This window comes from Periplaneta americana, chromosome 13 (assembly GCF_040183065.1).
Source record: "Periplaneta americana isolate PAMFEO1 chromosome 13, P.americana_PAMFEO1_priV1, whole genome shotgun sequence".
In the NCBI taxonomy this organism is placed as follows: Eukaryota; Metazoa; Arthropoda; class Insecta; order Blattodea; family Blattidae; genus Periplaneta; species Periplaneta americana.
In genome coordinates, this window is record NC_091129.1 from 135,041,736 (window position 1) to 135,113,824 (window position 72,089).

The following is a 72,089-nucleotide window of genomic DNA, read 5'->3' on the forward strand; positions in this document are numbered from 1 at the left end:
CCAGTCACCGGCAATAAACCCAATTCAGTTACTCTGCAAAGCAGCTGTAAAAGCAGTGGTGTTAACTTCATGAACCTTAATTAAGGGTGGCCCGCTAGAACCAAATAAGTAGAAATACTCTAGAGTCTTGTAAGCGGTTTTGTATGAAAAGAAACCTAGACCTTACTCTATTTAAGTGAAATGTATTCACAGTGAATGTCGTCTTTGTTTCAGGCTACAAACAATGCGTCGTGTCGGCATACTAAACAGACTGCTCATCCACTACTCCCAAATGGCTCGCCACATTGAGTCAGAAGACAGGAAGCTCTCCGTCGAACTACGAGACATAGCTCCTACGTTAATCATACTGGCTTCTGGTTTAGGGTTCTCATTATTTGTCTGTGTCGTGGAGATGTTTGTGCGTAAATGATTGTCATCTCTTGCTAACAGTTGTAATATACAGAATGGAAGTGAAATAATCCTGCAGATTGAAAGAAACGATAGGATACACTTAAATGAATATAAAACCTGTATTACGTTTGTGATTAAATGCACGGTTAATTATAAAATTGAGTTGGAAGATTCAGCAGTGTGGCAACATTGTCGACTCTTTCTTCTCGTAATACAGGTGCAAGAGATCAACGAACTCAGGTCTGTCTACCTTAGTGAACTACAGAGACAATTTTATGACGTGAGGCGACAAAACGGCGGGTTACTGGCGGTCCGCTCCCTGCGCGGGGTGTTAGAGGTGCAGCGTAGTAGATTCTCAGTCGCCATATCGCATTCGCTGTAGTCACAAGTCGTGTACAAAGTTAGTGTATAAAGTTTAGTGATTGTTGTGTATTTAGGTAATGCCTACCAACAAATTCTCATCGCGTGAAAGTGTGTATATGGAGGACTATAATATGTACATAAAAACCAGAAGGTCGTGTGCGAAAACAAGACGTAAATTTTGAGACTAATAAGTGATAATTTGTGGGCTCCACGAAGCACAGATCTAACATCCTGTGATTTTTATTCTTATTTATGGGAAACACTAAAAGGCAGGGTTTATAGGAAAAATGCTCATTCTATAAAAGAACTGAAAGATTATATACGAGGCTATCAATGATATGGAACTTCAGATTGTTGTTCATTCCTTTATCAGAAGATGTCAGTTGTATGTGGCGGCAAATGGGGGCCATTTTCAGCAACGATTGTGAGCATGGTCGGTTCAAATTATTGAACATTTATTGTTATAGGTATCCTACAAGCAAAACTCAGCTCGAACTCCTCGCGGCGCGCATGCTATACCCCTCTTATCTCCCTGCAGTAGGCGTGAGAGCATGCTGGGAACGGGAGGATACGTCATCTACGCGAGACAGTCACGCCCGTTGATTTCTGCGCACTGAGTTTTCCTTGTTGAATGCCTAATGTCTATAGAACTTTTATGTAATGTAGAAATGCCGGAGAAATGGTTACGCGATCGTCGCAAACCACGCTAGCAGTGAGTCACGAGTCACCCGGCGTTTTCTCGCCTCACATCATAATAATGTCTCTGTACTGCTCATCTCCCTTTCTGACTACAATGTTGCAAGCTGGTCGTATCGGTCAGTGTCTTCAAATTAGTGGTTTTTAAATTAAATTTGTACGAAAACCATCCACGCTATTGAAATACGCTAAATTAATAAATGATTATTTATTTGATTTCCTATCCACATGGACAAAAATCATGATCCTACTCGGAATAGTTACCGAATAAAGAGTGCCAAACATTTGGGGGGAGGGACATTTTTTTCCTGAGAAAACTATACATTTTCCATCAATATCGTATTACACTTTTTTGTTACATACAACATAAACTATTCGCTCTGAAAATCTGCAGGGTTATTTCACTTCCACCCTGTATGTAGGCTACTCTCAATTGAAGACCTCTCAGAAATAAGGATGTAACCAACAAACCTGTTATTCATATTTCAGGAGAAAAGAAAATAATTTCAGGATCATGTTCCATTAGGTCTATACTTATATCATAGCCATTTGAGTAAACAAGGAAACAAGTTTATTCAGCCATTGAATAATAATTTAAATGCTTTAAAATTACTTTTTCCACCTACATCACATATTTCAAGAATCTGACGTTACGTCCTTCTCCCGAAGAGGCCTTCAATTTATTCTTGTCTGCTTAAATATACAACGACATCATACACAGAGACATTGTATTATGAAATGTTTTGTCTGAGAGAAAGATCGAATAAAATAATTGAAAAAATATCGAAGTACATTCCCTTCTTATTTGCGTACAAAGATGTTCTCGTATATCGCCCTACTGTGAAATAATTACAAACACTGGTTAAGGATGAATAATTTCGAGGGAATAATTGTTCCGGGGCCGGGCATCGAACCCGGGACCTTTGGTTTAACGTACGTTAAGGATATCATAATAATTACTAATAATTAGACCTACATTAAAAACGTCGCTATAGCCTGGGCTTAAACCCAAACAATTAAGTGCCGGTATTAAATGCAATAATTAGGCCTACGGCCTTACAAAAAAATTGGTATAGCCTAAGCCTAAACCCCAACAATTAGGTATTAAACGCAATTTGTACAAGATACAAAATATAACAACCAAAACGTTGGATACAAAGGGCTTTCTGAGAAAGAATTACTTCATCCATTCAACAATATAATTCATTAGTTCATTACAGAGTAGTGATTCACATAATACAAAGCCTATATTTTATCCGGGTTCGAACGTCAGAAAATGTACGAATAGGCCTACATCTGAATCTATAATTTCAATTAAGATCTTCATCGTAGCATAGTTCACCATTGTGAAATGAAGTAGTATCTTGTATAAGGATTTATATCCTCGAGTGTAGTCGGCTTTCACTTTCCGAAACAGACTTTTAATCGTATACTGAACTAGTCTAACCTCAAAATTAACGAGCAGATTTCTTATTAATAATAATAATAATAATAATAATAATAATAATAATAATACACGTCTTTGTTGTCGATACCATTTCCCTCAGTTCGTCATGTGATTACCAGATAAATGATGTAGACTAGATATTATTGGAATAAAAAGGAGTGTCAACAACGTATTTTCACCGAAGATATATTCCACTACACATATTAATCATTCACTTCCGGACCGATAGCGAGAGTGCGTCCAAGTATTGATATAGCAAGAGTCGTCGACCAAAACCTTTCAAGTCAACTGCATTCGGGAATATAAATTCTATATATGCCATATCTATCCTTCACAACAACATCTACTGAATACGAGGGCTAACATTCAAGTTAATGTTCTGACTGACAGACCAGGCGTGTTTCTGAAAGTAAACAAATTGAGACCTCATCTACTGCAGATATAGTAGAATTTATATACAGGTAGAAGTGAAATAATCCTTCAGATTGAAAGGTACGACAGGGTACATTTAAATGAACAGAAAACATATATTACGTTCTGTGGTTAACTGCACGGTTAATTAGAAAATTAAGTTGAAAGTTCCAGCAGTCCGACAATCTCGCCGCTATCTCCTTTCGTATCGTAATACAGATGTAAGGAGTCAACGAACTCAGCGTACATAAACTGCCTTGCGCCTCCTTCTCTAGCTACAACGTTGCGATGTGGTTGCATCGTTCAGGAATTTGAAATTAGTAACTTTTAAAAACCGTCCACGCTATTGAAATACGGCAGAGGGATAAATTATTTTTATCGAAATGGACAAAAATCTCTTCTCTACCTTTGATAGACTGTCTGATAAAAAAAATTCAATATGATTTTAGATTTGTTTAACAATATTATCTAAAAAAAACATGTCAAACTGTCTTATACAAAATAAAATTATTTTAGAAAGTCACAGTCAAATTTTTTCAAAATTATAAATTACAACTTGAAATATATAATATAAAACAAACATAATGATAATCTGTTGAAATTATGGCATCTCAATCTTTAAGATCCAAACAATCACTCACAGAAGATCTTATGAAATGACCATCAAATGTCCCATGTGACCAACAAGCAGGCTGTGTTCGTCTTATCTCTTCTTTGTGCAGTCTTCAATCCTACGGGGCTTCGTACTTCACCCTTGTCTTGCTTTCAGATATTCAAATGAAGAAAATCTCATCCAGAGAATTGGCGTCTGGAAAGGCTCCCAAAATGCTGGCTGCGTTTCCACGTTGGATCGCTATTCCTATTCGTTGTCATAGGTAATTGGTGCAGTGAGGGTCTCCAGTAACAGTCACCAAACTTCTGCCAATTTCGGAAACTAGGCCTTTTACTTCTTTACACCAGGAGCCTATTGTTTCCACAGCAAAGACGATGAAGATGTAATTGTCTACTACATGTACGTATTTACGACGTTTACTGCGTACGGCAGATTCTGCTGCAGAGCTTGCGAGTTTAGAAGCTGATGGCAAGTGGGATGGAGCTAAGGTATCCACACATGTCGTATCCCACATTAATGATTTTCCTCTGCTCATGGGACCAATTCATTTAAAAAATGGTCAAATATCGGTATTTTCTTCTAACACAAATAAAAAAAAATATTATTTATTAAGGAATGTAGTTGAAAGAGCATAATATTATAAACATGAGTTTCAGCAATAAAATAAAAGAGAGAGAACATGAAAAAGTTAACAAGTTTATGAGTTATGAGGGAAATGCTTCATCACTGTTTTATACATACCAATTTTCATTATTGTACAAGATACAGTAATGAAGGAAACAAATCTATACTAATAATAAATCTGTAGCCGAAATTTTTCTGGTAATTTTCGATTTTTCAAAAATAATTGGTCCTAACATATATAATTAACCGCCCTGAAACCGAAAATCGTTTTTTTTTTTTTTTTTTTAATTTTTGTTTGTATGACTGTCTGTCTGTCTGTCTGGATGTTTGTTACCTTTTCACGTGATAATGGCTGAACCGATTTATATGAAAATTGGAATATAAATTAAGTTCGTTGTAACTTAGATTATAGGCTATATGGCATTCAAAATACATTATTTAAAAGGGGGGTTATAAGGGGGTCTGAATTAAATAAATCGAAATATCTCGCTTATTATTGATTTTTGTGAAAAATGTTACATAACAAAAATTTCTTTAAAAATCATTTCCGATAAGTTTTATTCTTTGAACAATTTTGATAGGACTCATATTTAATGAGATAAATGAGTTTCAAAATTAAAATAACTGCCATCTAAGGCGGTGTAATGAAATAAACAAATGAATTCGTCTATAAGGGGCCTTGGTCAACAACAATCGAAAGCTATGAATCATAGCCTACAGAGAATGTTTCTGTGTTTGTATGAAGTAATATCGGAAGCTAAATTAACCGATTTGTGTAATTAATTATTATTTCACCATTGGAAAGTGTAGTTTCTCTATATGGACATAAAGCTATAATGTTATTACAGTAACTTCGGAGTGAATTGAGGACAGGTAAGATTAAAATAGCTTCTTATGCACAAACAACTTGATAGGCTATTCTGTGTATTCGTTTCCTGTATTTCTTAAAATAATGTTTATCTCAGAGAATTAACGAACCACAAGAGTATTGATTTAGTATGCAGTAATAATATGTTCGCTTAGCATTCCATTATTTTATAATCCAAATTTTAACTATGCTCAATTGAATCGTGTTAAAATACATAAAATACATATGCATTAAATGCAATGCAAAAAAATTGGGTAATGAGCCAAGCAGATTATGTTGCTGTGTTGTAAAATAAAATTTGTTCCTCCTGAGATTCAAGAGCCCCCATAACAAATTAAAAACTTACTTATCGGTATACATCCATTATCAACACATTTTTTACATAATACAATATACTAATATAATATAAGTTATTTAAGTTATTTGAAGGGTTCACAACCATAGTGGCCCAAGCGCCATTTACTGAATACGTAGAAAACAAGGGTTAAAATTAAGTTATTCTCATAATTCAATGGAAACATATAGCAAGTAAAATAAAGTATACACATTAAATCTAAATGATATGTCAGTCTTCATTAAAGTATGGATGCATGTAATAAAAATTAAGAAACATGTTAAAGGAATTGTCATTGCACCAAATGAGTGTCTCTGGATCAAAATGATCGCATTTTAATTATTTAAATACAATTTAAATTAAGTAACATATTAAACGATTTATCCTTCTACCAAACACGAATCTTCCCTGGATCAAATGTCCTATTTTAATTATGTAATTACTTTATATTTATTTCTAATGGGTGCAGCAGAGCGCACGGGTACGGCTAGTGTTGAATATTTCTAAAAATTTTACTGCTGCAAGCTGTACCTAATCCCTTAACGGCTGTGGTGCCATGGATTATTATTATTATTATTATTATTATTATTATTATTATTATTATTATTATTATTATCATAGTCAACTCTGGATATAGTGACCTCGGTTATAGTGAACATTCGGCTATAGTGAACCTAAATTGTTGGTCCTGACCCACATACATTAAAAAATACATTAACATTTCTGTTTATAGTGAACCCTCCCTTTAGTTATAGTGAACTTAAAAATTGAAGTTACAAGAGTTGTATCCTGGCAAATTCTTATTTGAAGTCAGACCTTGTATAAAATTGAAAGAATGTGTTGAGAACAACATTCTAAGTTTCTTACTCTTTAGTCAAAGGCCAAAGGTAGGATTAGTGATTCCTAGACAATAAGCTGTACTGTAAATCCAGGCAAAGCGTGATAACCTTGCCTCATTTCACTGCCGAAAGGTTGCCTTCTGTTCTCAGCCACACTACTCCACTGTTATTTATAATCCTTCACAGTCAAAGGGTTGCCTTTTGTTCTCAGAAACATTTCCATTATGACGGATAACATCGGAACAACGGAAAATGAAATTGTCTGCATTTATTAAAAGGGGGCAGACATTATGTCCAGAGCATAAATGAAGGTAAGACTCCAATGACTTTCAAACTCCATCAACCCCCTCCCAGTTTCCATTAAGTGATCTGGGAAATTCGAAAGCTGAGTATGCAGTCACACCATAACAGCATTTGTCATTTCTATCTGATCAGTCTGTTTCTAGTGTTCGAACAGTGAATGTACTGTAGAAAAATGTCGAAGCATAAAGTGTTTTCTTCGAATGATAAGGCAAATATTATATGACACATTGAAGTGGTCTTTCGCAAGCGGACATGGGTTGACAGCATAGTTTAAGTAAATCCACTGTGAGTAACAATATACAGTGAAATCCAGTCCACAAAAATGAAATATTTTAATAACTATATAGTATTTTTAACTCACACATGTAAGGTCAATTAAACAGTGTTCATGGGTTAGATAATAAACATACAATATATATAAAACACAGTTGTATGAACACTTTACAAATGATGATAATTAAGACTGGTAACATTCAGACATGTTTCGGAGAGTGCCCCTCCATCTTCAGTGACATTACCACGACTCTGGTTCAGGTGTTCGACCGCGATGTATCGTGGCTTAAAGGAGACATCGCGGTCGAACACCTGGACCAGCGTCGTGGTAATGTCACTGAAGATGTTAAAAAAAAAAAATGTTAGTTTTATTTAACGACGCTCGCAACTGCAGAGGTTATATCAGCGTCGCCAGATGTGCCGGAATTTTGTCCCGCAGGAGTTCTTTTACATGCCAGTAAATCTACTGACATGAGCCTGTCGCATTTAAGCACACTTAAATGCCATCGACCTGGCCCGGGATCGAACCCGCAACCTTGGGCATAGAAGGCCAGCGCTATACCAACGTGCCAACCAGGTCGACTCACTGAAGATGGAGGGGCACTCTCCGAAACATGTCTGAATTTTACCAATCTTAATTATCATCATTTGTAAAGTGTTCATACAACTGTGTTTTATATATATTGTATGTTTATTATATAGTATTTTATTTTCTTTTTCACAATTTCATTCATTCCTATCATTTAAAGTTAGGGGAGAGACACTTCGGATATAGTGAACGAAATATGCAAGTCTGCAGAGGTTCACTATATTCGAAGTTGACTGTAACTGGAGAGTGGTATAGTGAAGGGTATCTCTTTTTTTTTATTTTAGTAGGTTATTTTACGACGCTTTATCAACATCTCAGGTTATTTAGCGTCTGAATGAGATGAAGGTGATAATGCCGGTGAAATGAGTCCGGGGTCCAGCACCTAAAGTTACCCAGCATTTGCTCATACCTCAACCAGGTAACTTGCCCCGACCGGGAATCGAACCCGGGCCACCTGGTTTCGCGGCCAGACGCGCTAGCCGTTACTCCACAGGTGTGGACAAGGGTATCTCGCATACAAATATTAAAGGTGAAGGGTGCAGAAACAAAGGGTTCCCATCTGCTTCATTCAAGACTTTTTCATCCAAGTGCAACTAGGTAATGCCGCTTTCGACAAGTGATAGCTAAATGAAGAAACTCGAGACAAAGAAAAACAAGGCCAAAATACAAAACCACACATGATGGAAACCAAGTTATCTTTATTTGTATACAATACATCCTCTATTATGAAACATCAGAATGTTTTCAATATATTTCTAAAAAAACTTCTAATGAACTGCAAGTAACTCAGATGAACTTGAACCGTCTGTCCTTGTAAGCAACTTGGCCAGTTCGATACTTGTGCTCTTCCTTTTCCTGTACAAAAGAAAGCATATTTATAATCACATAAATGTACAGATTCACGATTATTCAACATTGCTCAGGATATATGTGGACTATGTGGATCAAAAGAAGTTAAATGAACATTAAGCAACTTGCAATAGTATCGTATTTGCTCGCGTAATTTGCGCACTTTTTAATTAACTTTGGCCACTGAAAAATTGGGGTGCGTAAAATATGCGGATTTTTCAAATAAGAGGTCCTGTTCTGAGTTTATCTCAATTAGTATATGTATAGGTAAGTATTTACGGTAGGGCTAATTTTCTATACCGGTCACTTGTCTCTACCAAGGACAAGCATTGTTAAAGTAGTGGGACTTTGGGGTTTCTTTCTGAAGCAGGTACTTCAGTTGCTGGTGAATGACCTACGATGGACTGTAGGGACGGAAAATCCCTACTACACTGAAAAAAATATGTACATAAAATGTGTGCGCAAAATACACGGAGCAAAAATAAAGTTCAAAATAATCCTTTAAAAATTAGGGTGCGCAAAATACGCGGGGGCGCAAATTACGCGAGCAAATACGGTATGTGATTTATTTGTAAAAATGTATTCTGTCATATTTTGGACAAGGTTTGTAGTTTTTTATGAAAGAATGTTCTTAACAATGCACATGCCTCAACATGAAATGTAGGAAAAGTTAGGCAAATGGTTAACTCCTGTGTAGCAAGAATCTCGAAGTGGGAAAACTTTTTTAATGTGTCTTAAAAAATGGCGGTTCACTAGTGCTTTCATTAGTAAAGGCCAAGTACAGAATTTTGCTTGCACTTGTAAACACTGGTAATTCCCCTTCATTCTGCCTCTGACTTTCCAATTTCTTTATTCTCAAACAGTTGTTTGTATCTTTTTAAGTATTAACAACAGGACCCACATTCAAGTGACATTTTGTCCAAAGAATTGAATTTCTGCTATTGAATCGTCGTGAATGACCCTGCATACATCATCATATGTTTCATGCAATAAATTTTAAAATGTTTGTTTTACAAGAACTTTATGTCCTGCCATCTCACTGAAACTTACAGCTTCTGCCTGAAAATACCATTACTTTCTCATTACACTAAGTAAAAAGAGAAAATATGACTAAGATTTTCAAAGACATAGCTACACATTTTCAACATCTCTGTTATCGGAAGAATTACTTTAATATAAATGCATTCTTGTTCACCATAACTTGTCATGGATAAAACATTAGGTAAAATTGAAATTGTAATTTATATACCACGCAAATATTACTCGAAATTAACACTTTTATAAATTTCTTTTCCTTAGATTAAGTAAAGTGCTATAAGAAATGCTTCAACATGCATTATGTTCTCAAAAACATTTGTCACAGAAATTAATTATTATATACATAATTTTACCGCCAGTCAAAAACTTCTTAAAATGTTTTGTTATTTAAAGACATCTTACTTACTTACTGGCTTTTAAGGAACCCGGAGGTTCATTGCCGTCCTCACATTAGCCCGCCATAGGTCCCTATTCTGAGCAAGACCAATCCAGTTTCTATCATCATATCCCACCTCCCTCAAATCCATTTTAATATTATCCTCCCATCTACGTCTCGACCTCCCCAAAGGTCTTTTTCCCTCCGGCCCCCCAACTAACACTCTATATGCAGTTCTGGATTTGCCCATACGTGCTACGTGCCCTGCCCATCTCAAACGTCTGGATTTAATGTTCCTAATTATGTCTGGTGGGGAATACAATGCGTGCAGTTATGTGTTGTGTAACTTTCTCCATTCTCCTGTAACTTCATCCCTCTTAGCCCCAAATATTTTCCTAAGAACCTTATCCTCAAACATCCTTAATCTCTGTTTTTCTCTCAAAGTGAGAGTCCAAGTTTCACAACCATACAGAACAACCGGTAATATAACTGTTTTATACAGGGTGCGGCATTTAACGTTTCCCATTTTAAGTTGGCGATTCTGTTCACATTGTTGGTAAAACATGTTTGCAACACAGGGATTCGGTGTAGCAAAGCCTTGGATTTAGTTAGCCACATCCCAACACAGGGATTCGGTGTAACAAAGCCTTTAGTTAACCATGGAACGTTGGCCGGTGCAACAGCGCATTTTCTGTGTTGAACAGTTTGTTTCAACCAAGTCAATTGTTGCTGTCCAGCACGAGTTTAGGCGGATTTTTGGTGATAATCAACGTGGAGTTGCACCATCACGAAAAATAATCAGTGTGTGGGTGCGTCAGTGGCGTGAAACGGGATAGGTCGAGGGAGGGAAGCGAGAACGATAATAGTGCTGCGGTGACTGTGAACTCTGAGAGTTACAACATAATGTTGACAACTTTTTTCCTGCCTGAGTTGAGACACCGTAACTGGAACATTCAGCGCCTGTGGTTTCAACAGGATGGAGCCACATCCCATACAGCACGTGTTTCAATGAACACACTTCGTGCTGCTTTCCCTGGGCGACTTCTCTCCAGATTAGGTGACATTCAGTGGCCCTCTGTTTCCCCTGATCTCACTGCACCAGACTTCTTTTTGTGGGAGTATCTTAAGAGTAGGTCTACAGTCGTATCCTTCATGACATCGAGGACCTTAAAACCGCGATTCGTGAAGAAATTGCTGGTGTTACACCTGAAACATTGCGGCGAGTAATGGCCGGTGTGCAGGGAAGATTGCAACAATGCATTGACGCCAATGGAGGACATCTTAAAGACATTATTTTCAAAACATAAGATGTACTGTAATTCCAAGATTATAATGGTTGTAAACTGATTAATTTCTTGTAATTTACTTGTAAACTAAATAAGTTATGGGGGTTTGAAAATAGGAAACGTTAAATGCCGCACCCTGTATATTCTAACTTTCAGATTTTTTGACAGCAGACTGGATGATAAAAGCTTCTCAACCGAATAATAACAGGCATTTCCCATATTTATTCTGGGTTTAATTTCCTCCCGAGTGTCATTTATATATGTTATAATTTAAAAATTGATGTATTCTTACAGAAATAGAGTAAAAAGAGACTAACTTACTTTGTAAATAAAATAACTACAAAAGTATGCCCCTCATTGAAAACTAAACAATCGTACAGCTTATTGACACAAATTACTTGATAAAGTACAGAAAAAAAAGCACAATAAAAAAAAGACCATTTTCCACTGAAAACTTTACTGATCTTAAGACAAAGTCACAAATACATCATCAGAAAATGGTATAATGTAACAAACAATCTAACAATCGGGTAGAAATGTAGTAATATATTAGTGATTATATAATCATTATAGGAAATATAACATGCATTACGTTACATTAATGTGAAGATCAGTTTTGTAAAATAATGTACTAGTATCCACGTGATATATTCTCAAGCCTGTACAAGTAAGAAATACTGTACATGTTCTCCTTTAGCTCCTATTAAGTTATATATTATAGTCAATTTATACATGGAACATTTCGAAAATTCGGTTATTAGTAAAGCTCAATATAAACCCAGTTGCTGGTTTCGATATGTTGATAACATATTCATAGTTTGGCTACACAGTTTTCAGAAAGTTATTTTACAATCACATCAATAGCTAGTCAGCATCAGGATATTCAATTCACCATGGAAACAGACTCACAAGCACACTTACTTGTCTTGGATATTTGGATACTGATATACAGAGATATATAGGACATAAGGTTTACCGGAAAACTACAAACACTAACCTACTGATAGCTAAGAAGTGATACATCGTATCTGTAAATTTGCAAGTGAATAAAAAAATGTTTTAAAAATTGGATACTTTAAAGTAGTAAGGTGCAAAGTGCCAAAATCATAGAAAACGAAATTATTATGCAGAAAAGTGCAATGTGCCTAGGAGGATGATGTACGGAAGAGGCTACATCCACTTGTGTTTCTTAAGCGAGATATTTAGATGTTACGTTGCCAGCACCATTCAGTTTCAGATGGTAAGCGCCCTATTGAGCTGCATCATAGAATGCAATTGATATTCAACAGGTCTTGTTTGTGCCCAAACTTACACACAGCAAAATGTTTTACAGATGTCAGCTTTCACGTTATAACTTTGGAGTTTGTGCATGTGATACAATGCAGTCTTATATGTGTATGTGGGATCAGGGGCGGATGCAAGGGGGGGGGATTAAGGGGATATATCCCCTCCCGAAATTTTGAGAAAAATACGAAACAAGAAACAAAAATAATATTAATTTTAATTTGTGAATGTACATAGGAATTAGAGAGTTTTCCACGTAAATTCTCTTTGCTAAAATGTTAAATTCCAAGAACTGCAGGAAGACAAACACAGCGTTCTTAGTTCAAGACAGAGAGTCATGAAGAGTATTTTAGGCTTTTAATTTTCCTTCTCTTCTTAGACTATTTCATTAGTCAGCTCAAGGATAGGTTTTTAAATCATAAGGGAATCCTAAAGTCCATACAAACTTTTCTGCCTAAAAACATAGTGCGCGTATCAGATGAAGATTTAGAAACTGCTGTTCAGGCTATAGTAAATCAGTGGCCCAATGATGTTGATGCATCACCAGTCTTTCTTCAATGAATTGAAGATGTAGAGAAGAAATTTCCTTGATCAGAAAAATCTTCACCTAATACCTACTGCTTTTATATCATCTTTGAACAGGTGCAATGAAATTATTTTTCCCTGCACTCACAAGACACTGAAACTTTTCTGCACGTTGCCTGTAACTACAGCAACACCAGAATGGTCATTCTCAACATTGCGGTATTTGAAGACTTACTTGAGGAGCAGTCAGATTAAATGCACTGGCCTTAATGTATATACATAAAAATGTAGAAGCAAAAGCTCATGAAGTACTGGATGAAATGTCTAAGAAGCCTCGTCGCCTTCTTCTGTAAATGTCATTGTTTTTTGTATTGCAGTCATTGTAAATGTTAAAATAAAAAAAATTATGGTTTATTTAACAACGCTTGCAATTGCCGAGGTTATATTAGCGTCGGTGGTGTGCTGGAATTTTTTCCCTCAGGACTTCTTCTACATGCCAGTAAATCGACTGATACAAGGCCTGTCGCATTTAAACACACTTAAATGCCATCGAGCTGGGTTGGGGTAGAACCCACAACTTCGAGCACAGAAGCTATACCGACTACGCTACTCAGGCCAACTTGTAAATGTTTGTGAAACAAATTGTGAGTATATAAACTTATTTCTCATTACTCCATTTTTACTATCTCCTCAAATCCCTCCCCGAAAAAAAATCCTGCATCCGCCCCTGTGTGGGATGAAAGCATAGCAAGTAGAGGTACCAATGAGATTGCCTCATGTGTACTAAAACTGATGAATATGGACATAACAAACAAGAAGGATCTGATAACTGTGCAGCTGAAAACAAAAATCGTGTAATGGTTTTCATGTGTCTCTTTTTAGTTGCCATTGGTTTATTTGAGCACATAGAACGTTTCCTTCTCAGTGGCCACAGTTTCTTGCAATGTGGTTCTGATTTCACTTTGATTGAAAAACGACAGAAAGTGACAAAAGCCTTCAATCCTAGTGACCTGCTTAAAATCGTACAAGACTCTAAAGTTGTAAAACCATCTCCAACCGCTAGAGTCATATTTCCTTAATATGCAAGATGTTGCTGATCAACTAATTTCCATCAAGAACTTGAATATTTCTAAGGCATGTTGCATTCAGTATGATGTTAGTAAAGCAGGTAGTGTTTCTGTGAAATAGTCCCATGATAATGAAGCAGTGCATACCATTAAAGTCCTTAAAAAGGAAAAAAAAAAAAAAAAAACATGAAAGATGTGCAGTCAGCATTGTTTCAAGTTAAAGCATAAAATAGGGAAATTACTAAAGAAAAGAAGGGGGATCTAGTAGCAATGACTCCCTATCTTCCAAATGAGGAGCATTGGCAGTTCTACAGACAGATCTGTGAGTAAAAATTGCTCCAGAATAGGAAAAAATAGGTATTGGACTTTGCACCATTCTACTGTAACTGTTCGCATTACTTAACCCTTTTCACAATCTGTGTTATATAATTAAATATGGAGAATTCTATCAGTAAAAAAAAACATGACACAAATATGTGTAAAATTATTCTTACAGCTACATTTTTTTACCTCATCTCCAATGTTTCATTTTGGCACTTTGCACCCTTCTACTTTAAAGTATCCAATTAATTTTTTGCAAAACAAACTTTTTATATACCGTATTAACGCATCGAATCTAATGCACACCCTAAATTTGAAACTTAAAATCATGAAAAAAGAATTTGTTTTGAATGTAATGCGCATCAATGGCAGGATATAGCCTACAGTATTTATTTAAATTTATATTTAATACAACAATGGATCTGTACATAAACTATCAGAACACAGAATTTATACAATTGAACTATTGTTACATGATATATGGTAAGTAAACATTTGACTTACCACTATTCACTAATATTTTCATCACTGGAATCCTTGGAGATGTCTACGTCAGTAGATTCATTTCCTCTTTCCCCATCATCTTCATCATTTCAGAGCACGTCATCTTCGCTGCCATTCAAAGCATTTGAAATGCTGCATTTCTTGAATGCTTTTACAATCATTCAAATGCTCTACGCAATAATAGGCCAGCGAATAAATACCGATAAATAAATGACTGTAACGAAATCGAGAATTGCAGCAATGCATTATGACGTAACAAACGATAAAATATTTGAATGGCGAACTACATACGGAACAGATTTGCACTAGAATCTAATGCGCACTCCAATTTTGAATACTACATTTGGACATAAAAGGTCCGCATTAGATTTGCGTAAATACGGTATGTTTCTGCTTTGCAAGATCTGCTACTCGAGGACAAAACTATTCAATTTTGTGAACATAATAAAGAAGTTACTCTAAATAATAATGTAGTTAACCTAAATGACCATTTTTGTAGATACGAGGTACATCACTTTTTCACTATCGACATATTTGAATGCCTTATTATATTACAATCTGTCTAAGAAACAAGCAGTTCTTTCCTCACTGGTAAATAGGGCAAGAATGGTATGTGATGAAGACAGTAGGCCTATTAATTCCAAACTTCTATTTCTGAATGGAGTCTTCAGTGAAAACAGTATAATAATAATAATAATAATAATAATAATAATAATAATAATAATATTATTATTATTATTATTATTTTCTCTGGCAGAGTAGAGTTATGAAAGCATTAAGTATGTCGAATTGAATTAGCAGAAAGTTAGACATAGCCAACATAAGCCTCTTAAAAAAATCAGTAACTTTCTAGGATTCAGAATTCCGAGAATTTGCCAAATTCCATATGAATATGGGGGATTTTACACAGGTCAAAGAGGGCATAGCATTTTTTTTTTTTCGTTGTTGGTAACTCTATAGCATCTATTAGATGCTTTATGGTTGTGCTAACAGATGGAGTTACTTGTCAACATGTGACGCTGAAATGTGTGTTCAGGTTATTGCCCAGCGACAGTCCTGATGTATTTTTATATTTGTAATGACTGGTTAATATTAACCCGGCACACTCACATTCACACTTTCCAGACTCTAGACACCCAAGGAACTCTTCTTCTTCAAGAAAAATTCAACGAGAGCCGAGCCCGGGAATCGAACCCGGGACCTCCTGATCAGTAAGCCAGCATGCTGACCAACAGACAACGGAGGCAGTTAAAGGGCATAGTATTGAAACACAAAAACCATAACAATGTCATACATTAGATTATATTATGAATCGGACAAGTCTGCAATAACCAAGCATTGCATCAATCATGGATACAAGGTTTTGTTTGATAAGACCAGTATCCTAGCTACAAAATCAGGCTATGGGGAACACGTAATTAGAGAGACCATAGAAATCGACATTGTTACAATACATTATGGATTCATATTAAGGAAGACACGGAAACCAATTTTACATCTTCTTAAAACACAGAGGAGAAAAATCTAATATATATTCCATACAATTACATGCAAAATCCTATACATTTTATCACATGATAGGCCCTTAGCTTAACCAAACTCCTTAACTTTCATCCAGCGACGGATTTTCACGGGAGGCAAGGGAGGCCATGCCTCCCCTAATATTTTACCAGAACACAATATAGCAGTAATAATTCCAGCTGAATTAAGATCACAGACAAGTTACAGCAAATGACGAACATTTTTCCTTTTATATTAATTTTACTATTCACTACGACTAAGTTGTACAATAAGTTACGTAAAGTCGACCACATCCAGTTGGTGATGCCCGCTCGCTATACTGTAGATAGTACAAATAATTCGTACTGAAAAATAACAGATAGCGCTGTAATCTGTATAGTCGACATCAAGCAGCCTGCTGTGTCTATGCGAGAGCGGGAGAGAGGAGTCGGCTACATGACGCTACTCCCCGGTAACCATGACAACAGCAGTTCCACCAATAAGATAGCTGGTTAGAAGAGTGTTTAAACTTGATAGAACGCGCGAGGGGAGCCGATTTGGAGACGTCCTACCCACTGCTGACAACTGTACTGCTTATAGTCGTGGCTGGTTTCGGCTGTATTGGGAAGCTCTCTCTTTTTCTCTCTTCTTGGTTTTAGAAAATTGAGTCACGTGTTGTTAGTTTTCTCACCCTGCGTAAAAGTTTTCATTTATGTTGTTAGAATTTCTCTTGTTTGCGGGTGTTCTTATTATTTTATTCTTTTGTGTTACGAGATGTATTTACTTATACAGTATTTTAAATATATCGAGAGTTTAGAAACAAATGCAGATTTGTCTCTAGCTTTTTCTAGTAGTAGTTATTCAGTATGCTGTCACCTACTTGATCGGTTTGCGAAGAAAGAGGAATGTCGAGTTAATTTGCTGTAAAATTAGACTATGTAATAGTAATGAGCAAGCTCCGGATTCTTAGGTTCGAATCAATTTTGTTGCTATCTCCTTACTCTCGAAATATTGCTTTTCTTATTCGTTTTATGTAGCAAAGCGTAACATTCTTAAATCCAATATGACCTAAGAAGACCTAATTCGTAGGTTAGGGCTTGAAGTGTCCTGAAGAGAGGCAATCTTTACCAAGCCGTTGTAATATATTAATAATGTGTTGTTTATTTCCCCCCCCCCCCCCGTAAAATCATATAAATTTCTAAATATAAGATTTAAAATCATAAAACATAAATTGAAAAACCTAATTTTAATTTCTTAAAAACCTATAACTTCTGTGCTTGGTAATGAGGTACTTCACAGACCTTATATTTTTATATTCTCATCATTCACGTCTTGGCCTCCCCAACTTTCAAACCCACCGTCCGCTACTGCTTTCATCACTTACAAGCATGTCTGTTAACATAATACTACAACATAAATGATTGTAAAAGTGATAAATAGCGTGAAAATTGCTAGAAACGTAAAATACTTACATGAAATGCAGCCCATATTGGCAGTGCACAGGCCATCCTTTTCAGAGGCTGTTATGTTCTAGTACCAGACTACTGACCAAAATGTGTATATGCAAGCCTGAACTAACCAAACCTAATCTGTCACCGATCGACACGAAACTCCTTACAGTTTCATTTATGGAATTGAGGACAAAGTTTACACAGTAGAAAGTGAGTTTTCATAAGGTTGAGTTTTAGTGACAGGTCAGGTTTGGTTAGCTCAGGCTTTTGGTATGCATTCATATACGCATTTTGGTCGGTGGATGAGTGCTAAAACATAAAAGTCTTTGAATCAAGTAGTATTCCAGTTGCGCTGTCCACCATGCTTCACCATAAGGCTGGCCCATGCACTGCCAAACTGCCGATACGGGATGCATTTTACGCAAGTATTTTACACTTTCCAGTAATGCTCACACTTTTACCACATTTACAATAATTTTTATGTTCCTTGGGGTGCAATAATATTTAGGCAGTCTTAAGTTGTTCCAATTATACCGGATGACGATGTAATCAGTAGGCTAGGTTTTTTTTATTAACCATTCACTCTAGTTTCTTCATAGCGATAGATAATCAATAAAAAGGGGGACAAAACCAACTGTGGTGACTTTCGAGGAATATCACTTTTGTTGACGTCGTACAAAATTTTGTCCAATATTCTTTTGAGAAGATTAACTCCGCACGTAGATGAAATTATTGGGGATCATCAGTGCGGTTTTCGGCGTAATAGATCGACTATTGATCAGATTTTTTGTATTCGACAGATAATGGAGAAAAAATGGGAGTATAAGGGTACAGTACATCAGTTGTTCATAGATTTCAAAAAGGCATATGACTTGGTTAAGAGGGAAGTATTATATGATATTCTTATTGAATCTGGTATTCCCAAGAAACTAGTTCGATTAATTAAAATGTGTCTCAGTGAAACATACAGCAGAGTCCGTATAGGTCAGTTTCTATCTGATCCTTTTCCAATTCATTGCGGGCTAAAGCAGGGAGATGCACTATCACCTTTACTTTTTAACTTCGCTTTAGAATATGCCATTAGGAAAGTTCAGGATAACAAGCAGGGTTTGGAATTGAACGGGTTACATCAGCTTCTTGTCTATGCAGATGATGTGAATATGTTAGGAGAAAATACACAAACGGTTAGGGAAAACACGGAAATTTTACTTGAAGCAAGTAAAGCGATCGGTTTGGAAGTAAATCCCGAAAAGACAAAGTATATGATTATGTCTCGTGACGGGAATATTGTACGAAATGGAAATATAAATATTGGAGATTTATCCTTCGAAGAGGTGGAAAAATTCAAATATCTTGGAGCAACAGTAACAAACATGAATGACACTCGGGAGGAAATGAAACGCAGAATAAATATGGGAAATGCGTGTTATTATTCGGTTGAGAAGCTCTTATCATCCAGTCTGCTGTCCAAAAATCTGAAAGTTAGAATTTATAAAACAGTTACATTACCGGTTCTTCTATATGGCTGTGAAACTTGGACTCTCACTCTGAGAGAGGAACATAGGTTAAGGGTGTTTGAAAATAAGGTGCTTAGGAAAATATTTGGGGCTAAGCGGGATGAAGTTACAGGAGAATGGAGAAAGTTACACAACACAGAACTGCACGCATTGTATTCTTCACCTGACATAATTAGGAACTTGAAATCCAGACGTATGAGATGGGCAGGGCATGTAGCACGTATGGGCGAATCCAGAAATGCATATAAAGTGTTAGTTGGGAGACCGGAGGAAAAAGACCTTTAGGGAGGCCGAGACATAGATGGGAGGATAATATTAAAATGGATTTGAGGGAGGTGGGGTATGATGATAGAGACTGGCTTAATCTTGCACAGGATTGGGACCGATGGCGGGCTTATGTGAGGGCGGCAATGAACCTTCGGGTTCCTTAAAAGCCATTTGTAAGTAAGTAAGATAGATAATCAAAAGTTTTAATACATAGTTATCTGACTTAGTATAAAAAAATAACAAAAAATTAAAGGGCACGCTTCTGAACAGGGGCAGCGGCATTTCCTCTAAGGTTAGAGCGCTGTTTAGGTGTGTGTGTATTAATCGAAAAAAATGTCATATGGACATGCGTCCTATTCTCAATATTTTCTAGCCTCTAACTTTTTATTAATACACATACACCTAAACTGGACTCTAACCTAGAGGAAATACCGCTGCCCCTGTTCGGAAGCGCACCCAAAAGTAAATCCTATGTTTAAAGGTTGAGTCCATGATGTAAGACTGGATATCAGTACTCAAAATTTAAGTAGTACTGAAGAGAGAAAGTTAAATGTGATAAAATCCTATTAGTCATCAAAACTGTAATAGCGTGTAATTATTAATCTTCTAATCTAAAATTAATTTGTTTTTAATATTGTAGACAGACTCTGCAGTGACTGAGTGGTCAGACCATTAGCCTGTAATGCAGGTGGCCCAGATTCGATTGCCGGTCTGAAAAATCCATAGTGACACTTGTGGCGGACAAGGTCGCAGTTGGGGTTTTTCTCGGGGTTCTCCCGTTTTTCCCCATATTAGGCATTTACATCATTCCGTCACCATTTCTTTATCATTTCATAGCATTCCCTGATCACCGGTTGGCAATGCATTGAGAGTGCTGGTCTAGGGACGAGTGGGGTTGCCTGCTCGAAACCTGGGTACACAGAGAACCTTAGTGTGGTCAGCCAGTGTGGGTTTGGGAATGTGCCACTAGAGGGTTAACGTAATAGATCTAAATAGGTCGCAGTGCTGGGCCATAGTGCCCCCTTCCGTAAATTTCATTCCATTCCAATATTGTAGACAACTTTTCAAAATAAAAAAGGGTCAATGTAGAGTATCCACCGCCCACCGAACGAATATTTGTTAAACGAGCGTTGAGCGACTTCCGCCGATTTTGGAATAGACACCGACGCACTTAGGTTAGGTTAGATTAGGTTAGGTTAGTTTAGGCTTTTATTATCCTGTCAAGATGAAGGTGAAAGCGATTGAGTGTGATTTTTTGTTTTCTATGTTGGCAATTCAAGTGCGTCGGTGTCTATTCCAAAATCGGCGGAAGTCGCTCAACGCTCGTTTCACCCGAATATTTCACACTTTTATTACTGCCAATGTTGCGCTATAAACTAATTTTCGCAAATCTAATATAAAAGACTGCCTACACAAGCAACAAGTTATACTAAATGTTTAGGATTAGTGTAAAACTGGCCTATGTCTCCTATAGTGGGCGGGACATAAGTAACATTCACCTAAAAAAGGAAACACAATGTGCATAATTTTTTCATGAGCTTCCTTTCCTGACCATTTCGGCAGTAGAAAAAAATATGTACAACAATTTCCAAAGTACTTCCTAATTTTCTGTCCTCATATGCTGAATATTTATACCGATAATCATTTAACTTAGTATCTAATTTAATTTTTGTTCCTACTATAAACATTTCTGTCAGTCTAAATAACATAAGAAAATTCACAAACAATAATTATATCAAATTTTTCCATTCTGTTCTGATGGGTCATCAAACAATAATTCTTGTAACTTATTTAGACAATTTAATATCAAATAGGCCTAATACTAATATAGGGTACCTAAAAATTTAATTAACCTTATTCCAATTTATATCCCATTCTCCATAAAACTATATCCATCTGTTATGACTACTAATCCCTTTACCAACAAATGTTACCTTTCACTCTTTCTTTAATAACTCGGAAATGATAAAAACAACTTCCTCACTTCCTGATACAATATACATAAATAAGAATAATTTTAAAGGGAAAAATTGTTCCGGGGCCGGGCATCGAACCCGGGACCTTTGGTTTAACGTACCAACGCTCTACCAATTGAGCTACCCGGGAACTCTACCCAACACCGATCCAATTTTTCCCTCTACATCCACAGACCTCAAAGTGGGCTGACAACAGTCAAGCAACCAACTTCGAGTGCACACTAACTCCGCGTGACTTTAATTGTGGTTTTCTGTTAACAAACAGTGACGTGTATTATGCAAATCAAGATTTCAGGTATAACTCCCTGTAAAGTTGATTTGAATAATTTTCAAGGGAAAAACTGTTCCGGGGCCAGGCATCGAACCCGGGACCTTTGGTTTAACGTACCAACGCTCTACCAACTGAGCTACCCGGGAACTCTACCCGACACCGATCCAATTTTTCCCTCTATATCCACAGACCTCAAAGTGGGCTGACAACCGTCAAGCAACCAACTTCGAGTGCACACTAACTCCGTGTGACTTTAATTGTGGTTTTCTGGATCGGTGTCGGGTAGAGTTCCCGGGTAGCTCAGTTGGTAGAGCGTTGGTACGTTAAACCAAAGGTCCCGGGTTCAATGCCTGGCCCCGATACAATTTTTCCCTTGAAAATTATTCAAATCAATTTTACAGGGAGTTATACCTGAAATCTTGATTTGCATAATACACGTCACTGTTCGTTAACAGAAAACCACAATTAAAGTCACATGGAGTTAGTGTGCACTCGAAGTTGGTTGCTTGACAGTTGTCAGCCCACTTTGAGGTCTGTGGATATAGAGGGAAAAATTGGATCGGTGTCGGGTAGAGTTTCCGAGTAGCTCAGTTGGTAGAGCATTGGTACGTTAAACCAAAGGTCCCGGGTTCGATGCCCGGCCCCGGAACAATTTTTCCCTTGAAAATTATTCAAATCAACTTTACAGGGAGTTATACCTGAAATCTTGATTTGTACATAAATAAGACTTTCAACCATCCTAATAGGCTGAAATCTCATTATGAATATCTTACCTTCCAACTTTTCAACATATATGCATATACAGCAATAGGAATTACAACTAATCCCAGACCAAATAACGAAGATTTTGGAGATGGCTTGAAATGGTCGAACTCTGTGGCTCTCATTGCCATGAATCTCTGGACACCAACATCAAACTGAAAACAAGAAAAGAAAAATGATACTATTTTGACAAATCTTCGATATAGCCCCACGCACGGAACTAACGTCTGAATTAAGTTTCATTATGGGTTAAATGAGTTAAATGAGGGGATAGTTAAGTGACAAGGTTAGTGGGTTAGTTGAGCGGATTATTTAAGTGATATGAAGCCGAGGAATTGTGAAGTGTGGAAAGATATTGAATTTTCACCACAATTTTTATTAAAGCATTCTCTTTTCTATTTATGACCATCTTATGAAAATTTTATTTCTTATCTATGACTACTCGGGACAATTTTCTTTATTCATAAACCTACACTATTGCAAAAAATTCTACCACAAAAAGTAGTTAAATACAGGCTATTATCTGTTAGTGGGATATAATATGTTCTCGGCCAAGTATCTTTCAATTTTATCCTTTCACAGCAGTTTTTAATGGGTTATTTCACGACGCTTTATAACCTATTATGGTTATCTAACATCTGCGTGAGATGAAGTTGATAATGTTAGTGAGGTGAGTCCAGATTCCAGCGCCGAAAATTACCCAGCATTGTTCTTAATGGATTGAGGGAAAACCCCAGAAAAAACCTCAACTAGATAACGTGTTCCAACTAGGATTTTAAACCGGACCCACTAGTTTCACGGTCGAACATGCTAACCATTACTCTACAGTGGTGAAGTCAGCAAGGAAAGTAGCAAGCTGCAAGGTAGGTGCGGTGGGGGTAGAGGGGAAGGTAGGATACCGTGTTCTGGAGTTTATCCCACTACAGCAGCGTGAACCTATAGCTCTGAGCAGAATAGGCCTATTTTGACTACTAATTCGTATTTCAAAAGTTTTTCCTGTTACGTACCTAATACGAATATGTCCAATGAAAAGCGAAAACATGCATAATTTGAATTTTATGTCAGTGTACATACTGTCTTAAGATCAGTGGTTTACTAATTCTGTAATGCTAGCTTTTTTTTTTTTTTTTTTTTTTTTAACGAAGACTATTCTCGTCGTTTTTAATTTACTGACTATAAATGTAGTAACATTGTTTTCCCTAGAGATTGAGCCCCACAGGAGAAAGAAGAGCCTGTGCATTCAATTAATATATTATCCCTCTACTTATCAATCATTTATATGCACAAAAAAATATGATACTGGAGAACTCAGCTAAGCCTATGTTGGAAAAATCACTCTAATATCACAACATTCCTTACCACAGTGCCTCCCTCTCCTGTGCCATGTCTATGGGGATTTGTAATTTGTTTGATATATTCATGGCGTAAAGCTGCTCGCCTCTTCGCATATTCGTCTACAAGTCTTTTCTCAGACGTAGAAACGTCGTACGTCCGATCCGCCATATTTTAGTCAGGATGGCTAGGCTCAGTGTCGCCAACTGAACTTCAGTTACTGAAGTGAACAGAAAGTCGTTAGATTCCTTATTGTCAGTAGAAATTTTTATTTTTGTTGCTAGAGTGTGCTGAAAAGTCACTAAATCCCTACTTAATATGAAAGCCCTGATCACATATATATATAATAGAGGCTCAGACCTTGAAGGTAACAAATTTTATCAATTTCACTATACTGCCATCTAGCGGTCATTCCCAATCGACCTCGGCAGGGATCGAACCCGCAATCTCGAGCACAGAAGGCCAGCGCTATGAAGACTGCAACCCAGGCAGACTCCTCTCTTCTTTCCCCCTCCCCTCCCACCAGAATCATGAATGGAGTTTGCATTAATTTTATCAATATACAGGTTTCGAATATTCGTTTATTACCATTCATACAGGTTTTCCCACAATAAACAAATATTGGTGTGTAAAATTCAAAAGCTAAACTTCAAATAGCATAGGCTAATTTGTCTTTCAATTCAATCTCGGTTTGTTATACTGAAGTTTTAAAAATATTTTTAAATGCACTCTGTTGTAAATGGAAGCAATAGTAGATTATTCAGAAGATGTATAGTTTGGGCTTATTTTCATTGCTGGTAATGAATATAGGAAACTCACAGCATTTCAAAGTTTGGCTCCATCTTCACCATAACCATCATCAGTAGATGTTTCCACTCGGTTGAGGGTCGTCTCAGGTGAAAAAAGGGGAGGTGGAGGATATACTGCTCTCAAGGGTTATGTATGATTAATGTTACTATCATTTTCATTTATATTTTTTAAACTTGTCAGTCAAATGGATTCAGGCATTTATGATGATGCCAAAGGGGTATATGCTTCAGGTTATCTTTCCCTCATAGTTTAGCTGAAGATGAAATTGAAGAATGTTGTGAGGTATCAGTAGCCTGTTCATTACCAGCAGTGAAAAAAATTCAAGCTACAAATCTTCTGCATATAAACTTTGCTTAATTTTACTTTCCCATTGTAAAGGGTATAAAGAAATTGATTTCTAAACATTCTTGGGTTTATGCATTTCCATAATTTATATTATCAAATTATCTGTTATCTAATGCTGGACTTTGGCAACGAAGCCATTTAGCACTCATGAGTCAGTTTGTCAGGAAATTATGCACATGATATACCAGGTCTATTACATAAAATTAAGGCTCTTTGGTACCGTATATATCAAAATTACGATCCATTAGTAATTGGATCTATTTATTTTCTTTCAATTTTTAAATAAAAATATAAATGAAAACAATGAATGCCAATGCATAAACGTGGATAAAAATGATTCAGTAGTTTTGACTTCTTTCAACTACATTAATTTTTTGGTGGGTTAGCCAATTAAAACAGTGACAGTCATTTATTTCCAAACACATTTTAATTAAGAAAAATACAAACACATTTTAACTTCAAAAAATAAGATTAAACATTCAGAATTGATGAACACATGTCAAGAGTATTACAAAAAGGCCATTAAAAAAGGCATAGCAAGCTGCTTTTAACACTCAAATCAGCTGCAAGTTCAAAAGTTACTTCTACTGCACTGGGACCAATAAGGGTGAAATGGATCGAAGAAGATTGTGAACTCTTTCAACTGCAGGGATGGGATGCTTATGAATTTCAGAACACAAAACACTCCAATATGAATTAATTTGAAACATTTTTACTTAGTACCAGTTTCATTACACTGTAAAATATATAACAATGTATTTGCCAATTTCATGGCACCATTTACTTATTGCTGAAATTGGTGACCTATTTTTTAAATTATCATTTTGTAAGTACAAAGCTAGAAGAAAAAGATTATCAGTAGAGCCTGGATTTACGTGCATTGTAAGCTAAAAATGACATTCAATATATTTGGGTAGGAGTGGTATACATTTACGAAAAACGTAGTTTACAATGTTATGAGTTTTAAATCTTTCAGTACTGGTATTTATCTAATAATACACTTAAAGAAGGCAAGGAACCACCTATTGAACATATGCCAAGCATAATACAAGTGTAAGTTACCATTACAGTGGTTTTTCAAGTCACAATGAGCTTAAACTTGTTTTTTTTTCTTCTTTAAAGGCTTCTGTGATGGACATAATATCCATTGCTTCTTACACCATGGCTAAGTATCGAAAAATATCTGACATCAGACGCATATGGAGGCATGCTTAAGTTTATATGAAGTAACAATACTACTTTATAATGCATATAAATCCAGGCTTTAATTATCAGTTAGTGCAGAACTGATTATTCTTACTTACAAACGGCTTTTAAAGGACTTCTAACTTACCATACATGTGTGTGTCAGATAGAAATATTGTTAAAGTAAAAACTCGTTTCAAAACCATTTAATTCAAAAGTAACAAGTAACTGGAACTGTTCATTATTTCACAGTTTAAAACTTCATGGTGTTTCATACAATTGAAGTATGTTTAATGTGTAACATTATTTTGTATTTCGAAGACAGATATCGGTTACTAGCTTACTAGCTCTGCGGAAATTTCTTCTGGAAGCACAACGTAAACCTTGAAGATATTTATCCATAGAACACAAAACTTTAATGTCAGGATTTCTCCCTAAAACAGTGCACAATTTACTACTTAATTTTTCTGCATACTCTAAAGGAGCACTCTGAAGTTTACTCTGAAACTCCTCAAAATTTTGCTCAACAACATATTTAGACGTGGAAAGGTCCTTCCCAGCATACAAACTTATGTTAAATGATAAACATCATAAACTTACCCCTGAGCATTTGAAGAAAATAATCATTGTGTACTGTAAATCAAATTACAATGACCGGATTGATGTCTAAGGAAGAATGTAAATACTAAATGCATAAGCCTAAAATTAAAATTTTTAGTGCATATTTTCGAAATGTTAGAGCATATTTTGAAAGCATAAATGCATGCATAGTTTAGATGTCTAATAATGACATATCCTTTGTGTAACTCTATTAGTTCTGTTAACATTACTTCTGTAATATTAGATTGGATTTATTGTGAAATGTAAAACATATTATTTCATATTTTCAACATAATATTGTAATATTCACTTTTGCAGAACTTTTTTTGTTCAGTTACTTAATTTTTATAAAAAGCACTATGATACTTTCCCCATTTGTATTAGGGATTTAATTCAACCATTTTGTTGTTGCAATTTAGATTATAGCATTAAAGAAAAATTAATAATGCAATTAACTTTTGAAGAAGAAAAAAAATGTAATGCAAAAATGTAGTAAAATGTTCCAAGGTTGTATTATAAAAAATTTTGTAAAGTTTAAAATGCAAATAATATCACGAGACAAAATGCTCAAGCAAAACTCAATAAGTTGAGCTTAATAACGTATTTTCAGTAGCGCAGTCTTTTTTGACAACATGCGCCTCCTCATGTTATAACGCATCTGTGCCTTCTTCCGGGTTAAGTCGAAATAAAAAGTTTTTTTTATCCCAGCTACTTCGAATTAAAGAGTTTTTAAGTATATACTTACTCAGTGCACTTAATGGTGCTATACTGAACATACATTTGTGCAATGTGCAATGTACAACTTTTGTCATTTTGTATTTGTATCACACTACTTTACATGACATACTAAGTGAAATAGCTCATAATCTGTTGTAATGCGACATACATTCAATGAGAAAGAGATGAACATTCAATGACATGTAATTATTGAAATTCTTGCCTTATATGCAGTAAACTCATTTCAAGTAAAAATGTGTCAGCAGTTATACAATGTGCAAATATGTGCATTATATTATGTTTATACTTAAGCTGTAAACAGTACAGAAAGAAATGTACATGATAAACATCATGGTAAATAATAAATTGAATTAAATGTATATGTTATTCCAGTTACCGGTACATGTATTTATTAAATTTCAAATATGAAATTGTACAAGTCAGGGAACATCCTTAATTCATTCATACATTAGAGAGAATACATTCCTTCAATCATCAAAAGATTCTGAAAATGCATGTACAAGATCTGTCACAGAAGTAATGCGAATTACCTACCTATATTATAGTTTGACAATTTCAAGTGAAACCCCGTAAAACACGCCAACTTCTGGAATCTCTTTCTTTCTTCTCTCTCCCTCGCTCCTCGTCATTCAGTCACCAATCACCACGTAAATATCTGAGAGGGTGTTTGTGGGCATCGCGACCAATAGAAGAACCACTCTCCAGTATTACCACAATAACAGATTCTTCATTTTTGCCTCGACTGTCGGCTAGGAAGGTTCCATTATGCTAGCATTGCAGGCAACTAGTCAACCTTTTAATGCTTTTGTTAGCAGGTTTGACAAACTGTGAGTGGACCTGCAAGTACATAGTGCTCTCTTCCTTCCCCCCGTGCTTTCTCACTTGCTCCTCCCCAAGACAACCAGTGCTCAGCAAAATCAAAAGGAGTAGGCTACGGTTAGTTTCAGCCAAACAGGAAGTAAATCAAACTATCGATAAAGGAAATATAAAAAAAATTATTCATATATAAACCTGGAAATCATAAAACTTTATTAGTAACTCGGTCAGGGTTTCAGTTGGATTTGTCAATCTATACTTTGTTTTAAGTGACAACACTTCAGCATTACAATAGCTATTATCATGTAAGTGAAGAACTTTGCTAAATAAGCATAATAATTTCGAGTCTTTTCAATGAAGGTACTGCCATCAGAATGATTGCAGATAAGACGGAAATTAATAAAAATTAAGGTTTGCTGTAACAGAGATGTTGGGCATAATGAGAATTTATGTAAAGACTGCGCCAAAAACGTCCTGATGAAGAAATAGAAGATTATCTTTATCTATCCAATAGGTTGAAAATGTTGAATCAAACGAAAAAAACTTTATGGACAAACTAATAACAGGATGTAAAAATTAAAAAATTCAAATTATAGTTTATTTAATGATGCTCGCAACTGCAGAGGCTATATCAGTGTCGCCGGTGTGCTGAAATTTTGTCCCGCAAGAGTTCTTTTACATGCCAGTAAATGTATTGACATGAACCTGTCGCATTTAAGCACACTTAAATGCTATCGATCTGGGCCGGGATCGAACGCACAACCTCGAGCACAGAAGGCCAGCGCTATACCGACTATGCTACTGAAGCCGACAACAGAATGTGAATCATGAGTATGTTTGGCAAAATGTCTTTCACTACCGGGTTAACATAATATATTAAAGCAGAGGTGTTCAAAACTGTAGCTTTAACTCAACCCCTGGAAAGAGGAGAAAGGAGTATACTACATACTACTGATGAGCGTGACTAGACTACTCGAGACAGTGGTGGCATTTAGCTTACTGTTGTTAGCAATGTCTGTGTCGAAGGGTGTTCTTAATCTCTCTGATCAGCAAAACACTATAATCCGGCGCTGCTACAGTTCTTTCTTGAAATTGCCTCCCATCCTACAAGCACATAACCTGTGTGTTGCGGGATGCATTTCTTTGAATTACCCCAGCTTACCATTTTGAGCATGTCTGTATTAAAGTTATGTAGAATAAGTGCCCATTTTGGCTTTTTTTTTTCTTTTTTTTTTTTTTTGTCTTTTAAAAAGAAACTGAAAGATTAATTTAATATTTTAAGTTATGTTAACAATCAACATTTTATTGCCTTCAATTTATCCTTCTCATGTGCAGATTTAATGTTGGCTATCTAACAGAGTAACTCTTTATAGAACTTATTTCATCCAAAGAAAAGTGAAGAACGAACATTAGCATACAACAACATAGTGCAAATATACAATAGCTTAAAAAGAGGACTTCCAGAATTTTTAGCAATAATGAAAGAACAGCTGAAACCATTGTGTGTGTTCCTAAGAAGCATATTTCAAAGAACTGCACATTCAATTAATTGTATGTTCAATTTAAAAAAAAAATAAATTCTCACTACTTCTGAGGCAAACTTTGTATAATGCTTAACATATGTGAAACATTACAAAACATGAATATGTATACGTTCATTAATAATGAAACTTACCCTACAGCGCACATATAAATGGATTTCTCAATCCATATATACGATGATGTGTAACATTTTTCAAATCATGATGACAATTTTATTTAGAGGTTCACAAACATATTAACACACATTACATTAGTTTTCCACTGACTGCAGCCATAAATGCGTAGTTAATAAAGTGGCCTTGCACTTTTATCCATATTTCAGTCTTTTTTCTTCGGTTTCTTTGGGTTCCTGCTACGGGATTTGGCCTTGCACAATGGACAGATTGGTGCATTTCGGTGAATTTGTTGATGGCAGCTCAAACACGATTTCATTGGTGGTGGTTGTTGCCTGTAACACAAAAACATTTGCATTTAAGGACAAAGTTTACCTTGATCTGTGATGACACATTAAGATGCACAATGGCAATTCAATTTTTCTTCTCCTGCATATCTTGATAATCTGGCAATACTTAAGAAATGAATGAGCTCTGTCACTGGGAAGATTTCACAATCATATCTGAAGTAGTAACCATAAACAATCTGTGATCAATAGATCACCAGGAAGAACGATATACCTCCAGACTCCTCTGCAAAATACTTCTCCTCTTGCTGAAGGTACTCATTCTGTCTGCATAGCCCCAGGTACATTTATTTCAGTTAGAAAACAATGAAGGAAGTATTTATCTCAAAATTTGGAAGAAATTATTATGCCACAGCTAAATGTTCTCACTCCATCAGTCTGGCCTTTTGTGCTTTGTGGACTCTGCTGAGATTATGGTTTGCTACGTAGAAGAGAACATATTAGTTAAAAACTCATTTTACGATTCTCAGTAATGTACCTTTCAAGGTCGGAAACTCGTTGAAACAATGCCACATCACCTAAAAGTGATGGGATAACGGATTGTGGTAACAAAGACTTAAAGATCCTTCTGGACAGTGAAGACACATATACAATAGATCATATCTGGAAGAATGTGGGAAGTGTTCCAACTGTAACTGGACAGATCAGCATTATGGTATCCCAGAGAAAGATAAAAAAAAATGGAATTCGACCCTGCTATACTATCACGAATTCAAAAAGACTTGTAATTTAGTTTACCACATTTGGAAATCAAAGTAATAATATTGTACAGTATTAAAATAATTATTCTTTACTTAAATTACTTATTTACAAATGGCTTTTAGAGAACCTAGAAGTTCATTGCCGCCCTCACATAAGCCTGCCATCGGTCCCTATCCTAAGCAAGATAAATCCAGTCCCTACCATCATATCCCACTTCCTTCAAAGCCATTTTAATATTATTCTCCCATCTATATCTGTCTCCCAGTTTTTTACTGTCCGGCCTCCCAACTAACACTCTATATACATTTCTGGATTCACCCGTATGTGCTACATGTCCTGCCCATCTCAAACATCAGGATTTAATGATCCTAATTATGTCAGGTGAAGAATACAAGTGTGCAGAAAGAGGAAAAGGAATTGGTTGGGTCACTGGCTGAGAAGAAACTGCCTACTAATGTATGCAGTGAAAGGAATGGTGAAAGGGAGAAGAGTTCGAGGCACAAGAAGATATCAAATGATAGACGACATTAAGATATATGAATCATATGCGGAGACTAAGAGGAAGGTAGAAAATAGGAAAGATTGGAGAATGCTGGGTTTGTAGTGAAAGACCTGCTTGGGCAGAACACATATGTATGTATGTAATAATTAAAAATTATAAACATGTATTCATGCATAACGTGCAAACTGATATGAATATATTTATGACTGTGATATTTTAAATAAAATAAATGATATTAAGTTCTTACTGAGTAACATAGGCCCTATATATCAATATTGTTGAACAGCAATTTCGTATGTAAAAAAAAAACGAAATGAGATTTCACTTTATCCCTACAAAAAGACTTCCCGAATCTTCTGTAAACACATCTTATGTCTAGGCATGGATACAAACTTTACAAGAAGATATTTAAATATTTTTTCGCTCTCATGTAAAATTGAATATTATGACATATGAAATTGCTGTTAAATACCATCAATATTGTTTTGTGTATTTTTATATCCTAACAGTAAATACTATTTCATTCTGATATCACAACTCCAAAAATCTTAGTTACTGGAAAAAAAATAATAAATTCCAAAACAGCAGCATTGTTTTCTTTATACGATATCAATATTTATTGTTAAAAGAAATCACATCTCTCATATAAGCAGAAAAAGCTTGAAGTGTGTAATTCTCACTTGCTGAAAATTTCATTTTAGCTTCATTTTCTTACCTAAATGTTGGAGCAGGACCTGGTGCTGGTGGCATAGGACGTTGTTCAGGCTTATTTGAGCTCGCAACCAATTGCAATGGAGGTTGTGTGGGAGCAAGAAATGCTGAAGCAGCTCCCTGATGAGCTAATGCTAAAGAAGTAAGTGTAGTAGCTTCCTCCCGCATTTCTGGACGCCAGTCTGATTTAAAGTGCTTCTCAAAGTAGCTGTAAAGTTCATTAATCAATTCAGGAAACACAGTGATTTCCTAACCTTCGTTATCTAGCAAACTACATCAATACAAGTTTTCAGGCTTTCACAGTAAATGTTCTCAAAAGCAGACTTTTGTGTCATAATGGTGGAATCGAAAAATCGAAAGAGAATTGGGATGACAAATTTAAAAGGTACGCAAAATGCGTCCTTGCAAGGGGTTTGGGGCTGTACAAAACTAAATATGTGAGCTCCAAGCCTGTTGGCCACTAGTCTCACTCCGGGTTACGCTGCTCCACTGAAGGAACTCTAGAAAATTTTGAAGGGAAAGCCGAAATTGGACGTAACCTCTTAGGTACCACATACGCGAGGGGGACTGAGATTTGATCAAGTGATCACGGAACGGGAAGAGGAAGAGCTGGCTGGTGTTTGCCGTTAGGATGGCAAGACGCTGTCATCTGTTGTTCGATGACAAAGCATGTGAAGGCTGTCGGAAGAAGCGCCGTGAAATCTAAATCTGCAATTTGAGAGGTCTCTGTCCTTTCAATTTGCGACTAATTGAGTGACCTCGTATATTTAATAGACACTTTATAGGTTCTGAACTAGGGCATACGTCGTTTATAATAAAGGGGAATATATATGGGGAAAGGCATATAGGTCCGTGGCCCATTTCTTATAGGGCTCATCCCGACATTTGTCTTACACCTGAGGAAAACCACGGAATACCTTGGGCAGGATGAGTTGTCTCATATAAGAGACTAGCCAATTTGGCTATTATGTAGGAGGTGATTGTTGTCATGAGCCTTATCATAATGGTGGAATACCCAAAAGTCCACTTATAAACTAATCAAAGGAAGGTGAACTACCAAGATAATAAAGATGAGAGAAATTTGTTTAAAACTATAACTTATCAGCAGGGAACGGATTTATATGGACTAAAAATATATGAAATATGTAAATATATATGTAGTTATTTTTACCAAAATATGGAATTAAATATGGATTTTTACCAAAATATGGAATTAAATATGGACTTAAAATTATAAAAAAATGACTATGTACGTTAAATATTGGTACATTTTAATCAAACTAAACAAAAAATATAATGGACGTACCTTATCTTCCAATGTAGTTTCAACAAAACACAATTTTTATTGTCTGTTACCATAACAATAGGTTACAAACATTTCTTTCAAGTGCTGAAAAGTGAATCTTCTTCTATTGTCTCTGAGGATAGATTTATACTGACTAAAAGAGCGTTCGACGTCACAAGAAGTAACTGGTACATAATTCAATTTCACAATGTCTGCTGGGGATAAGTCCAAGTTAATCTTCACTGTTGATTCACCACTCATCACAGCAACAACCTTTTGTAGTTCTTCATATCCAGGGTTTTTTGAAAGTACAGTGTCCACCTTAGCTCTTACTGCATCTGCAACTTTACCTCTACCACGATTCAGTTGTTCCACAGTACTATTTATAATTTCAAAACTTTCAGATAGTGAAAGGTGCCTATTTTGGAGACTTTTGAGCGTTTTTATGATGCATGAAAATGTATGCTGAATGTGAGCTAAGTCATTCTTCACACTTATGTCACAGGTAACTGTTTTCGCAGTATCAATTGAGACTGCATCTTCAGAGTCCAATGCAAGGAGAACATTGTTAATAGAGTCTATATGTTCGGCATAATATTCAACTGCTTCTAGCCATGTACCCCATCTAGTTAAAATTGGCTTTGGTGGCAGTGGAATTTCGGGGTACATTTCTTTCAACACGTTAACTCTACTGGGAGCTTTGAGAAATACTTTTTTCACTGATGAAATCAACAAATCTACTTTAGGGAAATTGTCTCTGACCACTTCTGCCACACGATGAAATGCATGCGCCACACAAGTAAAATGAGTCAATTTAGGATATACAACAGATAATGCTTGTCCAGCTTTGACCATATAAGGGGCAGCATCGCTAATAAAGAATAACACATTATCGTACATAATACCCTTTGGCCACAGGATACCCATAGCTTCGTTGAACAGTTTAACTATAGTTTTGTTATTGCACTTTTCTAGAACATCACAATGTAAAAGAATTCGTTCAGAATATTGTTCACTTAACAAACCGATAACTACATTACCAACAAGTCTACCTTCTTTGTCGGGAGTCTCATCAATGGAAACCCAAATTGAACTATCTTTAATTTCATCTCTTATCTTCTGTATTGTCTCATCGTAGATGGATGGAGCATACGTCTTCCTAAGTGTTGACTCATCCGGGATTGTATGTTGAGTATATTTTTCAAGGAATTCCCTGAAGACCTTATTCTTTAGTTTGTAGAGAGGAATATCAGCAGAGATGAGAGAACGGCACAGGTCGATGTTAAACTCAGATCTTACATTCGATGTTGTTGGTTGTGTTAAAAACAATTGTCTCTGCTTGGAATTTAGTTGTTTGTTGGCCTGATGTTTACTAGTTGTAATGTGTTGTTGCACCAGGAACTTTTGTGTAGATGATACTGCACACTGACACAAATTACAAAATAATATTTTATTGTCAGTTGATAAACCATCTTCTTTAAATTCTGAAATGTAACTTGTTAGTTTTGATTTTAAATTGACTGAATGACGTACTTTTGGCATATTTACCGTCTTTATAGTATGATTTACAAAACTGAACCTATGTGTACTCTGACTGGCATTTAACTGTTGAGCTGCACAACTGAAGTCTGTTAAAAATTTTAAATTAAATTAATACAGTCTTGTAACTTACTTTCCCATTGTTGATAGGACTGCTAATTTTCAAATAACTCTGATGTTAAAGGGATTACTGAACATGTGTTTAAATCTCTATTGTTGAAATGTATTTTTAAAAGTTAATGGAATTTTGTTTTGTTTTATTGTTAAACCTAATATAATATGGACTGTTTTATATGAAATATGGAAAATATATGGAAATTAACGAAAATATGTACTAAACTCTAAAATATGGAAAAATATGGAAAATAAAAGTAGGATTTTTCAACCCTACACATTGTGAAACATAAAGATAATGCAAAATATAAATTATATTAGCTTTATAAGTAAATATGTATTTACATATAAATCCTTTCCCTGCTTATCAGTATCACACACATGCAACAAGATTTTTATTTTGGAAAATTAGATGTATGAAAACAAATAGTTACAAATTGTACGATGAATATGACTGACATTTTAAGCTACATTATAATCAATGTCAATATTCTCAACTCACCAAGAATCTACAAAGGTCATACTGAAAGTCTTGTGAGCAACAATTTTTTATAAATCAGGCTAATTTATTTTTGGAAAAACAAATACATCATCTCATTTTTCAGACTTTTCTTTATTTTTGCACATGTTGTTTTCTAATGTCAGGCATTTGACAATAAAGTCATTTGACCTCTTGCACTCCAATATTTTTCAAAGATATTATCATGGTCAGCCACTGAAGCACAGATTTTTTGGTGTTCCGAATCCATTTCTTGGTTTGAGTTGCACAATGGGCAGTTAGGGGACTGATATATTCCAATTCTATGCAGGTGCTTGGCCAAACAGTCATGGCCATTTGTTGCCAATCTAAATGCAGCTATAGACGATTTCCATGGTAAATCGGGAATTAACTGTGGATTATGATGCAGAGAGTTCCATTTTTTCTCTTGAGATTGTGTTATCAAATTTTGTTTGTTGAAATCTAAGTATGTAGATTTAATAAATCTTTTCACAGAGTAATACGTAGATTTAGTAACAGGTCTGTAAGTAGCAGTGCTGCCCTTATTTGCTAAAACATTCTCGTTTCCCAGGATTCCATAATGGGATGGTACCCATTGGAATACAATTCTTTTGGAGTGGTTAAATGGCAAGTTGTAGCTGATTTAAGTAAACACCATATTTTAACGTTTTGGTGGCTACTTCATCCACACACAACCCCCAGAATGTCTGGAGGACCACACCTGCTATTGTTCAACTGGTCTACTAGATAGACCTAGTTGGGAGATCTTGTTGATCACCAGCTTTCCCTCCTTAAGACACTGGAGGACGATTTTAGTGCCATAGCAGATCAGCACTAGGAACAGAAAAGTAGAAAGGGTAGGAAGGAAAGTGAAATGAACCTCTAGGCCTTGAATGCTCTAATACCATCAGGGTCGAAGAAAGTAAGAGTTCAGTCAGAGAACTGGATAGGAAAGGGTAAAGAGGGAATTAGGTGTTGAATAGAGGAAAATTATACCAAATTCAGTCATTAACTCATCAAGCTGACCAGTGCTAATTGATGAGTAGCCCCTCCCTTTAGTTCAGCTTGTAAAATCATGCTTACTAACAGCTGCACCACGGGAAGGTAGGGATGGGACATTGGGTATTTGTCCAGGTTGGTTCCTTGAAGCCTTCAATGGGAAGGATTAATGGCTCTCCCCCCTGAATTCGACAAATACCCTTTTGCAGCCATTTTTGCACACAGTCTTCATTTTTTGGATACATTTTTCCTAACATTGCGAGAGCTTGAAAACTCCCTTACAATAAAACTCTGTTCCAGTACTGTGAAAATACTGATGCACTGCTTTCTTGATGTCCATCATTTCGTTGCTTTGACTTCACATGCCTTCCTTTAGTGTCAAAAAGATGATAATTGGAGAGTGCCAAGTCGGGCTGTAGGTGGAATGCAGAAGAACTTCCCATCTCATTTTCCCAATTTCCTCCAGGGTGTAACGAGGAGTGTAGGGCCTTGTGTTGTTTCTGTAGGATGATCTTCTTCTCAGGATGCACTACCTACCTAGCTTATGGAATGTTGTGACATACCGAGCAGCATCAAGGGTTTGCCCAATTCAAGAAATTCCACCAGAATCATCCTATCTGCATCCCAGAAAACGGAGCCCATAAGTCTTCCAACTGGTAGCAGTGTCTTGGTCTTCTTTTTGTTGGGGAATTGAGGTGGTGCCATTCTCACACTGTTGGCACCCATGTACACATCTCCATGTGCACGTTGAAGTCTCTGGTGAATTTCTATAGCAGAGATTACCTTGTTAACGAGAAATTCAATCACATGCTGATGGAACGAATATCAGCTACAGCCATTTTGTATCAGCTGTCTGTGGTTACGTGATGAAAGGTAATGACGTCATAACTTATGATGCTGTCTATAGTATTAGATTATGAAGTTTGGTTTTTTCGTAATTAATAGATTGTGATTTATACAAAAATTGTTGCTCATGACTTACAGTATGACCCTCGTATATATGAGTTTCGTTTTCTGGGATGCAGACTGAGTGATTATGGTGGAATTTCTTGAATTGCTCAGTACGTCAACGAGACTTCATAAGTTCGTCAAGCATTGCGTGATTAATGTCCTGGAAAGAAGATTATCCTGCAGCATGACAACACAATGGTCATCACACCATGAAGGAAATTAAGAAAATGGGATGGGAAGTTCTTCTGCATCCTGCCTACAGCCAAGGCTTAGCACACTTCATTTACCATCTTTTTGGTGCTGTAAAGAAAGGTATGCAAAGTCAGAGCTACGAAATGATGAAGGACATCAAGAAAATGCATCAGCATTTTCACAGTACCGGAACAGAATTCTATCATAAGGGAATTTTCAAGCTCCAACAATATTGTGAAAAATGTATCGAAATGGAGATTATGTGCAAAAATAAAGAAAAGTCTGAAAAATAAGGTGATGTATTTGATTTTCAAAAAATTAATTAATTTGGTTTATAAAAAATTGTTGCTCATGATTTTCAGTATGATCTTCGTATTTGAAAATGGTGTGATGATTAATTCCATAAGAGGGTGTGTGTGACAGTGAAGGTAAGGGTAGCACAGACACAGAAGCTCATATATTTTATCTAACAAATATTCAAATCTTACTCTGGTGTTATCAAATCGCCTTCTTCTTCATGAAGTTCTGGAAGTCTCTCTAATCCCAAGTATTCACGTCTCATACGATCAATATCTAATTTGAGAGGCCGATACTCCTCATGTATACGCTTGGCTGTGTCAAGTGCTCTGTTACGTGATTCTTCTGCTTGCTTTATAACATTCTCCATCTGCAAAAGTTATAATTTTAAGACAAAGATATTTCACTTCAAACTATGGGTTCTGGAACAGTTGCGAAGTGGAGTATCTGGAAAATAATATATTTATTTACTACAAACAAACTGAAGTAATACTGTACTGTCATCAAAGTGTCATCTCCTTCATCAATTTTCCAGATAACTAGAATACAATTTCTTACCTGTTTTCAGAAAACCTCCAGTTTTTATCTTTCAGATCAGCTCCTTTTATATGCAAATATCTACGCTTGATTATGTTACTTGGCAGCATCATTTATTGGTAATACTTTTTTAGTTAGTTAGTGGAGTTTAAAAAGGGCGCATCAGCTACTATGGCTATTTGCGCCCTTATCTAAAATCCTTCACAAAACAAACACAATACAATAATCAGAATGCTTAAAAGAACTAAAAAACGTTGTCACGGTTAAAACGAGGTAATACTTTTTTATATAGTTATATCTTTTTTTTTATTTTAGTTGGTTATTTAACGACAATGTATCAACTACTAGGTTGTTTAGCGTCGATGACATTGGTGACAGCGAGATGATATTTGGCAAGATGAGGCCAAGGATTCATAATAGATTACCTTGCATTCACATTACGTTTGGGGAAAACCTCGGAAAAAACCCAACCAGGTAATCAGCCCAAGTGGGGATCGAACCCACGCCCAAACGCAACTTCAGACCGGCAGGCAAGCGCCTTAACCGACTGAGCCACACTGGTGGCTGTTTATGTATATCTGATTTATACATTCAGAAATGAAAACATTCCACTGATTTCTGATGACGCCACTTTTACCTTATTATTAAGTTCCTATGTATATAGAAATCTGCTTTGTATGCAGTGTGGCATTGTATGGGCAGAAACATGGACATTACGGTGAAGTGAAGAGAAGCAATTAGAAGCATTTGAAATGTGGATATGGAGAAGAATGGAACGTGTGAAGAAAGAATGATGCCGAAACTGATCAGGAAGAGGAAAAGGAATTGGTTGAGAAGATACTACCTACTGAAGGATTCACTGGAAGGAATAATAAATGGAAGAAGAGTTCGGGACAGAAGAAGATATTGGTTCTTGCAAATCTGACTTTCAGGTATAGCTCCCCGTGATGCAGACTTGAATAATTTCAAGGGAAAAATTGTTCTGGGATTGGGTATCGAATGTCGTGACCTCTCAATATACAATGCAAAACTACACGCTTCAATAAAAGCACAGTTTAACAACCTCTCATGATGGGTTATTACTCTACAAAGTACTTAAAAGTTGTGCTGAAGTGGGCAGCATTCTCGAGGAATGTCTGTCCTCTAAACAGAACCTGTTGGCAGTGGGACATCAAGGAAATAGTAACATTCTGTAAACAATAATACTACTATAGGCTATATCCAGAGTTACAGTTTTTACCTAGTTTTATCACAAGTTCTGTCACAACATTAAAAGAGGATCAGCAGAACAAAAAATTGCAACATATGAAAGAACTCATCAGTCTATTTATTACCAAGAATATTAAGGATACACTAAACACACAATTATTATTCAAAATAGTCTCCTTTAGTTTTCATACAAACCTTCAAACATCTTGGCCAAATGCTAATAATGTCATGTGTTGATACTTACATATAAATTGCTTACTGCTCATTTCAATGCACGTATTGGACTCTTCAGGTTTCTGTGTCGTGAACAGGAAAGTGAACCATATTATTTAAGCAAGCAGATTGAAATTTGAATTTGAAAAGGCCTATCTTTGTGCAAAATAAACTACAGAACATTGTCCTTATGTCACTTTTGCATATGACAAGCCCTATAAACAACTGATGTTGATTCTTGAACATTGTCTTGTAGAGAAACTTCACAACTTTGTCTAAAATTATTTTCATAACACTTCATCCATTTTCACACTCTTTCCACAAATATACACCTCTGTTACACCAAGATACGACACTCCCAACCAAACCATCACAAATGTTGGCAATGGCGAGGCATAATTGTTTCAGATTTGGAAACAAACACTGCAAGCTTAACCCTCTACATACTACCTTTAGAAGGATAATTTATCTAGGGACAATTCGTCTTTCGAGACATAAAGGTACTTTTAAGTCTCTAAATTAACTATTACACCTGGAAAATGTATAAATATTATCTACTCTCTGTCTCAAGTAAGTTGAAAAGAATTTATAACATAAATATCACTCCCCCCACCACAACTGAGGGTGGTTTACATCACCTCTCAATTTAACTGAGATCAATTATAGTATATTATACTTTACCTGGCTCAGGAATCAAATTACATCATCATCATCATCATCATCATCATCATCATCATCATCATCATCATCATCATCATCATCACCACCACCAATGGCACGACAGCCCTTCAAGGGCCTGGCCTTCTTCAGAAGTTTTTGCCATTCCTCCCTATCCAATGCCAAACTTCTCCAATTTCTAACACCCAAAGTCTTGATGTCATCCATCACACAGTCTTCCCATCTCAATCTCGGTCTCCCAACCTTCTTTCTTTCCATCGGAATAAATTTAAAAACTCTCTTCGCAACCCTATCATCTTGCATTCTCACAACATGCCCGGCCCAATCCAATCTTCTTATTTTTATAAATTTAACAATGTCCGGCTCATTATATAATCTGTACAGTTCGAAATTATATCTTCTTCTCCATGTTCCGTTTTCTCTAACTGGTCCAAAGATTTGCCTAAGAATCTTTCTTTCAAATGTACATAATAATGTCGCATCTGACTTCGACAATGGCCAAGTCTCAGATGCGTAAGATAGTACAGACCTTATAAGAATTTTATACATCATTATTTTTGTATTCCTAAATATAATTTGAGATTTCATATGGAATCAAATTACAGCTGTTGTTTATGTTTGGATTGCCATGAAAGAGATGTGATGTCACAGATTTGTTTATATTCTTGCAGAGGGTGACTGATTGTTGATGCATCCTCGACCTTAGCGTTGTTCATCAACTGTTACTACACTGACACAATCACAGCCTAATAATGTAATTTCTTGTACGAATATGAGAGTTAGATGCGTTGATTTTTTAGGATACACATCAATGACATTGTCGTAAAATGTAATTTCTAATTTTAATGTTAAAAGCAACACATTTTTCAGTGGAGGGCAGCGACAGAATGATGGTCTGTTTTTACTGTGTGAATTGCATACCGGTAAATGGGTCTTCATTCTCTTTAAGGCCAAAAAGTATTTTCCACTTGACGTACTAGTAGCAGGAATCAATCTTATTAATGTATCCAGCTGTTTGCTGACAATATAAAGTCCACTATAGTCCATTCAGTTGTTGTTTTTCACGAGAAATGAGGGGTATTTTGATCGGTGTTCATTATAGATGCCTGTTGCTAGTAGCCAGAGTTGGGGTGTAGTCAATATATACTGCAGGGCTGTGTCTTCTGCAACTGTTACTGACGATTTTAATTTACTTCTTTTGTGGTTTATGGATGGACAGTATAGAAGAATGTGTTCCAGATCTTCATCATGATTACTGCACCACAGACAAGTAGGATTATCAGAAATGTGAAATCGGTGTAGGTACAATTGAGTGACAATGTGACCTGTTCTGGCTCTTGTTAAAAATGTTTGGACATGTCTGGGAAAGTTTTTGTACATTTCCAGGTCATTTGGTTTCTCTTGTACAGATTGTAAAATTTTTCCTTTGTCAGAAGAGAGCCAATTGTTGATCCATAGGTTTGTAAAATGAGACTTTACTGAAGCAAAAGCATTGGATAGAGATATCACTTGAAGAGGTCTTGGTTGCAAATATGTTGCCTGTTTTGCAATATTATCGACTTTCTAGTTTCCAGATATACCACGATGACTAGGTATCCACTAGTAGCAGGAATAGTCACCATAAAAATTCATATCACTCAAATGTGCCACACACAATTAGGCCTATTTCAGTAAATCATAAATACTATTCTTGCGAAACTCTTCATATCAATAAATCACCAAACGATCACTTTTCTGTCGTGTAAATTAAAAATGATATCAGCAACATGCCTTCAGATGAGAAGACGACTCTTCTGGGATTTTGGATGAATGCTCTGTAAGCTATTTTGAGTCTCAAGAGCAATGAAAGTTGTGAAACATTCTAAAATCTTTGCTTTATTTTAGCTCTACATTATCAATGATCTCATAATAGAGTCTTCTGTATGAACATTTCTTGTCAATTAAGAGTATTTTATTATGATGTTGATGCTCATCACTGAAATCTGATAAATTTTCTATCAACTTCAAACCAAAAAACTGATCAAAGTTATTTTTCAAAAGATCTAGATGTTGATGAAAGTCATCAATGTGATTCATGCAGTATCCTATGTCAGTTATCTTTTCCTATAAAACTTCGAAAACTAGATCTGCCTGAGAGAGGACCAAATTGAACAAATGAAGCATCAATCAATCTTCTTAATGTATCCAGCTGTTTGCTGACAACATAAAGTCCACTATAGTCCACTGTAGTCTATTCAGTTGTTGTTTTTCACGAGAAATGAGGGGTATTTTGAACGGTGTTCATTATAGATGCCTGTTGTTAGTAGCCAGAGTTGGGGCGTAGTCAATATATTATACTGCAGGGCTGTGTCTTCTGCAACTGGTACCGATGATTTTAATTTTGTGGTTTATGGATGGACAGTATAGAAGAATGTGTTCCAGATCTTCATCATGATTATTACACCACAGACAAGTAGGATTATAAGAAATGTGAAATCGGTGTAGGTAAAATTGAGTGTACAATGTGACCTGTTCTGGCTCTTGTTAAAAATGTTTGAACCTGTCTGGGCAAGTTTTTGTACATTTCCAGGTCATTTGAAGGGTATACGGGAAAAACGATCAAGGTCCATCAAAAATCGAAATTGAGTTAATAATGCTACCTTATAGTGGAAAGGAAGTACTATCATGTGGTCTAGCTAGTAATGCGAAATCATCGTTCTTGACATTCCACTACGTCAATTTCTATTAAATACACACATAAGAAAGTATTAAGTGCTTAAACTCTAAAATTCGTTTTTCTCGAAACTTTCTAAAATGGACCTTGATCGTTATTCCCGTGTACCCTTCATTTGGTTTCTTTTGTACAGACTGTAAAATTTTTCCTTTGTCGGAAGAGAGCCAATTGTTGATCCATAGGTTTGTAAAATGAGACTTTACTGAACAAATGAAGTAGCTTGAAGAGCAGCTGGAAGCCCTATGCACTATTATAAGTTCCAATGTCTCACGTATCCATATGTTAGATCTTCAGTTCAAACAGCTGCATAAGATCATCCTCGTATTTCACTACTGTAGCCACTGATCTGTTGTTACAGCTCCATCCTTGTTGGCACTACAGATGGGAATCTTTCTTTATTTCTTGATCAAGAGTATTTGTTCATTTAGCTAATTTTGAAACATATAAAAGCACAGATAATGTTGAAAGAATTATTTTATATTGTTTAATGTGATCTACACTAATCTTTAAAGCCAAGATCATTGTCGTGTATAACAATGCACAAACAAGTCTTGCTTACACTTCGATTTTAGCTGGGCCCTGACATTGTTGCAGTTTCATCATTATGTTTGTGCCACCAACTTGTTTGCACAATTTAGGCAATCCAGTTCGATTTTTGAAGACATGTTGTGATAACGGAATTGCTGTTTGATCACTACTAAAATCATCAAAACCAAAAAATAACTTTCCTTTCTTCATTTACATAATACATATCATCATCATCATCCTTCATGAATTAGGCCTCTGTAGACCTGTTTCGGCCCCATCTAGCAGTCTTCTAAAAGGTCTTCCTGATCGACAATGTCCTCTAGGTTTATACTGCATCATAATTTTTGGGATTCTTGAATTTTCCATTCTTCTTACATGATCTAGCCAATTTAATTTGTATCTGCTGATTTTTTCTTCTACTGACCCTAATTACTTCTAATTGAGGGGCGTTTTCACAAAACTCGTTATCTACATTTTTTTCGATTTTGAGTGTTTTAGCGTATCCTTATGTTTTTGGGTCAGGAGAATCGAATGGTGTTATCAGAATTAAGCTAAAGTTGGTAAGTATATCAGTAAATTGATCTTGAAGTAAAAGAGATTTTTCAAAACTCGGTATCTACAGTTGTGTATTTTAGAAAAGAGTTGTCTTGAAAAAAAGAAGATTTTGTAGATAACGAGTTTTGTGAAAACACCCCTCAATTGTTCTAAAATTTCTTCATTCCTTTATCCGTCTAAAAGAGTATATCCTGCTGTCCTGAAAAATTTCTTTTCCGTTGCTTTGATTCTGTTCATGTCTTTTTTCTTTAATGTCCAAATCTGGCTTCCGTATAGAAGGGAGGGTAATGATAGTGTATTATATATTTTTATTTTTGTAGATTTTTGTACTAATTTAGCTCTTAATGTATTGTTTACTATTCCTAGAATTTGTGTAAATTTGGTAATTTTCTTGTTCACATCTTTTTCATTTTGATAAGATATTTCACAACCCAGATAATTGAAAACATATAACTGTGAAAAATCTTGACACTTATTATTTCACAAAGTACTGCAACGAATGAAACATAATTTATTTCTCGTTGTTAGTGGTTTTAACAGCTTAAATATTGTGCTTGCATTTATGCAGTGCAATAACTGCCACTCTATGTTACTACTTTACTGAATGCTGACAGATAATATTGTTTAATATTCTCCAATAGCCTCTCTCAACTTATGACATGCAGCAAACCACGAACCACAGGATGTGCTTTGTTGTATAATCAGCGATTTGAACATGTGACAGAACTCACGATAAGACTTGCTATAAGAGATGTATTTTACGAACATATAGAGAATTACGAGTACAACACAAAATGACAATCTGAACATTACGTAATTCCATTACTCACTGCATTTATATCTGCATGAATTTGCCTCAGTTCTTCCACATGAGCCATTTTCTCTTGCATTAAAAGATCCATTTCTTGTTTGTATTCGGACAAACATTTATCTTCCTGCTCTGTAGCTTCAACTTCATGAATTATTCGAAGCTTCATTTTCTCCAACTGAATTGTTTTGGCTCTGTAACAAATTGTGAAATGAAGTAATGTGAACACTGGGATAGTAAACAGCAAAAAATATAAAATAAATGTGGATATACATAGCAGTAAATTCCAATCATACTTATTATTTTACCTTAAGATTTCAACGACAAATGTTAACATAATAACGTGTATGTCTAATGCCTACCCACTTCACTTAACGTGATTCGGGTTCCACATACTATGGATAGATGGCAGGACTGTGACACATTTTCAAGTTGCACACCACTTCCGGCGGGCCACATTATGCATGTGTAAGTGTTCATGTAAGTGTACTGTAGGCAATGAGTGATGATGATGGTGAAAGTGAGAAAGGGAGAAGAAGAAACCCATCCTGTCAAATAGCATCAAGGGGGCCGCCAGGCTTAACATCCCTATCCGACGGACTAATCACTATCAACAGCGACATAATATGCCTTCCCTTCATATGCACTGCGGAGAGATTTGGGATTTAACCCAGACATACTGGTGCACATTCTAGTGATTAGAAGTTGTGCACCGCCATCTCTCCTAGTCCTGAGGTAGTAATATTTCTGACCGCACCGGGAATCGAACCCGGGACAGCTAGTCTGGAGACAGACGCACTACCACAAAGCTAACTCGGCGGACATACATAATAATGTATGTTTTCATATTCTATGGACTGACCACATCATGTCAGACAGGAAGATACACATCTGAAATCGATGTCTTTGCCATCACTAATGATGGGAATGCAATCAACGAAACATGTCTGATTTTAACAATTAAAGAAGCTCGACAAGTACGTGTGTTCATACAACTGTTGTGATAGTTATTGTATTTTATGAATTTTAATGAACACAGTTGAATATTAACCGAATTGTGTATTTTGGAGTCCATTTTGAAGAATTATATAGTTCACATTAGCATACAAAATTTCAGACCTTTATTTTAAGTAGTTTCTGAGTAAATGGCTCCTCATTTTAGAACAATAATTTAATGGTTTCCCCCCCCCCCCCCGTATTAAAAGAATGAAAGACAATTTGTTTCTGTGGGCAGCTCATAACTCACCAACATTTGTTTATCACACGGTGCAAAGGACATAAGGAGTATAGACCAAAGCATTTTCGACTTACTGAATCAAAAGCTTTACTGTAGTCAATAAAAGCACCCTAGGTAGGGATGTTATATTCTCTGTTTTTTTCCACAGTAAAACAGTAAAAATGCAATCTTTTGCGAGCGTCGTTAAATAAACTATAATTTAAATTTTTAAATCAACAGCATTAGATACCTACCTTCCCTCATTCAACCCATCTAACCCATAAAATGTTAGATGTTATGTTTTATTTAAAGACGCTCGCAACTGTCGAGGTTATATCAGCGTCGCCGTGTGCCAGAATTTTGTCCCGCAGGAGTTCTTTTACATGCCAGTAAAGCTACTGATATGACCCTGTCGCATTTAAGCACACCAACCTGGCCCGGAATCGAACGTGAAACCTCGAGCATAGAAGGCCAATGCTATACCAACTGCGCCAACCAGGCCGACTCTAACCCATAAAGAAACTTAAATCAACCCCCTCCACGACATTATAAGTATTATAACAAACGAGATTAAAATTATATAATGTATTAGCAATAGATCTACCTACTCTACTATATGAATGGAAAATCTACTTTGAAACCGGCACATGAATCAAGAATCACAGCAGGAGATATGTAAATTTTTAAAGTAAAACAGCTAAATACACATGACAAAATCACAAATAGGCCTACAATGAAGAAATCCACAAGAGGAACAGCTATTTCACAACGATCCACGATGTGTACAAACTTGGTTCACGATAAAATATAGTACTAAATTTTACTCCATTTGTATTGTATTTCTGTCCCAAGGAAAATACTAAGTAGTCTTCTTATTCACTGATTTATAACACTATCGTGAATCACATGTATATAGGCCTACTTCAGAATAACCGAGGTCGGAATGGGTTACACGGACCAACTTCATGAGTGCTTGTTTGATGACAAAAATGATGTCAGAAAGCATCCCCTTCACGTATCACTTGGCCTACCTTTCTCTGGAATATTATAGGTTTCCTTCCTAACGCAGTAATTTCATGGGATGAACAGTGTGGAGAATTTAATTTTTTGCCACTACTAGTATTTCCCTAGGCCAATAATACCACACCAAAGAGCCATAATTACTTAACACTTTGGCGAATATTACCATAATGAATATTAAAGTAAACATAAGCATCAACAGAATATCGTAATAAAGCTAGCAGGTCTACCGGTACCGGTATGTAAATAAGGGTGGAGACTATATCTCACCTAATTTCCTTCAAAGCTTCTAGTTTTGCGAATATAGTTCTTTCGTCTGTAGTCATATTGATATAATCTGTTGCTGCTTTTAATTCAGAAATTTCAGTCAATACGCTGTAACACTAAAAACTCTCACGTTACAGAAAGACGCCGTCAAGTGTAAACAAATCCTTATCCTTCCATTCTTCACGCCAACTGTCAAGGCAATGTTGCCAACATAGAGTAACTTGTTGACAGCATTGCTAACTTAACAACAGAAATACATACAGCACATTATAGTGTACTTTTTGGCAGGCTGTAGTAGTAGTTACTACCTTTTTACTTTCCAATTAAAAAAAGATTCTGATGCTCCGAAAAATAAATAAATAAATTTAGAGATTGTCGAGGAAATATAAGTTCCTAATTTACGGATAAATAAGAGCATAATTTTTCCGGAGGAAGAAAAAATTAATTAAACATCAATCTTCTAATATAAATACATTTGAAATAAGCTAATGGACAAAGCAACATATTGGATTATGGAAATTAGATTAGTTTCAAAATTAAGTCGTTAAACAGGCATTTATAAGAAAATATAAAAGATCTTCTGAAATTTTGAGCTCCTTTGCATTAATTATTTTTAAATTAACTAATGAGAACTATGACATCAAATATTCAAATAAAGACAATTTCATCCAGAAAATTGGAGTCTGGAAAGGTTCCCAAAATGCCGGCTGCGTCACAGAATATACACAAAGTGTTATGGGTTCTATTCTGCATCAATCTCTTCAATAACTGTTCATCTCCATGTTTGTTCTGGCCTTCCTATTTCTCCATTTCCTTGAGGGTTTCAGAACGCTTCTCTATTACAACTATCAATAACCCATATTTTCCTATGAACCTGGGTTCGATTCCAAGAGTACCCCTGATGTATAACTTGTGTTGGGCAAGCCTGTGATCCAGATAACATAGGGGTTTTCTCTGGGAGCTCTGGTTCCCCTGTGGCATTCCAACAAATCTCGATCATCATCTTATCTCATCGCATAGATCAGCCTCCTATGGCGCACCCTGGGCAATAACTCTGTTGGTAAATTTCTCTACAGCAGTGGTTCCCAACCTTTTTAGTGTCACGTACCCATTAAAGTTCCTACTTCATGTTGGAGGACCCCCAAAAATATTTTGCTTAATTTAGACCCATAAATATGTTCTGCTTATTACATACTTTCATAATTAAGTGAATTGAGTATCCTTAATGAATTGGTAGAGATATTAAATTTTAGTTTTAGCTTTTGAATACAATTTCAATCTGAAAACACATAAATACAAAGAAATCAAGTTTTCCTTAGAACAATTTAAATTAGTTTCTTAGACTTGCCGTAAGGTTGTTATTGGGATGGTTGATATTGCCGTGTAGCTGGAATTTTTTACAAGTCTGGTTCAATTGTAGATACCGTTACAGTAAGTAGCATTTTTTACTTTTTTGTAACACTTACCTTTCTAAAAATAGGTATATTTCCACTAATCTCAAAAAAAAAATTATTTGCAGCTATGTACTTGTAAGAATTTAATTGTTAAAACAAAATTAATGGTTTTTCATGAACTTGTAAAAATTTCTATGGTTAAATACCGTACTCTTTGTCCCTTGTGGCAGCTCACGAATGGTGAGAAGATATAAAAAAAAATAAATAAATAGCAAGTTCAGTTCATTAAATTTACATCTATATCAATTCTACAAGAAGAGGAACAGAAAACGTACTATGGACACAAGTATGAAGCAAATGATGTTTAGCTGTTGTGTTGTAGATCAAGAAACATGCGGATACAAGGAGAATGCAGATAAGATTACAACAAGGTCGTTATGGGAAAGACGATTTTTAAGCTCGAGTCAGAAGATAATAACTAACAGCTTTTCTTCATCTTTGACGGACGAACTACTTTATGTCACACAGAAGGGTTTCACACAATTGTTTTTTCAATTGCAGATAGGAAAATATTTCCTTAATAAATTTTAATGTTAATAAATCAAGATATTCTTCATACTCCCAACGATATCGGACAAGAATCTATCAACATTTGTTGTTAGAGTTACTTAGAGTGCGAAATTAATCGAATTCTCGATTGACAACACAGACTCAAGTGTAATTTCTTTATCATTGCTTCAATCTTATCCTGAGTGGTGAACACCTAAAGCTGGACCCTAAAAATTGAAGTTAAAGAATTAAAAAATCTAAAGTAACACATAGGTAGGCTAAACCTGCAAGCTAAGGGAAATCCCTCAGGTGATCTCATTCCTGGTAAACTCTGTATCTCACAAGTCTGACACAAGCAAACAAATATTCCTTCAAGATGAGAAAAGTCAGAGAATGCAATGAAGTTTAATTGAAATCCCATCAGAAAAATATATCTCGTTTCTGTGGACCATAGGTTGAGAAGCACTGGTCTACGCAACTAGCTTCATATGGGTGAATGACGAACAGTCAAGTATCTGCCATTAGTAAAAGAAATATTCCAGATTTTATTTACTCTAACAATTTACATATAGCCTATGTGTATATATACGAACAGCAAAAAACTTAAAAGTCCTTATTTCCACCGTCACATTCAAAGTAGTCATCTTGACTTATATGCAATGGTTCCAGCGATTTTTCTATTTTTGGAAGCATTCATTAAAATCTGCCAGCGTTCGCATGTTCGGCACTTTCTGTGATTCTATTTGGATCCCTTCAAAGGGTAGACCACGACATCCTTTCAACTTCAGTTTCTTTTTAGGAAGAAGTAGCTGTTACAGGGTCAGGTCATGAGAGTAAATAGCATAGGGTACAGTCAGGAAGTTCCTCTCGAGTAAAATGTGAGCAGTGCATTGTCATGAAGCAACATCCAGTCTCTGTTCTTCCACATCTGAGGCTGTTTGCATCTCACATTTTCCCTAATATGCCTCAGAACATCATGGAGAATCTTCTGCGGACCTCTGGAAAAAGAACTAAGGAAGAGACTAGTGAAGTACTTGGAGTGCAACATTGTATGGGACAGAAACATGGACATTTCGATGAAGTGAAGAGAAGTGAATAGAAACATTTGAAATGTGGATATGGAGAAGAATGTGGACAGACAGAATAAGAAATGAAGCGGTGCTGGAAAGAGTGGGTGAAGAAAGAATGATGCTGAAACTGATCAGGAAGAGGAAAAGAAATTGGTTGGGTCACCGGTTGAGAAGAAACTGCTTACTGAAGGATGCACAAGAAGAAATAGTGAACGGGAGAAGAGTTCAGGGCAGAAAATATCAGATGATTGACGACATTAAGATATATGAATCATGAGAGGAAGGTAAAAACTAGGAATGATTGGAGAATGCTGGATTTGTAGTGAAAGACATGCCCTTGGGCAGAACACTAAATGAATTAATGAATAAATAACACTTTCTAAGGGCATTTCTTTCGTTAACTATATTCATGCTTGTAGAATACAGGACTGAAAATTTATTTATTTTTTTTTATCTTAGTTTTGGATCCCCTCATCACCCCGTATGAATGCAAGAAAATGAGGCAGTGGTGTAAAGGAAAGGGCCATCTTTCAACTACAAGGAAGTGTTACGGATTTGTGATAATAAAATATTTAGAGGGATACAAGTGTTAGCCGTTTGAAACAGTTTTATAACGAGGAAATGTATGTAATTTGCATGAGTCAGTTTATTTTATACCAATACTGTACATTTGTCCATACAGCAGTGGCAGCCAGTGAAGTTTGGGTCTAGGTCAGTGGCGGTTCGTGCGTATTGAATTAAGGGGGGCTGCATACAAAAATAAACCAAGCAACTTACTTTATTTAAAGATTAGTTCTACGCGCCTTATCTTGTAAGTTGTGTTTAAATGAGACAGGCTCATGTTAGTAGATTTACTGGCATTTAAAAGAATCCTGCGGACAAAATTCCGGCACACCGGTGACGCTGATATAACCCCTGCAGTTGCGAGTGCCGTTAAATAAACCATAATTTAATTTTTTATATACAAATTTCAACCTTATAAATATCTAACTGGCGAAGTTGTAGTTGGTTGTATAATATATATATACATGATACATCAATAAATGAAAAAAATAACTGAACCAGAAATTAAATTCAGGATCTTCAAGAGTACGCACCAGGGCGCTTGCCTCATTTATTATGATGTTGTTATATGTTTCAGATTCCATTATATGGTTTGAAAACATTCTAGCAATGGCTCCTTCTCATGAACAACATTTACTGTTCTAATTTTAAATCCATCTTGTTGCCCCAGCTGATGGAATTGTCTTTGAAACACATTAACCTAATACAGACTGAGTGGAGATCGAGAAAAGAAAGCAGGGGTACTGGATAAATTAGCAAAAAATATGCGAGCCTTTGTATTTTGTTTAGCGGCTCTTTCTGTTATGAGATTTAACTGATGGGCACTTAATTTCACATTTCTCCTGAATTGTTAAGGTACTGAACTGAATAGACTGTAAATATTGTACAGAATTAAACATTGTTGCACTTGTTATACTCACAACATTAAAGAAAATGTATTTAAAACTCCGCGCTACTGACAAACTGCTGCAAATTTTGCAGCGTCTGGAAACTCTGGATTCAAGACAAGGGGTAGCAGAGAGGAGGAGTAAAACTAACGCGCAAAGCATCCGAGACGAGACTGGCAGCTCCAGGGGGAGGAAGTGGCTTCACTTTATTGTCCTTGTGTCTGGTTTCGCTCTGGCAGCATCAGGGGAGGAAGTGACTTCACTAACGATTGCGTGCATGTCATTGAGAGCGAAACTTTTTTAAAAATTCGAGCCGCTAAATAGAGACTGTATAATAAATGTTTTTCACAACATAAAACGAGACAAGAGTCACAAATGTCTGGGGGTGCTGCAGCTCCGCAGCCCCTCTTCGAAAGCCGCCCCTGGTCTAGGTGTTGCACTTTCTGTGATGAGTGGGGTAGAATTAGTTACCTTTATCAGTACATGGTCATGAACATTTTAATCCAATGCTGGTACTTAAATGATTAATATCAGTAATGCCCGTTCTTGTCCACGACTGTTCCCCATCAAACAAAATACACGGAAAACAAAACAGTGCGTTTTTCACTTCACAACCACAAAGCCAGTCATGATTATTGTAAATTTCCTTTCTAAAAATTCCCTTGAACTGTCTTTTCCCTGTAGTAACTGTCTGGACAATATTTAGATCAGGCAATGGTCTACCAAGTTCTTTAATTTTTTTATTTTTCTTCGTCAGAAAGTACAGAGAAGTTCTTGTTTTGTAAACTATTTACAGAATTCATAATGGTAAACGCATGTATATCACAAACTTGAAGAAAACATCACTTCACAATGCACTATAAAAATTGTGATAACTACCACATTTCACATAAAACTCATTAAACTCCAGAAAAGTTCCTGTTTTTTAAACAATTAAACAAAATTCATAACGTTATATGCCTACGTACCTATGTTACAAACTTGACGAAAATATAACATCCAATAAAAAAAAAAATTGTATTATGCAGCACAATTCACATAAAACTATTTAAATTCCAACAAAAACTAAATATTTAAGAGAGGATTAAATGGATTTCACACTATTATAAAATGACTGGACCACGTGCTCACCTAACTACACGTTGGTCAGGAAATAGGGAGTCAGGAAGTGAGAAACCCCGTAAGAAACGAAGACTCGGAAAAAATCTGAAAATTTCGTCTCAAGTCACTATTCATCCAGCGACTGTGTCCATTCGGAATGGTCACTTCTGCAATGTACGGGCAAATACAAGAACTATTTGCTACCGGTTGTTGCAAGAGCTGTGCCGCGACCAGCTGTGTTAACTGCTGGGATAGGGAACGCTGAACTGAGCCTGCCTTCAGTACCAGCCGCTACACGAATCTGGCTGTTGCTTGAGCCGCATAACGACCACTTCTGAAGTATTCACAATTTGATGAATTTTATAAACGCTGATTATTTTATACTCAAATTCTTGAATGATATATAAATAAAAAAAAGTGTATATATTTAAATTGGACGAGAAGGAAACTTAAAATCTGTTTAGTTATTTAATATAAACAACATTTTAATGTGCGGGAAAAACTTGGTCGTTGTGCAACGCTGCAACATGATCAGCAGCCGCCACTGCCATACAGTACACAATGAAATAAATGAATCACAGGTAAGTTTGTTTTTATGAACAATGATAATAATTCTGGTGCAAATATAGGAGTACAGTTATTACAACCCAATGATATTCGTGAACGTTCCAGTTAGGGAAAGAAATGATGTCACTTTCATTTTCACAATTTGAAACACCAGAGCAGATGGTTGTCAATCACCTTCATTTTCACTAGACATTTCTATTTCGAATAGTAGATTACTTATTCGATTTTGAGCAACAGCTCGTAATTTTTGTGTGCGAAGTTTCCTGATTTTATGACCTATGTATGCTCCGAAAACAGAGTATTCATCTTCAGTAGTCCCATCTTGGTTCACTATATTTACAGATTCATACACCTCCTGGTTTCTCTTCGCATAATAATCGTGGTCCTTCCTTTTTCTTTTCACTCTTCTATCCGATTCTGAATGTGTGCTGGTACTGGCACTAAGATTGGAGATCTCTTCTATTGGTTCAAATTTGCCGCAAATTTGAAATTCATCGGTTATCTGCAATGAAAAGTTAGAAATATTTTAGTTATAACATAATTATCGATAAGATACAGTAAATGCATTGAATAAGTAGGCTAAATACTTTTTAACTTCCTTGCATTATTATCACTCAATAAAAGAATTGTATTCCAATGGATACCATCCCATTGTGGAATCCTGGGAAACGAGAATACGGATGCTTTAGCAAAGAAGGGCAGCACTGCTATTTACAGACCTGTTACTAAATCTACGTATTACTTTGTGAAGAGATTTATTAAATCTACATACTTAGACTTCAACAAACAAAATTTGATAACTCAATCCCAAGGGAAAAAATGGAACTCTCTGCATCAAAATCCACAATTAATTCCCGATTTACCACGAAAATCGTCTGTAGCTGCATTTAGATTGGCAACAGGCCATGATTGTTTGGCCAAACACCTGCATAGAATTGGAATATATCAGTCCCCTAACTGCCCATTGTGCAACTCAAACCAAGAAATGGATTCGGAACACCTCAAAATCTGTGCTTCAGTGGCTAGTCATGATAATATCTTTGAAAAATATTGGAGTGCAAGAGGTCAAATGACTTTATTGTCAAACGCCTGGCATTAGAAAACAACAACAACAACTTCCTTGCATTCAATACATTCAATACTCGAAGACAGAGTGGAAGGGAATATATTACATTCCTTTTCAGATATGGTTCTTATAAACAAAAAAGTACATATAGTTTCCTGAGTACATATTTTTTCAGCATTTTTCCTCATGACAGTGGCTTTTTTTTAAGAGTAGAGTTATATCACAGTCTAGTATATACAGTCACGAAGCTCAATACGTAGGGAATATGCATCCATAGATAGTTGCTAACCACTAGGATCGCTACTATCGCCTCATCACAGACAATGTGAAATAGTACCAGCACAGTCTATTGTTCCTAGTACCCTCGCAACTCAAGCTTCGTGACTGTATATACTAGACTGTGGTTATATTGAACTTTAAAAATAAAACAACAAATGTCTTAGGATTCAGAAGGATAGCATGTTGTTGATATGCTGTCAGTTTAAAAAATATATAGCCTAACGTATTTTGTGCATTCATTTTGATAGCGGGTTTCATGATTTTTTTTAAATTTTATTGGGTTATTTTATGACGCTGTATCAACATCTAGGTTATTTAGCATCTGAATGAAATGGTGATAATGTCGGTGAAATGAGTCCGGAGTCCAGCACCGAAAGTTACCCAGCATTTGCTCGTATTGGGTGAGGGAAAACCCCGGAAAAAACCTTAACCAGGTAACTTTCCCCGACCGGGATTCGAACCCGAGCCACCTGGTTTCGCGGCCAGACGCGCTGACCGTTACTCCACAGGTGTGGATGGGTTTCATGAAACAGGTTTCTATTAAATGCATAAAAAAAATTGCAAATTACACTCGTGGACTGTAGTAGCATGGCTTTGGAAATTAGGCAACGCTGTAGTCAAGGTACTTCACGTGGAATTACACCCACTCCCCTGCAAGTCAGTAAAGTGAAGGAGTATATACTGCTACTTATGCTCTGCAGCGTTGTTAAATGTTAAATTCTGAATAAATATTATTGATCACATCAAAAATATTATTTGACAAAATTTACCTGATCTACACTAAAACTCATTAAATTGAGATTTAATGAGAAATTCTGATACTCAAAGTTTTATGAAACAGTGTTAATGACAGATGGCCTATGTGACAGGGAAATAGCAGTGATGGCAGTTGAATTGAAGCAGCTAAGATTAAATTTCTGTGGCTACAGTGCTAGCGCACTGGCCTTCCATTGGGCAGCCCAGGTTCAACCAACAGTCAGGTCTCAGTAGAATTTGTGGTGGACGAAACAGACGTTGTACAGAGTTTTTCCTCGAGGTACTCCCGTTTCCTTCTTTCATTCCACCAACATTCTCCACTTCCCCCTCATTTATCTATCATCTATAATAGTAAAAATAGTCTGGCTGATGTCTGGGGGTTTCAGGTGCTGATCTAGTTCTAAAGGCTTGAGCTCGTCGGTAGATGATGGGGCCTTACCTGCAGGGTCCAGTAAGGATGGCCCACCTGTCAGCGTCGGATTCATCCATCCTGATCCAGCCCTTATGAAATTAATCAATCAACAACGGAAGGGTATATGCAAATGAAACTTGAAAACATTAAAAATCACTCCACTGACTAATTCGTACTGAGAGAAAAAACAAACGGTGAATTCCAAAGTATTGTAGTGCATTTCCGACCAGGAGGAAAAATGAGAAAACAGAATTAGAAGCCGCAAAGGAACTTGAACTCAATGCTTGAAGGAAATGGAGATAACACAAGTTTTGCATTAAAGAATTTACTCCCATACTGAAGCATTTAGAAACAAACATTTGCCTTGTTGTTCATTGTTGTTGTTTAGTCAAATTCCCAATGACAGGTCTGAACCTCATAAGTGATACCGAGAAGCAACTAGGCCAGGAGATAATGGGGTAGGGTATATTTGCCTTAATGTTGATGATGATGTTTATTGACTTTACTGGCTTTGAGCCAGAGGCCGTTTTGGGGTCTTATACTCGCAGGATGCCCTCTCCAGCCATTGTACATAAATAATAATAAATATAATATTTAAATACTGTATATGACACTATTTCTGGCATATGTGCCAGTAGGTGTGTGAGTGCAGTGATTGGCTTTTTATTTATTTATTTTATTTTATTTTATTTATTTATTTTTTTAATTATTTTGGTGTACGCCTAATTTGTTAATTTGCGATGCTTAAGGAATGGTGAACGGGACAAGAGTTCGGGGTAAAAGATATCAGTTGATAGACAGCATTAAGGTATTATATGGGGAGATTAAGAGGAAAGCAAGAAATTGGGAAGAATGAAAAATGCTGGATTTGCAGTTAAAGACATGCTCTTGGGCAGAACACTGTGCATACATACATACTTTTTTTTTTTTAAGTTTCCCCTTCCGGTGGCAGAAGCGTCTGAATGGTTATGGAGACTTTCATGGTGTGGTGTTATTTTATTGATCTGCCTCTCTGTTGCTGTCGTGTGTCCTCTCAGACAGTACTCAAATTTCCAACACGTGTATGCGGTTTTGTTTGTGTGTTTTAGTTTGGTGGTGAGGGCTGGTGGTAGTTGTAGAGGAGTTTCTCCAGTGTTGTTCTGTTGTTTGTGTTCGGTGGATTTGCGAAGATGTGTTGTGTATATACGCGACTTACTGCCGAATGTGTGTATTTGCTGTTTATGTTGTTTAGGTGTGTGAAGAGTGGCTTTGTTTTTGTCGTAGTGTAAACGAAGAATAAATACTCTAGATGTCACTAGATGAATCATTAAACACGGATGAATAATGAATTACGTACTGGAATTTTTTTCTTGACGTTGCACAAATTTGCAATCGATGGATGAAGATGATCATGATGGTGAAATGAGTCCAAGTGATGCTGAAAGTTAACCAGAACTGATTGCTCTTAATGGACTGAGGAAAATCTCTGGATAACCTCAATCAGACAACTTTGCCCCAATCAGAAATCGATCCTGAGTCTGCTAGTTTCACAGTCAAATTTTATCGGTTATTTAACGACGCTGTATCAATTACTAGGTTATTTAGCGTAACTTGAATTGATGATAGTGGAGGAAATGAGGCCGGGGATTTGCTATGAAATACATGACATTCGCCTTACAGTTGGGAAAACCTCGGGAAAAAGCCAACCAGGGGCCCTTTTCAGAATGTTCACAATCTTTTTACATTGTAAATTTGTTTCACAACCTTTGTTTATAATTTAATGTTGAACTTTACAAAGGAAATGAAATCTTTACAAATGAAATTTTGAGCACTTTACAAGTGTTTTGTTTTACAGTCAAGGAGTAATTTTACAAATGTGTAAACTTTACTTGTGAAGATAGCACGTTTCCTACAATGGTTCTTAAATGTGTAAAATTTAATATTGTAACAAATTCTGAATAAACAAATTAAAAACATTTTATTAAATTAATTTTTGAGCAGTTGTATACCATTAAGAATTAAGCTAAAGCAGTTGTGATGTTATCTAGCAATTCTAGTGACTCAGACGAAGATACCGGCATTGTATTTACGATTAATCAAAGAAGATTAGACGTAAAATTTTATTTCCAAGAATTAATAACACGTTCTTATCACTGCATGAATTTAATTAAAGGTTTCGAATTAGTCCCAATACGATAAAATATCTCCTACAACAGACCTGGGCATAAAGGCACCACACCACAATTAGGCCTACTACAGCTCGCGCAAGGAACGATTACCGAAAAACAGTGGTGGCGTTACTGTCTGTTTTGACGTGTGTGTAAGGCACGCCGAGGGAGCGAGAGATGCGGGCCGATGGAAGTACTGCCTCTTCCAAGAAGATGAACATATGAGGACATCGCCTGTGGAAATGAAGAGCGTAGCAAGACAAAAATTCGAAGCTAATTAAACGCGCAACATTATGTTTACGCATAAAATAATGATACTCTATGAGGGGAACGCTCCATCACTACATAATAAAATAAACGCACTTGGAACAAGACACATATTCGCATGTAGTAGAACTGAAACTAAAACCGTAATGTAACTACCACAATGCAAGACTGATTCTATCGATGTCGTTTCTCTTCCAACTGTACTCTCGAATATCATTCAAGTTATCTCGTGACCTTTCCTGTCGCCCGCTCTTCCTTATCGAATTGTTTCGTTCGCATTCCTGTCGTCAGTAACCCCTGCTTGCGAGACCAATCACTACTACCACTACTACTACTACTACTACTACTAATAATTTGTTTTATTATTACTATTAGGCTATTATATAATAATAATAATAATAATAATAATAATAATAATAATAATAATAAAATAATTTATAATAATAGTAATAAAATAATTTATAATAATAATAATAAAATAATTTATTATTATTATTATTATTATTATTATTATTATTATTATTATTATTATTATCAAGGGAAATTTCGTCAAGAAATCATTACAGAATGTCCTTCATCTCATTTAGTACTTCAACGTGAAACAAAAAATAATAATAATATCTTTTTCTTCTGTTTAAGCTCTTGCTTTCCTGTCTATACTGATGCAAAGCATACGGGAGAGTCTATATAACTGTGGACCAACATTTGAAAGGCACACATTGCGGGCCTCACTAGTTCTGTGGTCCGCACATCCGCTGAGACAATGTAGGACAACACATGATAGACATACACTCAGTCCCGTGGGCGGAAGCTAAATCACTCCCATTACTCACGCCTAGAATCGAGCCATAGAATGGGTAGGATGGGAACACGCTATCCACATAGCCACAACGGCGGATATAATAATAATAATAATAATAATAATAATAATAATAATAATAATAATATTGTTGCAAAACGTGTACCTTCCAGTCCATAGCCAATTGCTCTAACAATTGAACTATTTTTAAACAGAAGGAAAAAAAATCGACATAAAATTACAGGTGAATAGACAAGACTACCCCAGCCTATTTTTACTATTGCAGATAATAGGTAAAATGATGGGGAGGTGTAGAGTGCTGGTGAATGGAGGGAAACGGGAGTAACTCGCGAGAAAACCCTCTGCAGCGTCTTTGTCACCACAAATTCTATCATGATCTGACCGGGGATCAAACACGGACCGAATGGATAAAACAGCAACGCGCTCGCAGCTATCAAGTCACTTATTATTTTAATCTTCTTCCTTTCTTATTCTGCTTATCCTCCCCTTTCCGTCCGACTCGCACACCATGCGAGTAGGGCAGGGAGATTAATTGGATCGTACACTAGACATCTCATAAATGAGAACCTCCCTGATAATGGGATCGGCATGACGCAGGGCCACCACTGAGACATCACAGGGCAATCACATACGTGGAAGAAAGATAAATTCCTTTCATTGCTCACAATGGGAATCGAACGTTGGATCGCAAGGTTGGCAAGCGCCCGCGCTATACACATAGCCACAGTGGCAGTAATTGAGTAATCATCCTAACGGAAATAATTACAGTCATCCTTATCCGACAACTAAACTGTTTCAACATGGAACATTTGATAATCGCAACACTGAGGCCAGCCATTCTCGACGATTTTTTTTCGTACCGGTACATCACTATACCCACGATGATGATGATGATGATGATGATGATGATGATGAAAATTATGATAATGATGATGATGATGATAATAATAATAATAATAATAATAATAATAATAATAAACATACTCTTTCAGGAGTTTCCAGGTTTGAATTCTGTAGCCCAGCATCGCCTTTTAGTGTTGGTGAAACATTGCCGTCTGCCAAGAATAGTAAGTGCTTGTAAGCAAACCAATTCGACACATAATTTTCATTGGTCCTCGCAGCCTTGTGGTGTTCTTTGCAGAAATATGACCTGAGACTCTTAATCTTATTTTTCACTGAATTCACGTCAGTTTGATACCGTATACTCATTTCCTGCAGTGCCTCTCCTCGCATGTCTTTATTTCTATACTCCCTCAATTTCGGATTCCACAACACTTCAAACGATCTGTAATCTTCTATGAAGTTTAATGTTATTTCCTTGTTATCGAGTGACATTTCGAACACACACACAATTAATACAGAACACAATGGACTTTCGTGTTAACTCACAGGGAACCGTGGGAACAAAGACGAAACGAAAGACGCAAGCGACCTTGTGACGCGAGAAGCCTGCATTGCTACATCAACTATGCAGCGCATGCGCGTAGCGTCTTTACTTCGTCTTCCTTTTCAGCGCGCGTTCTTTTGCGTGCGCTCCATTCCGCACGCTTGCGCAGTAGCAATTTCGTCAACATGTTAACAGTGTTGCCAACTCTCACTCAATTATGCCAAAAAACCTAACAATATACTTATCTATAAGTAGCTTAACCTTACATTTCCTGAATTTAGCATATGATTAGGAAAGTTAATAACTTTAAATGAAAAGAGGCAAATTATTCCTTATTCTTGAATACACCCTTTTAATACTTATGTAATCATTTTTGAAGTTTTGGATTATTTAAATTAAATAAATAACGACTTCACTGCGTTAACATTTGAAGGGTCCAGGGGAAAAACCTGTATAAGTCCAAAATTATCAATTTTTTGTTTTGGATGCCATGTAACACCTCAGGCAGTAGAGATTTCAGTGGTTTAATTGTACAGAGTAAAAACTTGATTAAGCCAGAAATATTTGAAGAATGATAACTCAGAGACAATAGAATGTAATGGACCTTTACACTTTAAACCTGCTCTCCTGTAAAAACTGAAAATGTGACTTAGCAGGTTCTTCCCCTGGACCCTTCATTTTAAATCATGGTGTTATTTTACCTGACTGACTAGTGTAGATTGATGCAAATATCATCTAAACTAGTCAATCAGGTAAAATAATCCATGATTTAAAATGTTAATACAGTGAAGTCGTTATTTATATAATTTAAATAACCTAACACAGTGATGTCAAAGCAAGCGCATTTTTCTGACCTTGACGTCATGCGAGGGCATCAAGCGCTAGGTATAGAATGAGGAAGGATTATGTATATGAATAAGCAGCCTATTGGATTAAGAAAGCAGTGATGTACAAACTTCAAAAGAACGTGAAATTTTATGTCGTTATTTTTATATGGCTTCATTCTGTTTGATATTATCTATATTATCTGTAAAACAACAGAACTAACACCAATTTCTTAATATTGCAGTTGTGTTTTAAACGTTAATAACACAATAAAGAGTTAAGAAGGAATATTCACATAAATTCCATAGTAGTGTAACTATACTGTACTAAATGAAGGAAATAGCCTACATCATTCATAAAGAAAGTAATATCCCAAAGAAATAGATTGAGTATGACATGATAAGTTGGAATTCATATTGATGGTATCTTTAGCCTTATAAAAATAATCAGTACTCTAATAAAAAAAATATTATAGTACAGAGCAAAGTTACCTAGGTACATGTTTTAACTGTAACTAATATTACATAACAAAACTCTTATCGCATTATGCTTTTAAGGTGATATTAGTGCGCAATTTCCTATCAGCAGAATATTAAATTATTTTCTCGAAATCTGCTGAAGCTATAGAGCTGACGGTTTTACAACATATGAGCACATACCTTTTATTCATGATGTAACAGTAGTTGCTTTCTTAATTCATTTCCTTACAAACATTTTCCACGCGAATATTTTCAAAATTTTCAATACACTATCTTCAGTAATACGTATTTATGATATATTAGATTTACGAAAACATTGTTTCAGTACTGTAAGACTACTAAATAAACATATCAGAAAATTTCACTTTTCTGTAAAAAGGTTGAGAACATATTCCTTTTGTATAAAAGAGCAAACTTGTGAAAAAATAAGCATTAAATTTAAAACTTACATTCTTATAATGCACTTGTATTTCTCAGACAAATCTAAAAATTAACATGGATACAGTTTCAGTAGGTTCTCTTCCCTTTATCCATTGACTCAGTGCTGGCCATCCGTGTATATAGCTCGACCAAGCGACATATACTACCTCTTTCGTCAGTCTCTTTCCTTTTCGCTGTAAAGCTCTCAGGCTCTCCTGAGCTCTAGAGCGCGCGCTTGCGCCTATGGGCATCTTTTGACATCACTGACCTAACCTAATAATTCAACGGGATTGTCCCTTTTCGGCCTCTTGTCCCCTGTCCCGAGAAAAGTATGCTCGGGACGCCAAATGTCCCGTTTTTTTTAATGGGGTCTCGTTTGCCTAAATTATTGTTAAAATATTTCTTCTTCTTCTTCTTCTTCTTCTTCTATTTTATTATGAAAGACAAACACATTAGTTTTACGAACATAATTCAGATTGCATGTTTTGTGTTAGTAATACCTGGCACCAATGCATCATCAGAAAGAGTGTTTCCATTGATGAATTCAATTTGGTCTGACAAAATGAATCAGTTTTCAGTTAAAACCATAAAGGCCATGTTAAATCAAAACGTCATTTCAAAATTGTCTTGCATGAACTTCTATAGTTTCCTGAAGGAAAGGCCAACACTTCTCGAGCAAATTCACTCATCAAAGATGATGCAGATTGTACAGTTGATCTTCATGGAGATTGTTAAAATAGTTCAAAAGTAATGAGACAAAAATTTTGTTATGAAACAAGTTCAGAATATAGTGACGTGGATATGATGTAAGATTCAATTAACGTGAAGTATTTTTAAACAGATAAGTCAACTCAATTAATCCAGACTAGCAGCAATATAAAAATTTGTCAACAATGACTTAAGCCAAGTATCCATACTACTGTATTATGTACCTGCATAATTATTATAGCTTAGTTATTGTAAACAGTGTAGTATTTATTACTTTAAAATAAATAAAATTGGACCTTATTGCTCACTGACATTATATAAACACAAGTAATAATGAAAGTTAGATAAAATGTTGATTCATGTCAACTTTAATAAGTGTCCCGTTTTTTTTTATTCTGGAAATCTGGTCACCCTACTTTAGAACAACTGGCACGAAACATCCTTTTATTGACGTAATATGCACTTTTATTGACGTAAGGTTATAATAACAATAATAACAATAATAATAATAATAATAATAATAACAACAACAACAACAACAACTCACAAATAGCTTTTAAGGAGCCCGGAGGTTCATTGCCACTCTCACATAAGCCCGCCAACGATACCTATCCTGAGCAAGATTAATGCAGTCCCTATCATCATATCCCACCTTCATCAAATCCATTTTAATATTATCCTTCTATTTATGTCTCGGCCCTCCCAAAGGTCTTCCAACTAAAGGCTGGTTCACAATAAACCGCAAACGGAAACGACAACAAGAACGAGAACGGAAGTAATGTTAAAATGAATGTATTTAAATGTGAGCATTCACAATAGTTAATTGTGAATACTCACATTTGAATGCATTTATTTTAACGATATTTCCGTTCTCGTTCTCGTTGTCGTTTTTTGTTCCTGGTTTATTGTGAACCAGCCTTAACACTCTATGTGCATTTCTGGATTCACTCATACGTGCTACATGCACTGTCAATCTCAAACGTCTGGATTTAATGTTCCTAATTACGTTAGGTGAAGAATACAATGCGTGCAGTTCTGCAATGTGCAACATTCTCCATTCTCCTGTAACTTCATCACTCTTAGCCCAAAATATTTTCCTAAGCACCTTATTCCCGAACACACTTAACCTCTGTTTCTCTCTCAATATGGGAGTCCAAGTTTCAAAACCATACAGAACAACCGGTAGGCCTAATATAACTTTTTTTTTTAATTCTAACTTTCAGCATTTTCGAGAGCAGAGTGGATGATAAAAACTTCTGAACCTAATAATAACAGGCATTTCCCATATTTATTCTGCGTTTAATTTTCTCTCGAGTGCCATTTATATTTTGTTACTGTTACTTCAAGGTAGGCCTACTTGAATTTTTTCGTCGTTTCAAAGAATAAATGTCCAGTTTTTATGTAGTTATGATTGGAGTTTGTGATGTGTTCTGCGTAGATTGAATTGTTGTGTAGTTTGGTTATGAATGTGATATGTTCCTTGTAACGTGTTTGAAATGATCTTCCAGTCTGTCCAATGTAGAAGTCGTTGCAACTATTGCATGATAGTTTGTAAACTCCTGTTAAGTTGTATTTATTTGTCTGTCGTGACTGTGTGTTAAGATGTTTTTATGGTGTGTTCTGTGTTCTGTACGCAATGTTGTATTTTAGTTTCTTGAAAGATAATGCAATCTTGTATGTGTTCTTGTTTTCGTATGTTAGTGAGATGTATTTGTTTTGTTCTTGCGTTTGTGTTGCGTTTAGTCTTTCTTATGATGTTATCTATTATGTTGAGGTTGTATCCATTTTCCTGTGCTATGTATTCGATAATTTGTATTTCTTCCTTACAATCTTGTTGGCTCATTTTATTTGCTGGTACTACTTTCAGAACGGCCCCGAGGTTCACTCAGCCTCCTATAAAATTGAGTACCGTCGAGCGGGGTGACTTTGTGCCATAAAAAAAACGTAAGAAAGTAGTCATTAAAACCGTCACAAGGTTTTAAAGACTACTAAACGTAAGGAAGTAGACTTTAAAACCTTGTCACTGTCTTAAAGAATACTTCCATACGTTTTTCGCGAATGGCACAAAGTCACCCTCATGGCACAAAGTCATCCCTCGCGACGGTACCGGGTTTTTCCCGGGGGTAAAAGGCGGTCAGAGCGTGGTGCCGACCACACCACCTCATTCTAGTGCCGAGGTCATGGAAAGCATGGGGCTCTACCTCCATGCCCCCCAAATGCCTTCATGGCATGTTACGGGGATTCCTTTACCTTTTACTGCTATCACTACCACTACCACTACCACTACTACTACTACTACTACTACTACTACTACTACTACTAATTACAGATGTTATCACATTTTTGTAAGTCTTAACCATAAAGTAACAAAATACAACCATTCAAGGTTTTAGATCGTGCGTTGCTACTGTCGAATAGCGTTTTAACTGAGGAAGGCTTCCGTATCAAAATATATTTTAGTCATATATACCCTATATATATATATATATATATATATATATATATATATATATATATATACTGGAGAAAGTTGACAGAGGATTAAGGAAATCGTAATGATTGCGTGGAACGGCTAGGCCAAATACTCGAATTAAAGTAATAATATGAGAAATGCGCATAAAAATGGATTAGTCGAAAGTGTGAGGAAAGTGAACATATTATTTTAGTAAATAATATAAAGTTTAAATATGTATACGCAAGCTACAGAAATTCTGGTACTGATGGGAAAAGTTTCAAAAGAAAGCAAAGAGTAGCAGTTATTAAAAAAAATCTAAAAGAGTACAGTTGCAATAAAATTGTGTATTAATCAGTACTTCATAGGCTATATATATATAACATTTTCAAGTATGAAATGTTAAAATATATATATACTGAGTAAAAATATGTTTAAGTGTACAATAGTTTGAGTGTATAAGTACGAGGAATAAAAAAAACTATAGACTTATTTCTCGCTAAATCTGGAGTCTTGTGGGAGCAGAAATGTATGAATCACAACTCAGACGATATTTCTGCTCTCTTTCATGGAATTTGAGGGAAGTCAATGCAAGAGGAATCGATTGTTGTAGTAACGGGAAGGAAGGCGGGCCTCTTGTGACGAACAATAGACGCCAGACTCGAGAGGAAGCTGTGTGGAACGCAGATCGATTCCCGACTGCAAATCTCCGCCACACAACGAGAGCCCTCATCTCCACAAGCACGGCGCAAAATAAAACCCAATAGCTCGCTGCTCCACACGCTGATTCAGAATCCGTAACTCTAATTATGTTCATGTTTTTTTATTTTTATGGCGTTTACAGACACAGTACGAATTCCGTGAAGTAATTCAGCATTACGCGAACCTCTATATAGCAAGGATCACATATTTTGATTATACTGTTTCGAAAAGAAGTAAATCATGTAAAACGAAGTATAATACAGAGTGATTTATATAGAACTGACACATTTCTTTCATTAATTGTTTCAAAACGAATTGTGCTAGCGACAACTTATTATACCTAAAATGTAGAGGAATTTTGGGAGATTAAGTAACCCCATAGAAAGAAGTCCGGCGTTGTCGAATCCGGAGATCTCGGTGGCCACAGGTTCCTGGAAATTATTCGGTCGTCAAAGAAACTTGCAATTACTGTAGTTCCATGGATTCATTTGATGTATGGCATGTAGCGCCATCTTGCTGAAAATATCCTTGACTCAGCTCTATATCGTCCAGTTGCTCAACAAACTCAAAGACAAACGTCTTAATAATTTTTTTGGGTGACTGCTCCAGTCGTGCTCTTACGTCAACAACAACCGTGGGAAGCCTAGATGAACGATGCTTGCCCTTTCCACTTACCAGAGATCCAGTTGTTTCCAATTTGTTTACCAGTCCCAGTATTGTGTTTCTTTTGGGAGGATTGCGAACACCAAATTCTCTCTGGTATGCCCTTTGAATAGCTGTAATTGAATTCGTAATCCAGTATTGCTTCACAAGGAAGAGTCGTTGATTTAATGTGTACTGCATTTTCACGTTGACACAAAATGTCGAAAACAGCTGCCAACAATAGGAATAAAACATAAACATCTGCGCATCTAGTGACAAGGAATCGAAACTCCAGAACATTCTGCTTAATTTGGTGCTAAAATTGGGTCAGTGCTGCCAACAATAGGAATAAAACATAAACATCTGCGCATCTAGTGACAAGGAATCGAAACTCCAGAACATTCTGCTTAATTTGGTGCTAAAATTGGGTCATTGAATGAATTTCCAACGCAATAATTAAAGAAAGAAATGTGTCAGTTCTATATAAATCACTCTGTATAATCAAGTTATACACGTCCAAAGATTTCAGAGTTACCGGCAACGAAATTTGCACTCTAACGCCTTTTCAGTTGAAGTATTTCCTTTTCACCATTGTTAATAGTTAACCGCGGTAGCTCACTCTGTAAACGTGAGAATGTTCATGTCTCGTGGTGTTCATTTAGATCAGTGGTCGTCAGCACTCGCTGAATTGGGTAAAGGGTAAGCGGAGCAACGTATGTATGTATATTTTTTACTTAGTTATTTAACGACTCTGTATCAACTACGAGGTTATTTAGCGTCGATGGAATTGATGATAACGAGATGATATTTGGCGAGAAGAGGCCGAGGATTCGCCATAGATTACCTTACATTTGCCTTATAGTTGGGAAGAACCTCGGAAAAAAACCCAACCAGGAAATCAGCCCAAGCGGGAATCGAACCCGTGCCCGAGCGCAACTCCGGATCAGCAGGCAAGAGCCTTAGCCGTCTACGCTACGCCGGTGGCTGTGTATGTGTGTATGTATGTACTGTCAAAATTTCACGAGAAGATCTTTGAGAGGGGAATATGGTCCTTGAGGGGTAAGAGGCGAGGGTAAGCCAGTGGTGTCATTGGCCGACTGGGACAAACAAGGCTCAGTCATTGGGCGGCAGATTCCGTATCGGGGCTAGGTTATAAGAGCGGGGGTAATAACTTGCATTCCTTGCTAGAAACTTCTCGTGAAATACGGACAGTATGTATGTATGTATGTATGTATGTATGTATGTATGTATGTATGTATGTATGTATGTATTTTTAATTTTAGTTGGTTATTTTACGACGCTTTATCAACATCTTAAGTTATTTAGCGTCTGAATGAGATGAAGGTGATAATGCTGGTGAAATGAGTCCGGGGTCCAGCACCGAAAGTTACCCAGCATTTGCTCATATTGGGTTGAGGGAAAACCCCGGAAAAAAACTCAACCAGGTAACTTGTCCCGACCGGGAATCGAACCCGGGCCACCTGGGTTCGCGGCCAGACGCGCTAACCGTTACTCCACAGGTGTGGACTGTATGTATGTATGTATGTATGTATGTATGTATGTATGTATGTACAGTATGTATGTATGTATGTATGTATGTATGTATGTACAGTATGCATGTATGTATGTATGTATGTATGTATGTAGGTACGTACGTACGTATGTATCGTGTACTTGGTTTTTATTTTACTATAATTAAAACATGACAACAAACCCATCTGCTCCAGTAGCCTTAAAAACAAAGAACAGAAACACAGAATAGAAAAATATATGTTAGAAGATTTCACTTATAAAAATGTGTCCAGACTGGTTCCAGTTACTTGATTCGTCTGTGAGTTCCTGCTTTTGTCTGTAAGTCCTAATGTACTCCCTCAAGTGGAAAATAACACGTTATTCACATGTTTGAAGTCAGGGCATTGTGGGCGTGTGGAGTGGGAGGAGGTGTCGCTTCTGTTAAGTGCTCCGCAGCATTCAGTGGCCTCTCTGAAGTCACGATGAATAAATTAATGCTAAGTTGACTGGAGTGTCAAACTTCCAAACTCACCCAGCATGAAGCTGCCGACGTGCAGGTGTGCAGTCCCACGTCAGCGAGCAACTTGACTGGCAGCCTCTTTCTTCATGAGTACTCCCGTTTTCGACTCATACAGACTAGTTCACTAGGCTTTATGTTCACATTTATATGTTAATAGTTATAGTATTAAATTCACTGACAAATTCCAGTCTTCATGTCGCAGACAACTTCTACCATTGAAAGTAGTCTTTTTTTCTCACGAGGGCGAAGTAAACAGGAGTCCTCGAGAACACCCGTACCAACACTATTCTTCACTAACGTGAACACAGAACACCTATGAGTGTATGAACATTGAGGTACGGTCACACGTCGCTACTTTTGCAGCGATGCAGTACAAAAAACTGCGCAACTCTCGTACTGCGACGTGTGAACAACGGTGCAACCCGAAAAGTAGCGGCTGCCGAAACTGCTGCCCGTTACTTTTTCATGCTGCGCGCAGCTTAGAAGTAGCGACGTGTGAACAGGGTTCTCAAGGTTGCAGCCGCAGCATTTCTGAAACTTTTGCTGCGGTTGCGATCAGTGTTGCCACCCAAATGTGCCAATGATACTTTTATTGTTTGGATATATTTTAATGTTAAATGTGATGAAAATAAATTATTTGTAACAGTTATTAAATACACAACACAGTCTGAGCATAATTGCTGACGATATAATTCATTTTTTTAATTTTCCGTAGCGTAGTTCCAAACAGGAGGGTTGCCAACATTGATTACATGAATATGCTGTTGGTTATCATTTAAGTATATAGGCGTTTTTAAAAGCTTTATAGTAAAATAATGCCAATTTCTGAATACTAGTTGGGACAGAAAAGCAAATAATAGATAAGTAAGCTTTCGCATGAGTTTCTTAATAATGCGAACATAACCACAAAATGTATATTGAGAAGTCAACACGGAGATGGAAACCTGCAGCATGACTGCGGCTACAAACGTAGCGCCTTGTGTGTGAACAGGCTCGCAACCTCCAGTTGCAACTTTTGCAGCACTCGGGTTGCGCAGCACGAAAGGTAGCGCGCTGAAAAGTAGCATGCAGCGCGCTACTTTTGGCTTACGTGTGAACACGTACTGCAGCTGCAGTAAAAAAGTTGCGCAGCAAAAGTAGCGACGTGTGACCGTACCTTTAGACGGGGTTAGACGCAGCCCCTATTCTGTAATCAGCCACTGAGATTGCTGCAACGTTGTCTAGTTTACGAAAAGCGCTAGCTCGCTGTGGCGAAGTTTCTTTATGTATTTTTTACTTGCACAAAATGTGTAGTATGAGACAGAGAGAGCAACTATACTCCGAGTCAGCTTACTTCATACCCTAAGGGTGAAACCTAACCACATTCCCAATTCTACATATGCTAGTGCATTGTGGTGATTTTCTAGTTTACAGGTTGAATTTTCTTTTGCCAACTTCGTTTCGAATTTCGATACTGACAAATACTACAAATGATAGTGATTTTGTAACTGGTATGTTGGCAGCTGAGACAAATATCGACAATATTTGTCGGTACTGGAGTTCCATGAAATTAAAATTGTACTAGATTTGTGAACCGGTTACTGGAAGCTAGTGAAATTTGAACATACTAATAAAATTAATAACAATCAGTATTAATATTAATGACAATGAAAATAAAATCTTGGAAATGTGAGGTACTATTAAAATAAAACCATGGAAATACGCAGTACAATTAAAATGAAGCCATGGAAATGTGCGGTACTATTAAAATGAAGCCATGGAAATGTGCGGTACTATTAAAATGAAGCCATGGAAATGTGCGGTACTATTAAAATGAAGCCATGGAAATGTGCGGTACTATTAAAATGAAGCCATGGAAATGTGCGGTACTATTAAAATGAAGCCATGGAAATGTGCGGTACTATTAAAATGAAGCCATGGAAATGTGCGGTACTATTAAAATGAAGCCATGGAAATGTGCGGTACTATTAAAATGAAGCCATGGAAATGTGCGGTACTATTAAAATGAAGCCATGGAAATGTGCGGTACTATTAAAATGAAGCCATGGAAATGTGCGGTACTATTAAAATGAAGCCATGGAAATGTGCGGTACTATTAAAATGAAGCCATGGAAATGTGCGGTACTATTAAAATGAAGCCATGGAAATGTGCGGTAGTATTAAAATGAAGCCATGGAAATGTGCGGTACTATTAAAATGAAGCCATGGAAATGTGCGGTACTATTAAAATGAAGCCATGGAAATGTGCAGTACTATTAAAATGAAGCCATGGAAATGTGCGGTACTATTAAAATGAAGCCATGGAAATGTGCGGTACTATTAAAATGAAGCCATGGAAATGCGCGGTACTATTAAAATGAAGCCATGGAAATGTGCGGTACTATTAAAATGAAGCCATGGAAATGTGCGGTACTATTAAAATGAAGCCATGGAAATGTGCAGTACTATTAAAATGA

General features: G+C 36.3%; 2 protein-coding genes and 1 long non-coding RNA gene across 3 annotated transcripts; 1 reads left to right on the forward strand and 2 right to left on the reverse strand.

The window, feature by feature from the left end:
- Positions 1-8,428: 8,428 nt before the first annotated feature.
- On the reverse strand, positions 8,429-24,396 carry ND-B15 (NADH dehydrogenase (ubiquinone) B15 subunit). Its single transcript, XM_069844281.1, has 3 exons — positions 24,104-24,396; positions 22,756-22,899; positions 8,429-8,605 (listed from the first exon to the last, which is right to left on the reverse strand). Exons 1-3 carry the CDS (start codon positions 24,245-24,247, stop codon positions 8,537-8,539), a joined length of 357 nt encoding a protein of 118 aa, XP_069700382.1. The 5' UTR covers positions 24,248-24,396; the 3' UTR covers positions 8,429-8,536.
- A 1,243-nt stretch (positions 24,397-25,639) lies between these two features.
- Positions 25,640-48,296, reverse strand: LOC138712455 (zinc finger C4H2 domain-containing protein). The gene is made up of 5 exons (XM_069844280.1): positions 48,111-48,296; positions 45,627-45,798; positions 38,555-38,733; positions 32,492-32,695; positions 25,640-30,560 (listed from the first exon to the last, which is right to left on the reverse strand). The coding sequence occupies exons 1-5, from the start codon at positions 48,164-48,166 to the stop codon at positions 30,431-30,433; spliced, it is 741 nt and encodes a 246-aa protein (XP_069700381.1). The 5' UTR covers positions 48,167-48,296; the 3' UTR covers positions 25,640-30,430.
- Positions 48,297-51,236: 2,940 nt separating this feature from the next.
- Positions 51,237-53,147, forward strand: LOC138712461 (uncharacterized). Its single transcript, XR_011335716.1, has 2 exons — positions 51,237-51,831; positions 53,003-53,147. It is a non-coding gene; the product is annotated as an uncharacterized lncRNA (long non-coding RNA).
- The last annotated feature ends 18,942 nt before the right edge of the window (positions 53,148-72,089 follow it).

Bases quoted from the DNA above. Each gene is read 5' to 3' on its own strand.
- LOC138712455 (XM_069844280.1), bottom strand. From the start codon at position 48,166: ATGACTACAGACGAAAGAACTATATTCGCAAAACTAGAAGCTTTGAAG. The intron at 45,799-48,110 runs GTGAGATATAGT...AATTTGTTACAG, and splicing joins GAAGCTTTGAAGGAAATTAG to AGCCAAAACAATTCAGTTGG. The intron at 38,734-45,626 runs GTGAGTAATGGA...TAACTTTTGCAG, and splicing joins TTCATGCAGATATAAATGCA to ATGGAGAATGTTATAAAGCA.
- ND-B15 (XM_069844281.1), bottom strand. From the start codon at position 24,247: ATGGCGGATCGGACGTACGACGTTTCTACGTCTGAGAAAAGACTTGTA. The intron at 22,900-24,103 runs GTAAGGAATGTT...TCTTGTTTTCAG, and splicing joins CAGGAGAGGGAGGCACTGTG to TTTGATGTTGGTGTCCAGAG. The intron at 8,606-22,755 runs GTAAGATATTCA...TCTTTTGTACAG, and splicing joins ATATGTTGAAAAGTTGGAAG to GAAAAGGAAGAGCACAAGTA.